Here is a 72,089-nt window from a genome sequence, read left to right on the forward strand (position 1 = left end):
AAATGTTCAGCGTTATTATTGAATCCAGGGACAGAATCTAATTACTGGTGGAGTTGAGTTCGAAGATCAGCCATGATCTTATTGAATGGCGGAGCAGGCTCGAGGGGCCGGATGGTCTACTCCTGCCCCTATTTCTTACGTTCGTATGTACTTTCCTTGTGACAGAACTTTCTGCTGCGGAGAGGGTTTGTTGTAAATGACCGCCCCGGTGTAGAAGGAAACCAAAACCACCAGCAGGCCCCAGCTCCAATCCAGGGCCTGTCATGGGTCGGCAGTTGGAAGTTACAATGGCCTCAGTGACCTTGGGTTAGGAGATGAAGTGGAACGCCTCCTGGTCCGATTTAACCTAAGATCCTGGCCAGGGAGGGGGATGGATTCAGTAAGGAGGGAACGGAATTTGTGATCGGGGCCGAAGACAATGGCTTCACTCTTCGCAATGGTTAAATGGACGAAATTTCTGCTGATCCAGGACTGGACGCCGGACAAGCAGTCTGACAAACCAGAGGCAGTGAAGGGGCCGGGAGAGGCGGTGCTGTGGTACTGCTGGGTGTGAGTGTACATGTGGAATCTGACAGTGTGCTTTAGGAGGATGTCGCCGAGGGGAAGCTTGCAGATGTGAAATAGGAGGATTGTTCCTTGGGGGACACCAGCGATAACGGTGCGGGGGCGGGAAGATATGCCGATCCAGGAGATTCTCTGAAGAAACCTTGATGGATAGGAATGGAACCAGGCGAGGGCAGTCCCACCCTGTTGGACAACGGACGAGAGGCGTTTGAGTTGGATGGTGTGGTCTCCCGTGTCAAAGGATGAAGAGGGATAGTTTACCACGGTCAGTCACATAGGATGTGATTTGTGACTTTGATTCGGCCCGATTCCGCGCTGTTGCAGGGGCGGGAACCTGATTGGAGAGGTTACTGGTGCAGTTTCAGGCAAGAAAGGCATGTATTTGGGAGGTGACAACAAGTTTCAGGAGAGGAAAGGGAGGTTGGAGACGGGGGCGGTAATTTGCAAGGACAGAGAGGTCATGGATGGTTTTTTTGAGGATGGGGTGATGACGGCAGATTTGAAAGGAACGTGACAGTACCAGACAAAAGAGAACCGGGAAGGAAAGAGTTAACTTTGCCCCTTTAGATATTACATTCGGACATTGTAAGTTTAAACTGCAAAGGCAGCAATGTGCAGAAACTTCGAGAAGCTACGAACAGGCTTTTGGTTCTCAAAACAACTGATAGGAACCTCAACAAACAGCAACTTGGAAAAACAGTGCTGAGAGAGTTTGAAATCTTTGGGAGAGACAATTCAAGTTACTTACACCTGGTTTCACACGGGGAAAAGGCTGTTGGAGATTTCACACGGTGATTTCACACGGTGATTTCACACGGTGGTTTCACTCGGTGATTTCACACGGTGGTTTCACACGGTGATTTCACACGGTGGTTTCACACGGTGATTTCACTCGGTGGTTTCACACGGTGATTTCACTCGGTGGTTTCACACGGTGATTTCACACGGTGGTTTCACTCGGTGATATCACACGGTGATTTCACTCGGTGGTTTCACTCGGTGGTTTCACACGGTGATTTCACACGGTGGTTTCACTCGCTGGTTTCACTCGGTGGTTTCACTCGGTGGTTTCACACGGTGATTTCACACGGTGGTTTCACACGGTGGTTTCACACGGTGATTTCACTCGGTGATTTCACACGGTGATTTCACACGGTGGAAAGGCCGCACCTGGGGTCACATGGTTTTGATTGGCCCAGCCAACAGTCCATCATCAATGCATTAGTGTGTGAGTCGCCAAAATGGGAATTCTCTTAACTTTTACTCACACCCCAACTGGCAAAATCATATAAAGATGTGACATCGTGGCAGACTCTTTAATGTAGTTGGAGGAACCTTAAGAAGCTTCGCCTGGAGGAAGGACGTCCAACAACAAAAGAAGAAAAGTTCAAGAGAGAGAGAGAGAGCTGATCACTCTTCTGCCTTGGTGCTGAAATCCTTGGTTTTAAGCTTGAATGTATTGTTTGATTTGTTTGATGCGTGTAAGAATTATGTAAATCATTAAATAATCACTTTGATTAACGAACCTACAACATACATCTTTGACTGACTATTGTCCAGGCCCTAAAATCGTTTACAATATCAGCTAGCATGGGGATCAGGAAGGGAAGTTGTGTGCTCAGCAGTTCAGTGGGAAAAGGGCCGAGGGAGCAGCAGATTGGTTTCATGGTCAAGATGAGCTCGGAGAGGGCATGAGGGGAGATAGAAGAGAAACAAGAGAAAGATGTGGATTCAGGGTTAGGGCTGGGGGGCGGGGACTTTCGGGAAGATTGGCTCGGTGGACTGGAGGAAGGTAGAGAAGCGGCAGAGGCAGCTAAATGAATGGTCTCAATCGTAGTGACAAAGAAATCCATGAGCTCCTCGCACTTGAAGGAAGTGAGGGTGGAGGGGACAGGGGAGAGGGGTTTAAGAAGACGGTTTGTAGTGAAGAGAAGCCGGGTCATCTTCGCATTCCAGGGTGATCCTGGAATAGTGAGCAGTTTTAACAGAGGAGAGCAGGTCCCGATAGTACTTGATGAGGTCGAGCGAGATCTGGCGATTAATGGCTTATCTCGATGTGCGCCATAAGTGTTCAAATCTGCGTCCCTTGGACCTTAAGGAGCAACGATGGAAGTCGTGCCAAGGAGAACGAACAGGGTGAGAGAGAGTAAGGGGTTTACTGGGGTCAAGGGTATCAAAGGTGGAGGTGAGGGTGAGATTGAGCTGCAGAAGTACCGTGGCGAATGGAGGGTCAAAGGTGAAACAGTTGGGAATTTCAAAGTGATCTGAAGGAATGGGATTAAATCAAAACCAAAGGAAATAAATCAATTCAAACATAACGGAACAAACAACAACAATTTGCATTTATATAGCGCCTTTAACATCGTAAAATATCCCAATGCGCATCAACAGTAGATGTCAGATAGTCCATGTGGACATCACTGAGATCTCCTGTAATGTGGCGCACGGGAACGGGACGAAATGAAAACAGTGGAAATAAATCAACTCAAACATAACTGAATAAATAATTTACTGGAATATATATTATAGTTTAAAGCCTGTCCTGACCATCCACCACCAGTGACCATAAGGTAGAGCGAGAGACGGTTGAAATTAAGACAGCTGCCTGGAGCTGAATCATTATTAGATATTGTCCAATATTTCAGAGTGTATTGGTGATCTGACTGTCAGCGCTGGTTTCCACAGATCAGTGTCATTAACTATAACCAGCAGACCTTAAAACTCCTGTTGCCTGTGAACACATATTTCTGATCCGACACGAGGGTTCAGTGCAGAGAGCAGAGGGCAAACTGTTCAATAAAGAGAATCCTCCAACAACCTTCCTTGTTTACAGCCAACAGTCAAATTAGCAGTTGAATCCTATAAAAATGACTATCAGTTGAAGAAAGTGATGAAAAGTAATGAAAAGGACAGACTGTTCATTGGTCTGGGAGCAGGTAATCGGCAACTGTTCACATGTTACATGAAGGAAACAAGGTGCATTACCAGACACTGAACAAGAGGATTACACTGAATACAATTAATAACCGGGTCTAAAGGACAAGGACAGTAAATACAGTTAATCATGGTTTACAGAATGATTTGCTGAAATAATGACTTACCAGGAACACCAACAGTAGCAAGGAGCGGATAGTAAATCTTTTGTACATCAAAAATTGCCCACAGAATCCGAAGTTCAGTTGGAACATACCAGAACATTCTTTCATCATCTCTGAGATCCATTGATCACTGTTTGACCTGGAGGCAAAGCTGCATCAAACACTCTGATGTGACGCCTTGAAAACAGTCCCTATTTATATCTTGGGGGAACTCTCCAGTGTGACATTTAAACGACACAATGGCTGACATTAATTATAGTCACTGAACAAACAGGTCAGGTTAATCCCTTAACACCATCACTCTATTATGGGTGAACAAGTAGTTTACTGACATGAAGTGATGGTATCGATAATTCGAAATATTACTTCAAAAAACATCGTGAAGGAAGAAAATATGAATCCCGCAGTCTTACAGTACTGATGTGAAGAGAGAGCAGCTTTACTGACAGTGTTCTGATTACTTCTGTGATATGAATTCAGCCTGCAATTTCAGGATTTTTCAAATCAGTTTCTGGGTTGGACTTAACAAATGTGCGAAAGACAAAAAAGGATGGATAGAAGCAGATCAAGTTATGGTCAGTAAGGATATGAGGGCGGATAATACAATGGTCAGTAAGGGTATATGGGGGCTGATAATACAATGGTCAGTAAGGATACATGGGGTCTGATAATACAATGGTCAGTAAAGATACATGGGGGCTGATAATACAATGGTCAGTAAGGATACATGGGGGCTGATAATACAATGGTCAGTAATGATACATGGGGGCTGATAATACAATGGTCAGTAAAGATACATGGGGGCTGATAATACAATGGTCAGTAAGGATACATGGGGGCTGATAATACAATGGTCAGTAAGGATACATGAGGGCTGATAATACAATGGTCAGTAAAGATACATGGGGCTGATAATTCAATGGTCAGTAAGCATAAATGGGGCTGATAATACAATGGTAGGTACGGATAAATGAGCGATAATAATACAATGGTCATTAAGGAAACACGGGGTCTGATAATACAATTGTCAGTATGGATACAGGAGAATGATAATACAATGGTCAGTTAGCATACACGGGGCTGATTATATAATGGTCAGAAAGGATGCAGGTGGATGATAATGCAATGGTCTTCAAGGATACATGACTCTGATAATGGAATAGTGAGTAAGGATACAAGAGGATGATAATACAATGGTGACTAAGGATACCGAAGGATGAAAATACAATGGTCAGTAAGGATACCGGAGGATGATAATACAGTGGTCAGTAAGGATACATGGGGGCTGATAATACAATGGTCAGTAAGGATACATCGGGGCTGATAATACAATGGTCAGTAAGGATACACGGGGTCTGATAATACAATGGTCAGTAAGGATATATGGGGGCTGATAATACAATGGTCAGTAAGGATACATGGGGGCTGATAATACAATGGTCAGGAAAGATACATGGGGGCTGATAATACAACGGTCAGTAAGGATACCGGAGGATGATAATACAATGGTCAGTAAAGATACATGGGGGCTGATAATTCAAGGATACATGACTCTGATGATAGAATAGTGAGTAAGGATACAAGGGGATGACAATACAATGGGAACTAAGGATACCGAAGGATGATAATGCAATGGTCATTAAGGATAGATGGGGCTGATAATACAATGTTCAGTGAGGATACATGGGGCTGATAATACAATGTTCAGTGAGGATACATGGGGCTGATAATGCAATGGTCCTGAAGGATAGGTGGGGCTGAATATATAATGGTCAGTAAGGATACATGGGGGCTGATAATACTCTGGTCAGTAAAGATACAGTAAGCTGATAATACAATGGTCAGGAAGGATATATGGGGCTGATAATACATTCGTCAGTAAGGATAAACGGGGTCTGATAAAACAATCTACATTAAGGATGTATGGGGCTCATCATACAATGGCCAATGTTGATCCATGGGGCTGATAATACAATGGGCATTCAGTTCAAATGGGACTGATAATACAATGGTCAGTAATGCTACCTGTGGACTGATAATACAGTGGTCTGTGTGGGTACACGGGTGCTAATAATACAATGATAAATAAGGGTATATGGTGTCTGATAAGACAATGGTCAATGAGGGTAAATGGGACTGATAATACAATGGTAAGTACGGATAAATGGGGGCTGATTATACAATGGTCATTAAGGATACATTGATGCTGATAATACAATTGTAAGTGAGAATAGATGGGGTCTGATAATAAAGTGGTCAGGACGGATACATGGGGGCTGATAATACAATGGTCAGAGAGGATACATGGGGGCTGATCATACAATGGTCAGTCACGATACATAAGGGCTGATAATACAATGGTCAGTAAGGATACCTGGGGCTGATAATACAATGGTCAGTAAGGATACCTGGGGCTGATAAAACAATGAGTAAAAGGGCAGTCAAAGGAAGCGTGGGACTGATTTGGGACAAAAAGGAGATCTTCTTGTGGAGGCAGTGGGCATGGCTGAGGTACTAAATGAATGCTTCGCATCAGTCTTCAAGAGAGAAGAGGATGCTGCCACTGTCGCAGTAAAGGAGGAGGTAGTAGCGATATCAGATAGGGCAAAAATAGGTAAAGAGGAGGTACTTGAAAGGTTGGCAGCTCTCAAAATAGAAATATCACCCGATCCAAACTAGATCCATCCGATGTGACTGAGGAAAGTAAGGGTAGAAATTGCAGAGGCTCTGGCCACAATCTTCCAATCTTCCTTAGATATGCGGCAATGCCAGAGTATTGGAGGAACACAATTGCTATAACCCTGTTCAATAAAGGGGAGAGGGATAAACCCGGCAATTACAGGCCAATCAGCCTAACGTCAGTGGTGGGGAAACTTTTAGAGACAATAATCCTGGACAAAATTAATTTGCACTTGGAAAAGTATGGGCTAATAAGTGAATGTCAGCACGGATTTGTCAACGGAAAATCACGTTTCACTAACTTGATTGAGTTCTTTGATGAAGTAATGGAGAGGGTTGATAAGGGCAGTGTGGTAGATGTTGTAAATATGGACTTTCAAAAGGCTTTTCATGAAGCACCACTTAATAGACAAAATTGAAGCATATGGAATTAAAGGGACAGTGGCATTGTGGATACAATATTGGCTTATGGTCAGAAAGCGGAGAGTAGTGGTGAACGGTTGTTTTGCAGGACGGAGGGGAGCTTGCAGTGGTGTTCCCCAGGGGATGGTGTTAGGACCATTGCTCTATGTGATCTACATTAATGGCCTGGACTTAGATATACAGGGTATAATTTCAAAGTTTGCGGATGATACGTAACTCAGGAATGCAATAAGCAATGTGGAGAATAGTAACAGACTTCAGGAGGACAGAGTCAGACTGGTAAAATGGGCAGACACATGGCAGATAAAATTTAATGCAGAGAATGTGAAGTGATCCATTTTGTTCGGAAGAATGAGGAGAGGTAATATAATCGAAATGGTACAATTTTAAAGGGGGTACAGGAACAGAGAGACCTGGGGATTATGTACACAAATCCTTGACGATGGCAGGACAAGTTGAGAAGGCTGTTGAAAAAGCACATGGGATCCTGGGCTTTATTAACAGAGGCATAGAGTACAAACGCAAGGAAATTAAGCTAAACCTTTATAAAACACTGGTTAGGCCTCAGCTGGACAATTGTGTTCAGTTATGTGCACCACACAGGAGGAAGGAGGTGAAGGCCTGAGAGAGGGTGCAGAAGAGATTTACGAAAATGGTACCAGGGATGAGGGACTTCAGTTATGTGGACAGACTGGAGAAGGTGGGATTGTTCTCCTTCGAGCCGAGAAGGTGAAGAGGAGATTTGATTGAGGTATTGAAAATCATGAACAATTTTGAGAGAATAAACAAGGAGAAACTGTTTCCATTGGCAGATGGGTCGGTAACGAGAGGGCACAGATTTAAGGTGATTGGCAAAAGAGCCAGAGGCGACATGAAGAAACATTGTTTTAATGCAGATCTTTGTAATGATGTGGAATGCACGGCCTGAAAGGATGGTGAAAGCAGATTGAATAGTAAATCTCAAAAGGGAATTGGATAAATACTGGAAAAGAAAAAAAATAGAGGCTCGAGGGGCTGAATGGCCTCCTCATGTTCCCATGTTCCGAAGCTAACTCCACTTACCCATGATGCCTGTAATAGCCATATTATCATTGTTTAATGCTAAAACTCATATAGAACCACAGTTATTTTCCAACAATGGTAACTTATTTTAACCCTGGTGAATGGTTTTCCTCTTGAACGAACGATTGTCTTTGAAATGTGACACACACTGACCGCCCATTATTCTCCCATCATTGGTCACCGCCCACCAGCCGCCCTCTGTGTCCATGAAGATGAGTCTGACGGACAGATTAATCCCATTTTAAATGATCTTCCTCCACATTTACCAGGAATACAAGTGTCTGCCGCCTTCCACAAAGAGGCGCGAGGCATTGTCTGTGACTCCGTGCAGTCGCCTCGATGAGAAGTTCAAACCAATGGGAAGTAAGTCTAAAACTGCAGATACATCCTTGTGACTGTGGTGCCTGGATTTCTGTCCCATTCACCAATCACCTGGGGTATAGTAAAGATACATTGATCACCTATTCCTCTATTACCCGGACATTCTTGAGGCTAAGATCCTGCCCAGGTTTGGCTGCTCCCTGGGGAGCTCCTTTGCTCTGCATCTCTATCCTTGACCATCCGTTGCCATCCTTTGCCCTTTCTCCCCCAATCTCCTCTCTTCCACTGTTTAAGTTCCTCTGGCTCCAATCGTGGATGCATTTTAGCCCGAACTACAAGTTCAAGCTATACACCAGATACATCGACGAAATTTTCTTTCGATGGACCCACGGTGAGGAATCACTAAAGAGACGACACGACAACATCAACAAGTTCCATCCCACCATCAAGCTCACCATGGACTCCTCCTCAGAATCAGTTTCTTTCTTGGACACACGAATCTCCATCAAAGACGGGCACCTCAGCACCTCACTCTACCGCAAGCCCACGGACAACTTCACGATGCTCCACTTTTCCAGCTTCCACCCTAACCACGTCAAAGAGGCCATCCCCTGTGGACAGGCCCTGCGAATTCACAGGGTCTGCTCAGACGAGGAGGAACGCGATGGACACCTACAGACTCTGAAAGACGCCCTGGTAAGAACGGGATATGACGCTCGACTCATCGATCGACAGTTCCGACGGGCCACAGCGAAAAATCGCACAGACGTCCTCAGAAGACTAACACGGGACGCAGCCAACAGAGTACCCTTCGTCGTCCAGTACTTCCCCGGAGCGGAGAAACTACGCCATGTTCTCCGCAGCCTTCAACATGTCATCAATGACGACGAACACCTCGCTATGGCCATCCCCACACCTCCACTACTCACCTTTAAACAGACACCCAACCTCAAACAGACCATCGTTCGCAGCAAATTACCCAGCTTTCAAGAGAACAGCGTCCACGACACCACACAACCCTGCCACGGTAACCTCTGCAAAACATGCCAGATCATCGACACAGATACCACCATCACACGAGAGGACACCACCCACCAGGTGCATGGTTCATACTCCTGTGACTCGGCCAACGTTGTCTACCTCATACGTTGCAGGAAAGGATGCCCCAGAGCATGGTACATTGGCGAGACCATGCAGACACTGCGACAACGGATGAACGGACACCGTGCAACAATCGCCAGACAGGAGGGTTCCCTCCCAGTCGGGGAACACTTCAGCAGTCAGGGACATTCAGCCACCGACCTTCGGGTAAGCGTACTCCAAGGCGGCCTTCGAGACACACGACAACGCAAAATCGTCGAGCAGAAATTGATAGCCAAGTTCCGCACCCATGAGGACGGCCTCAACCGGGATCTTGGGTTCATGTTACGTGACACGTAAGCCCACCAGCGAACAATATCTATCTGTTTTTAATATAACGGTTCATTTGCTTTCTTTCTGTGCCTTCCGGATGTTTCTGCCTCTCTCTGTTTTTTTTTCCTGTTTGTTTTTTTTGTTGAATGTATATTCGGGGGTTCTGTTGGTAACACCTCTCTGGCTGAACACGGTGATTGCCTTGGCAACGGGCAGTTGCAAAGGCTGTCTGTAATCACCATGTATTGTTCTGTGATTTATAAATGCGTAGGCTTCGAGGAGTTCCTGACATTTACCAGAGGAAGGATGAAGCCTCCGAAAGCTTGTAGATTTCAAATAAAATCGTTGGACTATAACTTGGTGTTGTAAAATTGTTTACAATTAAATTCCCATGGCAAGCTATTCTACCTTGTCCAAAACAGTAGGACCAGCGGGCACGGTCTGCACTTGAAGGGGATAAATTCAAAACTAATCTGCAGAAATAATATTTCAGTGAGCGAGTGGCCAAAGTGTGGAACAGATTCCCTTCGGGAGACAGTGGAAGCAGTTGGATCGATTTCTTTCAGAAAATATAGGATACAGTATAAGAGTGATATGGGACATGACATGTGGTTAGTGTAACATGGTTGGGAGGAACAGGTAACTTTGGACCTATGGTTCCTGAAGCTCTCCACCACTGGGGTTTCCCTCCCCTCATGCCTGGGTCTGATGTAGATTAATTGATAGAGATTGATTGTCATGATTAATCAACAACTCCATTATCATTATATCATGTGACTACCCAGGATGGTAGAAGATCAACTAGATGGACCTTGGTCTTTCTTTCCTTTTGGAATTCCTATGTTCCAAAAAGCACAAGGCCGCTTTTGAAATGGGAACCGCGTCTGTAACTTGTCACGCTGCAATTACACCCTCCCACCAGCAGTGGCACTGCAGCGCCTTCACTGGCAAGAGAATGCAACTGCATCATGCCAAGTTACATTGGCGTTTCCCATTCTTCGGCTCAAATTTGATGATTCTGTGCATATTAACATGCCAACTGTAAATCGACAGTTTTCCTCCTCACTATCAACCACACGGTCAATTTTTATATCATCTGCAAACTTCTTGATCAAGACTTTCATGTAGAAAAACGACCCAAGGCGCTTCACAGATGCATAATCAGATATAAATGGACACTGAACTACAGAATGATGTATTATGAGGATCGGCCGAAAGCTTGGGCGAACAGGTGGGTTCCGAGGAGGGTCTTGAAGGAGGTGTTTAACCATGTATGTAAAAAAAAACATTAAAAAATCACAATGAACAGGTCTGCTTTGGAATATTCAGCCACCGATCTTCGGGTAAGCGTTCTCCAAGGCGGCCTTCGAGACACACGACAACGCAAAATCGTCGAGCAGAAGTTGATAGCCAAGTTCCGTACCCATGAGGAAGGCCTCAACCGGGATCTTGGGTTCATGTCACGCGACACGTAACCCCACCAGCAAAAAGGGGAAAAAAAAGTTATGTTTTTAATATTCTCTCTCTCTCTCTCTCTGCCATTTGGGTTTCTTTCTGTCTGTTTGTTAAATTGACACAATGTATATCCAGTGTACTGGGACGTGCTGTTCTCCGTGACTGGCCTGTTTGAACAACAACGACACCTTTTGATTGGTGTGATGGTGTCCCAGCCCAGTTTCAGATATGCGATTTGAGAACCTTTTCACTCATTCACCTGACGAAGGGGATAATCTCCGAAAGCTTGTGATTTTAAAATAAATTTGTTGGACTATAACCTGGTGTTGTAAGATTCCTTACATTTGCTTTGGAATACACAGAGGAAGTCCCGCTCACCCAACACCACTGTCCTCGCTGTCCCACATTGTTTTCCAGTTCCCCAACGCCTCCAATTTAAAATTCTCATCCTCGTCTTTAAAACCCTCCATGGCCTCACTTTTCCCTATCTCTGTAATCTCCTTCAGCCCTACAACCCTCCGAGATCTCTGCACTCCTCCAATTCTGGCGTCTTATCCACTCCCACACTTTTCTTCCAACCATTGGCGGCCGTGCCTCCATCCGTCTAGGGCCCAAGCTCTGGAATTCCCTCCCTAAACCGCTCCATCTCCTTCAAGACCCTCCTTGGAACCCACCTCTTCGCCCAAGCTTCCGGCCGATCCTCATAATACCTCATTCTGTAGTTCAGTCTCCATTTCTATCTGATTATGCATCTGTGAAGCGCCTTGGGTTGTTTTTCTACATGAAAGTCTTGATCAAGAAGTTTGCAGATGATATAAAAATTGACCGTGTTGTTGAGAGTGAGGAGGAAAGCTGTAGACTGCAGGAAGATATCAATGGACTGGTCAGATGGGGAGAAAAGTGGCAAATGGAATTCAATCTACAGAAGTGTGAGGTAATGCATTTCGGGACAGACAAGGCAAGGGAGTACACAATAAATGGGAGGATACTGAGAGGTTTAGGGGAACAAAGGGACCTTGGAGTGCATGACCACAGACCCCTGAAGGTAGCAGGATAGGTAGATAAAAAGGTTAAAAAGGCATATGGAGTACATTCCTTCATTCGCCAAGGCATAGAATAGAAGAACAGGGAGTTTATGCCAGAACTGTATAAAACATTGGTCAGGCCACAGCTTGAGTGCTCCGGACAGTTCTGCCCACCACGTTACAGGAACAACGTGATTGCACTCGAAAGAGTACAGAGGAGATTTACGAGGATGTTGCCACTTCTGGAGAATTTTAGCGATGAGGAAAGATTGGATGGGCTGGGTTGTTTTCTTTGGAACAAAGGAGGCTGAGGGGAGATTTAATTGAGGTGTATAAAATTATGACTGGACGAAACAGAGTGGACAGGGAGGACCTATTTCCCTTAGCGGAAGTGCAATTGACCAGGGGCATAGATTTCAAGTGATTGGTAGAAGGATTGGAGGGGAGCTGAGAAGAATCTTTTTCACCCAGAGGTTGGTGGGGTCTGGAACTCAATGCCTGAAAGGGTGGGAGAGGCAGAAATCCTCAACTCATTTAAAAAGTACTTGGATTTGCACTTGAAGTGCCATAACCTACACGGCTATAGACCAAGTGCTGGAAAGTGGGGTTAAGCTGGATAACTCTTTTTAGGCCGGCACGGGCACGATGGGCCGAATGCCCTCCATCTGTGCCGTAACTTTCTATGATTCCATGATTCAGCCCCTCAAATCTGTAACACGGGAACAGTAGGAAGCCTCGTCAGATCCCCTCCCTGTTACATTGGAACAGGAGGATGCCCATTAATCCCCTCGAGCCTGTGACACAGGAACAGGAGGAGTCCATTCTGCCTCTCAAGCCCATTACACAGGAACAGGAGGAGTCCATTCTGCCTCTCAAGCACATTGCACAGGAACTGGAGGAGTCCATTCAGCCTCTCAAGCTTGTTACACAGGAACTGGAGGAGTCCATTCTGCCTCTCAAGCCCATTACACAGGAACTGGAGGAGTCCATTCTGCCTCTCAATCCTTTTACACAGGAACAGGAGGAGGCCATTCTGCCTCTCAAGCCCATTACACGGGAACAGGAGGAGGCCATTCTGCCTTTCAAGCCTGTTACAAAGGAACAGGAGGAGGCCATTCTACCACTCGAGCCTTTCCCGCCATTTTATTAAATCTTTGCCGATCTGTATCTCACTCCATTTCCCCGCCTTAGCTCCATATCCCTCGATCCCCAGACCAAATTAAATGCGAGGTTTTATGACTTACTACTTTGTACTGAAAACAGAATCTGATCCTGTTCAGAAACTAGAAACCAGGGAAACAGACAGACTAAGTGAGTGGGCAAAACTGGGGCAGAATTTATGTTTAATGTGGGCAAGTGTGAGACCATCCACTTTGGGTCAGGGAAAAACAAAGGAGAAAATTTTCTTAATGGGGAGAGATTAGGAACCGTGGATGAGCAGAGAAATTTGGGGTTCAAGTACACAATTCACCAAAATTAATCAAAAGCCTATTGGGCTGTTGGCCTTTATCTCAAGAGGGCTGGAATACAAAGGTGGTGGAAATTATGGTGCAATTGTTTGGAGCTCTGGTTAGAACCCATCAGGAGACTGTCTTCAGTTCTGGGCACCGAACCTCAGGAAGGGTATATTGGCCTTGGAGGGGGAGCAGCACAGATTCACCAGAATGATACAGGGGCTTAAATCGCTACATTATAAGGACAGGTTGCATAAAATTTGCTTGTATTCCCTTTAATTTAGAAGGTTGTGGGGATTTCTGATCGAGGAGTTTAAAATGATCAGGGGATTAGATAGGGTAGATACGGAGAAACTATTTCCTCTGGTGGGGGAATCCAGAGCAAGGGGGCTAATCTTAAAATTATAACTAGGCTGTTCAAGGGAGATGTCAGAAAGCAGTTCTTCTCAAAAAGAGTAGTCGAAATCTTGAACCGTCTCCCCCAAAAGGCTGTGGATGCTGGGTGTCAATTGAAGCTTTAAAGACTGAGATTGATAAGGTTTTTGTTGGGTGAGGGGATCAAAGGATACGGAACAAAGGCGAGTAAATGGAGTTGAGGTCCAGATCAGCCACCATCTAATAGAATGGCGGAACAAGCTGGTGGGTCTGAATGGCCTCCTCCTAACCCTATGCTCATGAGTGATTAATGTTAGCGGTCTGGCAAGCACCACAAGTGGGGTCTAATAGCGTCGACCCCGCCCCCCACAACAGCTTGTTACAACAACAATTTGCCCCTGTGCTAGATCCTGCGGTAAACTTTAAAGAGGAGAGGTGTGAAATGTTGTATCAGGTGAACATAACGAGAGAGGAAGCACTGGAGGGACTGGAATCTTTGATTGTTCATAAGTCACCAGGGCCGGATGGATTGTTTCCTCGGCTATTGAAGGAAACCGGGGAGGAAATAGCGGATGCTCTGAGGATCATTTTCCAATCCTCACTAGATACAGGGGAGCTCCCGCAGGACTGGAATACTGCAAACGTAGTACCATTGTTTAAATAGGGTACGAGGGAAATGCCGAACAATTATGGGCCGGTCAGTCTTACCTCGGTGGTGGGCAAACTATTAGAATCAATACTGAGAGATAGGATAAACTGTCACTTGGAAAGACATGGTTTAATCAGGGATAGTCAGCATGGATTTGTTCAGGGAAGGTCATGCCTGACAAATCTGATTGAATTCTTTGAGGAAGTGACAAGGAGGATTGATGAGGGTAGTGCAGTGGATGTTGTCTACCTGGAATTTGGTAAGGAATTTGACAAGGTCCCACATGGCAGACTGGTCAGAAAGGTAAACTTCCATGGGATACAGGGAAATGTGGCAAATTGGATCCAAAAATTGGCTCAGTAACAGGAAACAAAGGGTCAAAGTCGATGGATGTCTTTGCGAATGGAAATCCGTTTCCGGTTGTGTGCCACGGGGCTCAGTGTTGGGTCCCTTGCAGTTTGTGGTATATGTTCATGATTTGGACTTGAATGTCCGGGGCATAATTGGCAAATTTGCAAGCAACACAAAAATTGGATGTGTGGTTGATCGTGAAGAGGATAGCTGTGGACTCCAAGAAGATATCAATGGGTTGGTGGTGTGGGCGGAAAAGTGGCAAATGGAGTTCAACCCGGAGAAGTGTGAGGTAATGCACTTAGGGAAGGCAACCAGTAAAAGGGAATACGCAATAAACGGGAATATATTGAGAGGGGTAGAGGAAGTGAGAGACCTTGGAGTGTATGTGCACAGGTCCCTGAAGGTGGCAGTACAGGTAGATAAGGTTGTGAAGAAGGCACACGGAATGCTCTCCGTTATTCGCCGAGGTATAGAATACAAAAGCAGGGATGTAATGATGGAACTGTATAAAACGCTGGTAATGCCACAGCTGGAGTATTGTGCGCAGTTCTGGTCACCACATTACAGAAAGGACGTAATTGCTCTGGAGAGAGTGCAGAAGAGATTTAAAAGAATGTTGCCAGGCCTTGAAAATTGCAGCTGCAAGGAGAGATTGGATAGGCTGGGGTTGTTTTCCTTGGAGCAGAGGAGGCTGAGTGGAGACTTGATTGAAGTGTACAAAATCATGAGGGGCCCAGGTTGAGGAGGCAGGAAGTAACTGTTTCCCCTAGCGGATAGTTCAAGAACAAGAGGAAATAGATTTAAACTGATTGGCGGAAGGATTGGAGGGGACATGAGGAAAAGCTTTTTTTACCCAGAGGGCGGTGGGTGTATGGAATTCGGTGCCCGAATTGGTGGTAGAAGCAGGGACCCTCAACTCTTTTAAAAAGTACCTGGATCTGCACCTAAAGTGCTGTAAGCTGCAGGGCTACGGACCAGGTGCTGGGAGGTGGGATTAGAATGGGCACATGGTTGTTCTTCGAGCTGGCGCGGACACGATGGGCCGAATGGCCATCTTCTGTGCTGAATCTTTTCTATGGTTCTATGGTTCTATCCCTTTTCAAAGCACTGATGTTGTCTCCCTTCCCGTTAGGTATTTTCACCGCTGAATTTCATTTGCCCCTTTCTATAACTACTTTAATCCAAATTATATTATGATCACTATTACCCAGATGTTCTCCCAATGAAACTCAGTCCACTTGCCTTACTTCATTCCATAACACTGGATCCAGCACCGCCTCCTTCCTCTTTGGGCTAGAAACATACTGATTAAGAAAGTTCTACAAAACACATTTTAGGAATTTTTCACCCTTCTTGCCCTTTACGATGTTGTTCCCCCCAGTCTTCTCTGTTTCTGTGGAAATAATTCCAATATCTGACCCGAAGACAGTTTCCCTTCCTCGGCTTCATTCGATTCAATCGACACTGTGCTCTCTATGGCTTTAATGTAGTTTCTATAATGGGATGCACAAAGCTGCACACAATACTCTGGAATTGTGGGCCAACCCATGTTTTGTACAAATTTGTCATTGCTTCTTTATATTTGTACTGTGTGACCCAACTTATAAAGTTCAAAATGCTGTTTGCATTTGTTTATGATTTATGGAGCTGCCGTCACAATTCCATGGAATTATACATTTAAGTACTTAATTCTCACTTTTACTCAACATCATTCGGCGTCTTTTCATTAACTGTATACACAAATTCATTGATTTGCTTCCAATATCTATCACTTTACATTACAGAGTGGAGCTACAATAGGGGGTGATGTGCAGCCAAATATCGAGAAAAAAACAAGTCAGCTTGGAAGACAGGGCAAATATGTGAGGGCAAGGCTGGATGGCATCTATTTTAATGCAAGGAGTCTTGCGAATCAGGTGGATGAACTGAAGGTGTTGATAAACACATGGGAGTATGATATTGTTGCTGTCACAGAGACATGGTTGAGGGAGGGGCAAGACTGGCAGCTCAATATTCCGGGGTACAGAATCTTCAGGCGAGACAGAGGGGGAGGTATAAGAGGAGGGGGGGTCGCAATATTAATTAAAGAATCAATTACTGCCATAAGGAGGGATGATATATTAGCAGGTTCCTCTAATGAGGCCATATGGGTGGAGCTTAAAAACAAAAAGGGGGCAAGCACTTTGATGGGAGTGTACGATAGGCCCCCAAACAGTCAGGGGGAGATAGAGAAACAGATATGTAGGCAAATCTCAGAAAATTGTGCAAATAATAGGGTAATAATAGTGGGGGATTTCAACTTCCCCAATATTAACTGGGATACTCAGAGTGTAAAAGGCTTAGAGGGTACAAAATTCTTAACGTGCATCCAGGAGAGCTTTTTGAGCCAGCATGTAGAAAGTCCTACAAGAGAGGGGGCGGTACTGGACCTAATTCTCGGGAATGTGGCCGGCCAAGTGGAAGAAGTGCTATTAGGTGAGCACTTTGGTGACAGTGACCATAATTCGGTGAGATTTAAGGTGGTCATGGAAAAGGGCAGGGAGGGGACGGAAATAAAGGTTCTAAATTCGGGGAAGGCCGATTTTAATAGGATAAGGCAGGATCTGGCCAAAATGGACTGGGATCAGCTGCTTGTAGGAAAATCCGCATCGGAGCAATGGGAGTCTTTCAGAAGGGAGATTGAGACCATACAATGGCAACATGTTCCCGTAAAGGTCAAGGGTGGTTCCAAGAACTCCAGGGAACCTTGGATGTCAGGGGATATACGAGAATGGATTAGGAAAAAAAGGAGGGCTTTTGGCAGATACAAAAGGCTAAAGACGGAGGAAGCCCTAGAGGAGTACAAAAAGTGCAGGGGGATACTTAAAAAAGAAATTAGGAGATCAAGGAGGGGCCATGAAATAACACTGGCGAGCAAAATAAAGGAAAATCCTAAGATGTTTTATAAGTATATTAAGGGTAAGAGGATAACTAGGGAAAAAATAGGGCCCATTAGGGACAAAAATGGCAATCTGTGTGTGGAGCCGGCAGATGTAGGAGGGGTTCTAAATGAATTTTTTGCATCTGTTTTCACTATGGAGAAGGACGATGTAGACATAGAAATACGGCAGGGGGACTGTGATATACTCGAACATATTAACATCGAGCGGGAGGAGGTATTGGCGGTTTTAGCAGGCCTAAAAATGGATAAATCCCCAGGCCCGGACGAAATGTATCCCAGGCTACTCTGTGAGGCAAACGAGGAGATTGCGGGGGTTCTGACACATATATTCAGAACCTCTCTGGCCACAGGGGATGTGCCAGAGGACTGGAGAACCGCTAATGTAATACCATTATTCAAGAAGGGGAGTAGGGAAAAACCGGGGAACTACAGGCCAGTGAGCCTAACATCAGTGGTAGGAAAATTATTGGAAAAAATTCTGAAGGACAAAATTAGTCTCCACTTGGAGAAGCAAGGATTAATCAGGGATAGTCAACATGGCTTTGTCAAGGGAAGATCATGTCTGACTAATTTGATTGAATTTTTTGAGGGGGTGACTGGGCGTGTGGATGAGGGTAACGCAGTGGATGTGGTATACATGGATTTCAGTAAGGCCTTCGATAAAGTCCCCCACAGGAGACTGGTCAAGAAGGTACGAGCCCATGGAATCCAGGGTGCCTTGGCACTTTGGATACAAAACTGGCTTCGTGGCAGAAGGCAGAGGGTGATGGTCGAAGGTTGTTTTTGTGACTGGAAGCCTGTGGCCAGTGGGGTACCACAGGGATCGATGCTGGGTCCCTTGCTGTTTGTGGTCTACATTAATGACTTGGATATGAATGTAAAAGGTATGCTCAGTAAGTTCGCTGATGATACAAAGATTGGTAGGGTGGTAAATAGCGAGGAGGATAGCCTCAGTCTGCAGGACGATATAGATGGGTTGGTCAGATGGGCGGAACAGTGGCAAATGGAATTTAACCCGGAAAAGTGCGAGGTGATGCACTTTGGAGGGACTAACAAGGCAAGGGAATAGACAATGAATGGGAGGACCCTAGGCAAGACAGAGGGTCAGAGGGATCTTGGTGTGCAAGTTCACAGATCCCTGAAGGCGGCGGAACAGGTAGATAAGGTGGTAAAGAAGGCATATGGGATACTTGCCTTTATTAGCCGAGGCATAGAATATAAGAGCAAGGAGGTTATGATGGAGCTGTATAAAACACTGGTTAGGCCACAGCTGGAGTACTGTGTGCAGTTCTGGTCGCCACACTACAGGAAGGATGTGATCGCTTTGGAGAGGGTGCAGAGGAGATTCACCAGGATGTTACCAGGGCTGGAGCGCTTCAGCTATGAAGAGAGACTGGGAAGATTGGGTTTGTTTTCCTTGGAGCAGAGGAGGCTGAGGGGGGACATGATTGAGGTGTACAAAATTATGAGGGGCACAGATAGGATGGATACTAAGAAGCTTTTTCCATTCGTTGAGGGTTCTATAACAAGGGGACATAGATTCAAGGTAAAAGGCGGGAGGTTTAGAGGGGATTTGAGAAAGAACTTTTTCACCCAGAGGGTGGTTGGAGTCTGGAACTCACTGCCTGAAAGGGTTGTGGAGGCAGGAACCCTCACAACATTCAAGAAGCATTTGGATGAGCACTAGAAATGCCATAGCATACAAGGCTACGGACCAAATGCTGGAATATGGGATTAGAGTAGACAGAGCTGATGGCCGGCGCGGACACGATGGGCCGAAGGGCCTCTATCCGTGCTGTATAACTCTATGACTCTATGACATACAACTGCCTCGTGTCTGCTCAATCCAGCCAAGCTGCCTGCATCGTTCTTTAATGTTGTTATAGTCTTCCTCATATTTTGCCAAACCCTGCTTTTGTTTCTCAGCAAAATTAGAGATTGTCTAAGTCCAAATCATCTCGAGAAGCAGTGGGAGTTAGTGGGGTTTGGCACATGGACATTCCTTGATTAACCCGAGCACTGCTACCTGCTCCTCAGTTTTAGATCTAATGATGGATCCTAAGAGTTTCTCCACAAACAAGATTGGAACCTTTGGTCTACACGTATCCAATGGATTTCTCTCTCCCTCCCGTACCAAAAACACCAATCTAATTTCATACCAAGACACCACAATGTCAGAACATACTGGGCCTTTCTCAATCATCCCCAGGGAGAAGTGATATCGTAGATTGGATGGCAAAAAGTGAAACAGTCCCTAACCGAAGAGACTAACTATTAAAGCTTCATCCGAGTCATCAGCCAGGGTGCAGTAAAATGTGTTATAACCAAAGAGAAAAAAGACAAATAATTAATAAATCTTCATCTTCGTAACTGTAGCTGGTTTCATCTTAGCTAGCAGACTCCCTGAAGGTTGCCTCACAGTGGGACAAACCTATTTCAATGTGCTGTCTGTGGACAAACCAATTTATGTTGTTCGAACAAAAAGATTTCTCCGAGTAGCTGCCGATGTTAATGTATCTCATCAAATCCGCCTATTATATAAATCTCTTTCTGATACAAGAATATTAGCCCAGAAATTACTTTTGCTCATACAGTGGACAACTAATTAACACATTCCAATGAAAATCAGGAACAACTTGCATTCACAGACCGCCTTTAATGTAATAAACATTCCCAAGGGGATTCACAGGGGCTGGAAGTAAAACAGGCACAAACGGAATCAGGAGGGATGATGAAATCCTTCGGCAAGGAGGGTTTAAGGGGGGTGTAAAACGAGAGACGAAGGGGATCAGGTTGGTTTTAGTTGTGTGAAGGAATGGCCACCAATGGTGGGATGAAGACAGAGGAGGATGGTAAAGTATAACAATAACTACCTGGATTGATAAAGCGCCTTTAACATGGATAAAAGTTAAAGGTGCTTCACAGAGATATCATCCGACAAAAATGGACCCCAGCCAAGGATGGGGATATTCGTAGAGGGACAAAAGCTTGGAGCAAGAGATGGATAGAAAGAAAGAAAGAAAGTTACATTTATTAAGCGCATTTCACAATCTCAGTATGTCCCAAAGTGCTTTGCAGCCAAAGAAATACTGTTGTAATGTAAGAAACACAGCGGGCATACTGCACACAGCAAGATCCCACAAACAGCAATGTGAAATTGAACAGATCATCTGGTTTTAGTGATGTTGATTGAGGCATAAATATTGGCCAGGCCAGCGGGGAGAACTTCCCTGCTCTTCTTCGAATAGTGCCATGGGATCTTGTACATCGACTTGAGGGGTCAGACGGACCCTCGGTTTAACGTCTCATCTGATGAAGGACTGCACCTGTGACAGTGCAGCATTACCTCAGTACAGCACTGAACTGAAGATTTTGTGTTGAAGTCGCTGAAGTTGGTCTTGAACGCACAAACTTCTCATCTTCTAACTCAGAGGCAAGAGTCCCACCCACTGAATCACAGCTGACACCTGAAAGGGAGTAATGTAGATGGGAGAACTTTGGGAGCACACCTGGGGCGTGGACGTGGCTTCAGGTTCAGCTGCCAAAAGTAGGGCAAAGAGATTGTGGATACACAAGCAGCCAGAGGTGGAGGAGAAGAGAGAGGGGCTGTAAAACTGGAGGAGGTTGCAGAGATAGGGAGGGGTGAGGCTCTCATGTATTTAAGCGTAAGGAAGAAAACGATAAAGACTTAGGAGACTGGAAGCCAATGCAGGTCAGTGAGGGCTTGGATGATTGGTGAAGGAGATAGTGAGGGATAGGTTACAGACAGCAGAGTTTTGGATGAGTTGAAGTTTTTGGAGATGCCGGAGAGGAGAACAAAGGCCAGAGAGGGTAGAAAGGCATGGCTAAGGGTTTTAGTAGCAGATTATCAAGGCGAGTGGAACGGGTGTTATTACGGACCCGGAAGAAGGCGGTCTTTGTGATGGAGAGGATATGGGATCAGAAGCTCAGCACGGGGTCGAATGGGACGTCAAAGTTACGAACAGTGAGTTTCAGCCTCAGACAAAAGCCAGGCATGGGGATGGAATCAGTGCCGAGGATTTGGAGATTGTGGGGCCAAAGGTCATGACATTCCAATTGTAACTGGAGGAAATTGTAGCTTATTTAAAACAGGTTGTCGGTCTGATAACACAAAGACATTGGAAAGGTCGACAGGGGCGGTGATTTTGTCCACGTTCAACTGAAAGCAGGTCCATGTTTGCAGACGAAGTCACCATAGATGAGGAAAAGGGATAGGTTACAGACAGCCTTGATAATCTGCTACTAAAACCCTTAGCCATGCCTTTCTACCCTCTCTGGCCTTTGTTCTCCTCTCCGGCATCACCATGTAGATGAGGAAAAGGAGGGAGCCGAGGATTGAACCTTTAGAAACATCAGAGATAACGGTGGTAGGGTGGGAAGAGAAGCTTCTCCCGGTTACGATCAGATCATTGAGTGGAAACAAGCGAGGGTCGTCCCACCAAAAGAGGACAATGTCTGATGAATGAGGAGGTCATGGGTGGATTTGCTGTAGGTGCTTGGGGAAATGTTCATGGTTATGTGGAAAGAGCAAGATGGTGGGACTAATTGAATAGCTCTTTCAAAGAGCCGGCACAAGCAAAATGGGTCGAATGGCATCCTTCAAATTCGATGAATTAATTTGTGGTGGGGTGGGGGGCGGATGCAGAGGGGTGGCCCATGGACGAATTTAAAATCAAGGATGAGAATTTTAAATTTCAGGGATATGGGAGTGGGTGCCAGTGAGGGTCAGTGAGGCCGAGCGGGACCTGGTGCTGGTTGGTCACAGGCAACAGAGATTTGGACGAGCTCAGGTTTATGGAAGGTGGAGGATCGGTGGCCGGCCAGGACTGTATTGGAGGAATGGAGTCTGGAAGGGACAGAGGCATGGATGAGGGACTCAATGGCAATGGGCTGAGGAAGGAATGGAGGCGGGTGAGGGAAACAGGGGGCCTTTGTGATGGAGGTCAAATCAGGTCATCAGTTCAGCTCGGCGTTACACGGGGCCAATTTTACTGGACCCGTTAACCAATGTAGAATAAACGGGTAAACACCTGCAGTAAAATAGCGGAGAGTGGAATCCCAATGGGGCACTTTCAGTCTCCGTCCCCTAATATCACCCACAGTCATTTCTAGGCTGCAATCCTCAACCTGCCCTTTAACTCTCCTCGTGTCGGAGACTCAAAATTCATATTTTGACTGGGAAACTGCAGGAACAGAGTGAAACGGGTCTGGTTGAGTCCCTGGATTTAATGTACACTGCGGATAAATCGGTATACATTATAAATGAATCGCCAAGAGTGAACATGACCAATACAATTATATGAAAACTGTGAATGAAGCCGCTCATTATTGTTGGATCAGTCCTGTATGAGCACAGATTTTAACTTTATTCCTGAGAGAGGTCTCATTAAGATAATGTCCTGGACTTTGAGATGTTTGTGTTATATCCACCACATTATTTATATCGGAGTCAAAGCTGCTGATGTAATGTGTTTGTTCAAGTGACTGTAACTAATAGCAATGATCAGGAGTATAACCATGTCAGTGTCGACTTGTCCCCTGTATAAATCAGGGTTCATTGGAATTCATCAGTTCAGGGCGTCTTCTGGAGTTATGTTTACCAGACCAACAGAAGTGACAGCTTCTCACAGAAATGGGATATCCAGTAATATTTCAGATAGAAGACATTTACTATCCTGCCCTTTCAGCCGTTGGAGTGCCGGGTAAGCTGTTATCTCAGCTGATAATGGCGTAAATCGGTGTTAACTGTGCTGCTGTCCTTGGCGAAATATTTTTTCTCCCTGCATGTTTTGCACGGTGGCCTGAGCTGCTCTACCAGTTTAATGATGGAATGTGTTAAGTTGGTCTTGTTGGAGCTGGTCTGTAATGATCTTTGGAAATCCAACCCTGGCATTGTTACTGGGTGTACTGAATGTACACTACTCTGTACTGAATGTACTGTTCAATAACTGAATGTACTGTTCAATAACTTCTAAACGTTCGGTCTTGTCGCAATTCCATTATATCTGCAATGACCTTTGTATATCCCAAACTGGCATTGTTCCTGGATTATTCTCTGTACTGAATGTATTGGAATCAGGTGTCTGGACTAAGAGATGGTATCAGACCATCAGGAGCTGTTAACAGTTTCATGTTGTGGAACTAACGTGTCCTGGAATATTTTTTCATAAATGTGTTTTCAGTGATTGATAATGAGACAGCTCACGGTCTCAGTGTTCCAAGAAGGCAGAGCAAAGTCCCCCTTCCCCAATAACATGGTTCAGTTTAACAGGGGTTTCAGTCTATTTATTGGTTATCACTTATGAAATGTTATTTCATTGCGTTCATCTGACAGAGCTCCAGTTGTCTGGCTTCTGTATTGAGTTTGTTGCTGAATCTTTCACATCTCCTTTTCTGCTTCACTGTGGATGAATTCATTCTAAGATACAATGTTTTGGTGTTATGCTGTGTCAGTTTGCACTGTAACTGTTGGAATCCTGAGTCCTTCTATTTATCTGTGAATTCTGAGCAGCAGCGGTGACGTTGGCGTTTTGTTTGAAGAACAACACCGCTATCTAATGGTGCACTTTATAATTACAGGAGAAGAATTTCAATCATTGTGAAATCTGGAAGATGTATTTCTTCCATGATTTTACAGATTTCTATGTTTCTTCCATGATTTGCAGATGAAGCAAACAGCGTAGGCGAACAGGAGGAAACTTGGAAATCTGTAGTAACAGTAAACTATTCCACAGAGGCTTCACTATTTAACAAACTGACACTGAGAATAGGATCCGTGGAACACGGGGCTGGTGAACAGAATGTAGGGGCAGGAAGTTAGGATTGAATCGAAAGTGAAAAGGGCGCATTGAGAAAGAGAGTAGAGAGGGCAGAATAATAGATAGAAGAGCGAGAGTGCAATAAAACCCTCACAATCTGACAACTAATAGATAGAGAAGCGATAGAGACTGAGGCGGAGAGGGAAAACGAGAGGGGGGAGGAGGAGCGTGAGACGAGAAAGAGAGAGAAAGAGAGAAAGGGAGAGACAGAGAGAGAATGAGAGAATGAGAGAGAGAGCGAAAAAGCGACAGCAGGGTGAATAATTCATCGGAATGAACTGCTGAAACTTCCAGTACAATTATGAAGAGGAAATGTGACTTGAAGATGTTAATAGGAAGTTGTCAGATTGTGAGAGTTTTATTGCACTCTCGCTGGGTGTGTTTATCGTTATCAGGACCTCAGTCTGTTTTGGTGATTGTTACTTTTCCTTATTCACTGACTGAATAAATAAACATAATTCAAATGTATTTAAAGAATAGAATCAGTGATTTTTTGATCCTAATGAATTATTATGATACTGTATTCTAAAAACTCGGTATCAGCGGAATTCAATGAAGAACGAGGTTGATTTAATGAATACATTTTGATTTAATTTTAATTGAATGTGCAAATTAAATTTAATGAGCACATTTTATAGCCAATGAGCGGTTCCCTGACACCAATAACCACTGAAATGAACTGTTGAATTTATTAGTTGGATTGTGTTAGTGGGGTCTATAGATTAGATTTCCTCTCACATTCTGCTGCAGTCTCTCCCTGTGAATCCCAGTCTCTCCAACCACCACATTGAATCCTCTGTCTCCTCATCCATTGCTTCAGTTCATCCGCTTTCTCACACCAGCTGTTCCTGACTCCCTTCCAGCCACTCTCGGCCTTTCCCCGTTTTGTGCCAACCCCTGTCGGTTCTCTTAACCCAGGGCAACAAATCAGCTGCACCTCCGCCTATCCCCTCACCTTCCCAGCCTCTGCTCTCTTTCCCGTCAGTCTGGAGCCAAATCCGACTTTAACCTGTTGGATTCCCGCTCGGTAAAACTCCTTCTCCCTTCCCCACCGGCACTGCGCTCTCACTCGGCCCTTCCAGTGGATCCGGTGCTCATTTATTCACTTTCTTTATCGATTTCACAATTCATTATTTATAATTGAGTTTAAAAACATCTCTCTTCCTGAAAGCGCTCTCCAGGTGAATGAATCAGTTTCCACCGTTCGATGCAGGAACAAAGCTGGAAATTTAACCCCAGATCCTGTCAAATTGCTGCTTTGGCTCCAGGTCTGATCAGTAATTTCTATGCTTCCTTTTCTCTCTCTTACAGTTAACTTGGTGGCGATTCTGATCCTGTCCCGAGGAAAGTGCGGGCTCTCCAAATGTATCAGTTGCTATCTGGTAGGAATGTCTGTGGCCGATCTCCTGGTCGTTATCACTGATCCGATATTGACACGGGTTGGTCAAATTTATTTCCGCAATTCATTCTTGTTCATTACTCCCGTGTGTCGTCCCATTAAGTACTTGGGTTCTGCAGCCACAGTGGTATCCGTCTGGCTCACAGTCGCTTTCACCTGTGATCGATTTGTGGCTATTTGTTATGAGAATCTTAAAACAAAATATTGCAACGAGAAAACGGCGCTTGCAGTAATAGGGACAGTGAGTGTGTTGGGCTTTTTAGAGAGTGTTCCCTGGTACTTCATATATGAACCTTACCTTACAATTGATAATGTTCCCAGAGATTGTATCTTTAAAGTGATCTTCCGCACTTCCCCAGTATGGGCCGCATTTGAGTTATTTCACCTCATTTTAACCCCTTGTGTCCCGTTCTTTCTGATTTTGCTGCTCAATGTTCTGACGGTCAGACGCATTTTGGTGGTCAGTCGAGTCCGCAGGGGACTCCGGGGCCGCAGCAATGGAGAGAATCACCAGGATCCAGAGATGGAGAACCGAAAGAAATCCATCATTTTACTCTTCAGTATATCGGGCAGTTTTATCCTATTATGGATGACACAGGTTGTAAATAACATTTATCGGCGAATGACAGACACTCGGTATTATAATTCCTTCACTGACCCTCGTTATATCACAGAATCCACATCAAGAATACTGCAGCTTCTCAGTTCCTGCACAAACACGTGTATTTATGTCCTAACCCAGGCTAAATTCAGGGAGGAGCTGAAGAACGCGGTGAAATACCCACTCAATCTAATTGTTAAATTAGTGAAATCGTAGAAAGAGCTGAAGGGTTTCAAGCACTAGAACTATTTCTGGCCATTTCATACTCCACCCACTGCACTTCCCACAGGACAGAAAGTACATTTTATATGAGCTGAAATAATCTTATGTCTGATTCTGAAATTATATTTTATTGATAATATGACCCTTTGAGGCGTGATTCGCTCTGCAGACAACACATGAATTGTTGCTCAAACAGGCGGCACTAAAGAGCTCAACTGGACTTCAACTAAATGGCCGTCCTGCAAAATCGCCAAACCTATCAATCAAAGTAGCTGCTGTGGGCCTGATCAGAATGGGTGCACTCCACATGAATGGAGAGATAGAATGACAGAGATAGACAGACAGACAGAACAAAAAGTAGATAGATGGATAGATAGATTGATGGAGGCAAGGAGAGGAAGAGACATTGAGAAAAACTGACATACAGAGGCAGATAGAAAAGGGAAATGAGAGACAGTTAGAGCCATAAACAGAGAGAAAAGCAGATAACTGTGAAAGGAATAGTGAAGAAAGTGAAAGAAAGGAAGACGTAGAGAAAAAGAAAGTGAAAGTGACTGAAGTGCAGAAAGGGGCAGAGAGAAAAGGACAGTTCACAAGTTAAAGAAAGACGTGAAGAAACAGAGTAAGAGATTTAGATGGAGAAACAGCTGGAGACAATCAAAAAGAAAAATAAATAAACAGAAAAGAGGGAGAAAGAATAAAGGGCAGAAACATAGTGGGGGCAGGAAGATAAATAGAAAAGACAAGAGAGGTGGAAATAACGTGGAAGGAGAAAAATATAATGAGAAAGAAATACATGGAGAAAAAGCACAAACAGGAAAGGAGCATGTATACATTAGAAAACAGAGACAGGAAATGAATAACACAGATTAAGGGAAAGAGAGGGAGTTTACCAGCGAGAGAAAGTTGAGAGAAACAGGTAGACAAATGGAGAAAGAAACTCAGAGGTGCAGAAGGAAAGTGGACAGAAAGTGAGAGGCACACAGGGAAAATTACAAAGAGAGATTGAAACAGGGCAATAGAGATAAAAGAAGTGAAACAAAGAGAACTGGAGACACAGAAAAAATCAGTGCAGGAGAGCGACAGACAGCAAAAGAGACAAAGTGAGACAACAAAAGAAAGAGGCGGATATTTTCTGGTCTACAAATGGACAATGTAATTCATTGAAACGGAATTTGTACACTGCCCTTTATATTAACACATCTCAAAACACTTTACACAATGAATTAATTCTGAACTGCGGAGGCAGCTATGTAAATAAATATGTTTATGAATATAATTACAATATATGTATCTGAACAGAAGAAATTGGAGTTTTTATGTTGATAAAAAGCGTCCAATTGTACTGTTACTTTTTCTTCATTTGTATAAAAGATAATGTTGGACTAATGTGCAAGAATTAATGATGCTTTTACATAGTCTGCGGACAACGAAATTAAAGTTGATTGTGAATTCATAAAAAAGAAAGAGATGGAGAAAGTGAAGAGAGAAATAAAGAAAAGGAGAGATAGAACAGAGAGAGTGAAATGCAGAGCGAAAGAGAGAGAAAGAGTTGAAAAGGGGGTGAGAAGGCAAAAGAGACAGAGATAGAGAGAGAGTGGGGAGACAACGAGCGAGAGGGACAGCGAGGCAAATGGAAATAAGAGATAAAGATGGAAGACAGAAACATAGAGATATAAAGAGAGAAGCAAAGGGTGACAGAGAAAAAATATAGAAATGGAACAGTGATACAGAGACAGAAATTAAAAGAGGGTGAAGTAACAAGACAGAAAAATGCCAGAAAGAAGACTGAGAAAGATAAATATATTGACAGAGAGACAGAACCAGTGAAAGACAGACAGATTAAAAAAACAGCAAGGTAGACACAGGAATGTGATCAACACACAGATAGCACAAAATAATCATAAAACAACTCATTGTAATCAGCTTGGAGTGGGTGAGTGCAGAAGCAGAACAGCAGCAGATGAAGCAGGCGAGCCAGTTAATGGCTGTTCTGGGGGAACAGATTTTAAGTTTAATTTTGACAGTTGTAAAGATGATGCCTGGAGGCTGCACAATAAAGTCACTCAGTCTTGTGTAACTGACCCTGCCCTTTATTTACAGCAGGAGTTTTATCAGCTGCTCTGTACAGTGTGTAACTTTCCCAGTGACCTGCTGTATTCTGTATTAAATCAGCCTGTACTCTTCCCCCTTCTGCTGTGTCAGTAAACTGGACAGGGTCCCACAGCACTGTAACAAAAAGCAAAATATTCTAAATCTGAACGAACAAAGTTTATCGTTTCGGGCGTGGAGAATCTTCTTCATCAAATTTCATCCAATCAGAAAAATAGACGTGGGATATATACACTTATAAAAAAATTAAAAATCAATATTTATGTTTGCAAAAAGCACAAAGCAAGAGAGGAATCATGGGTAGAGGGGTGTATCAGATTATCTCAGTCAAATGATCCCATACAGAATGAGAAAGATAAAAAGTCTTGCATGTCTATAGCGCCTTTCACAGTGTCACGTTGTCCCAAAGCGCTTTACAATCAAAGAAATACTTTTAACTGTACTCACTGTTGTAATGCAGGCAGACAATTTGAGCACAGCAAGCTCCCATAAACAGCAATGAAGAAAATGATGAGATAATCTGTTTTAGGTCTTGGTTGAGTGATAAATATTGGCCAGGACATCGGGGAGAACTCCACTGCTCTTCTTCGAATAGTACCATGGGATCTTTTGCATCCACCTGTGAGGTCCTCAGTTTAACGCCTCATCCCAAAGACGGCATCTCCAACAGTGCAGCGCTCCCTCAGTACTGCACTGGAGTGTCAGCCGAGATTTTCTGCTCAAATCCCTGGATTGCAAACTGTGTCCAGGCAAGGACCATTTTTTACCAATCAATATATTAAAGTTAAGCGTCCAGCAATCAGGCATCAGCTCATGTAACCTGAACTCCAGGTTACAACAATTCTCTCAAAATGATTGCTGATTTTATTTTCATCCACCAATTGTACAGTGTCCATAAAATAAGGTAAACGGAATAAAATGAAAACAAAAAAGATTCTTCATGATAACATGAATCAATACCAGTAGTGGTAATGTAGGGAATGGCATCAAACAGGAAATTAGGGATGCATGTAACAAGGGTACTGTAGTTATCATGGGTGACTTTAATCTACATCTTGATTTGGCCAAACCAAATTAGTAATAATACTGTGGAGGATGAATTCCTGGAGTGAGTCCGAGAAGTTTTTTTAGACCAGTACGTTGAGGAGACAAATAGGGAACAGACTATCCTTAATTGGATATTGTGCAATGAGAAGGGGTTAATTAATGATCTTGTTTGTGTGGTCCTTTTCGAAAGAATGGCCATGACATGATAGAATTCTTCATTTAGATGGAAAGTGAAATAGTCCAATCGAAACTAGGGTCCTAAATCTAAACAAAGGAAACTACGAAGAATGAGGAGTGAGTTGGCTGTGATAGATTGGGGATTACCATGATGGTGGATTGGCAATGGTTAACATTTAAGGAATGAATGCATGAACTGCATCAATTATACATTCCTTTCTGACGCAAAAACACAAAAGGAAAAGCGGCCCAACCATGGCTAACAAAATAAATTAAGCATAATTTTAGATCCAAAGAGGAGGCATATTAAGTTGCCAGAAAATGTAGCAAGACTGAGGATTGGGATCAGTTCATAATTCAGCAGAAAAGATTAAAAGGGGAAAATAGAGCATGAGAGTAAACTTGCAAGGAACATAAAAGCAGACTGTTAAAGCTTCTACAAGTATGTAAAAAGAAAAAGATTAGTGAAGACAAATGCAGGTGCCTCACAGTCAGAAACGGGAGAATTTATAATGGGTACAAGGAAATGGCAGAGCAATTAAACAAATACTTTGGTTCTGTCTTCAAGGAAGAGGACACAAACATCTTCCCAGATATGCTCGGGAACCAAGGGTCTAGTGAGAAGGAGGTGTTAAAGGAAATTAGTGTTTGTTAAAAAATAGTGCTGGAGAAATTAATGGAACTGAAAGCCGATAAATCGCCACGGCCTGACAATCTGCATCCCAGAGTATTAAAATAGTTAGCTATGGAAATAATGGATGCATTGGATGTCATCTTCAAAAATTGTATAGATTTTGGTGAAATCCCTGCAGATTGGAGGGTGGCAAAGGTAACCACACTGTTTGGAAAAGGCGGGAGAGAAAACAGGGAACTGCAGACCGATTAGCCTAACATCAATAGAAGGGAAAATGCTCGAGTCTATTATAAAAGATATGATAACAGGACACTTCGAAAATATCAATGGGATTAGACAAAGTCAACATGGATTTATGAAAGGGAAATCTTGTTTGACAAACCTACTGGAGGTTTTTGAGGGTGTAACTGGTAGGATAGATAAGGGGGAAACCAATGGATGTGGTGTATTATGATTTTCAGAAGGCCTTTGAGAAACTCCCACAAAAGAGGTTCGTGTGCAAACTTAAATCACATGGGATTGGGGTTAATATACTGGCATGGATTGAAAATTGGTTCACAGACAGGAAACAGAGAGTTGGAATAAATGGGTCTTTTTCGGGGTTGCAGGTGGTAACTAGTGGGGTACCGCGGGGATCCGTTCTTTGGCCCCTTAATATTTCCAAGTTTGCTGATGATACAAAACTAGGTGGGATGGTGAGTTGTGAGGATGATGCAAAGAGGCTTCAAGGCGATTTAGACAAGTTGAGTGAGTGGGCAAATACATGGCAGATGCAGTATAACGTGGATAAATGTGAAGTTATCCACTTCGGATGGAAAAACAGAAAGGCAGAGTATTATTTAAATTGTGATAGATTGGGAAACGTTGATGTAAAAAAGGACCTGGGTGTCCTTGTACACCAATCACTGAAAGCAAACATGCAGGTGCAGCAAGCAGTTAGGAAGGCAAATGATATGTTGGCCTTCATTGCAAGTGGATTTGAGTACAGGAGAAAAGATATCTCACTGCAGTTATACAGGGCTTTGGTGAGACCACACCTGTTTGTGTGCAGTTTTGGCCTCCTTACCTAAGAAAGGATACACTTGGCATGGAGGGAGTGCAGCGAAGTTTCACCACACTGATTCCTATGATGGCAGCACTGTCGTATGAGGAGATATTGTGTCGACTAAGCCTGTATTCACTCGAGTTTAAAAGAATAAGAGGGGATCTCATTGAAACGTATAAAACTCTGACAGGGCTAGACAGGCTGGATGCAAGGAGGATGTTTCCCCTAGCTGGGGGGTCCAGAACGAGGGGTCACAGTCTAGGAAACGGAGCAGGACATTTCGGACTGAGATGAGGAGAAATGTCTTCACTCAAAGGGTGATGAAACACTGGAATTCTCTACCCAGAAGCCTGTGGAGGCCATGTCACTGAGTATATTTAAGAAGGACATTGATAGATTTCTGGGCACAGAAGTCATCAAGGGGTATGGGGAGAGAGCGGGAATATGTTATTGAGATAAAGAATCAGCTATGATCGTATTGAATGGCGGAGCAGGCTCGAAGGGCCGAAAGGCCTACTCCTGCTCCTATTTTCTTTGTTTCTATGTTTCGATGTAAAAAGGAAGAGAGCAGCAAAAGTAAACGTTGGTCTCTTAGAGGCTGAGACAGGAGAAATTTTCATAGGTAATCAGAAAGTGGCAGATACGTTAAACAAATATTTGTTTCTCTGTTTTCACAGTGGAAGACACAAAAAGCATAACAAAAATAATGGGGAACCAGGGGGTAAATGAGAGGAAGGAACTGAATACAATTAATATCGCTGGAGAAAAAGTACTGGACAAACTAATGGGACTAAAAGCCGACAAATCCCCTGAACCTGATGGCCAACATCCGTGGGTTCAAAAAGAGGTGGCTGCAGAGATAGTGGATGCATCGGTTATGATCTTCCCAAATTCTCGAGATTCTGGAATGGTCCCAGTGGATTGGAATGCAGCAAATGTTATCCCGCTATTCAAGAAGGGAGGGGGAGAAAAAACAAGGAACGACAGGCCAATTAGCCTGACCTCTTGCCGTCGGGAATATTTGAAATCCATTATTAAGGAAGTGGTAACAGGGCACTTAGAACATCATAATATGATTCGGCAGAGTCAACGTTGTTTAATGAAAGGGAAATCGTGTTTGACAAATTTATTCGAGTTTTTTGAGGATGCAACTAGCAGGATAGATAAAGGTGAACCAATGGATGTCGTACATTTGGATTTTCAAAAGACATTCGATAAGATGCCACATCAAAGGTTGTTGCACAATGTAAGGGTTCATGGAGTTGGGATAATCCATTAGCACGGATAGAGGATTGGTTAACGGACAGAAAATAGAGTGCGGATAAATGGGTCATTTTCAGGTTGGCAGGCTGTAAGGAGTGGGGTGCCGCCAGGATCGGAGCTTGGGCCTCAGCTATTTACAATCTATATCAATGGCTGAGATGAACAGACCGAGTGCAATGCATCCAAGTTTGCTGATGATGCAAAGCTAGGTGGGAAAGTAAGCTGTGAGGAGGACACAATGAGTCTGCAAAGGGATATAGACAGGCTAAGTGAATGGGTAAGAAGGTGCCAGGTGGAGTAAGATGTGGGGAAATGTGACGTTTTACAATTCGGTATGAAAAATTGAAAAGCAGAATATTTTTATATGTTGAGAAATTAGTAAAATTTGGTGTTCAGGAAGAATTGGGTGTCCTCGTACAAGAAACACAAAAAGTGATTATGCAGGTGCAGCAAGCAATGAGGAAGGCAAACGGCATGTTGGCGTTTATTGCAAGGGGGTTGGAGTACAAGAGTAAGGAAGTCTTACTACAGTTGTACAGGGCATTGGTGAGACCTCACCTGGAGTATTGCGCAGAGTTTTGGTCTCCTTATCTAAGGAAGGATATACTTGCCTTTGAGTCGGTGCAACGAAGTTTCACTAGATTAATTCCTGGGGTGAGAGGTTTGTCCTGTGAAGAGAGGTTGAGTAGAATGGGACTATACTTTCTGGAGTTTAGAAGAATGAGAGGTGATTTCATTGGAACATATAAGATTATGAGGGTGCTTGACAGGGTAGATGCCGAGAGGCTGATTTCTCTGGCTGGAGAGTCGAGAACTCGGGGGCATAGTCTCAGGGTAAGGGGTCGGCCATTCAAGACTGAGATGAGGAGGAATTTCTTCACGCAGAGGGTTGTGAATCTTAGGAATTCTCAACCCCAGAGGGCTGTGGATGCTGAGTCATTCAACATATTCAAGACTGAGATCGATAATTTTTTCGACTCTCGGGGAATCAAGGGATATGTGGATCGGGCGGGAAGTGGAGTTGAGGTCGAAGATCAGCCATGATCTTATTGAATGGCGGTGCAGGTTCGAGGGGCCGAGTGGCCTACTCCTGCTCCTATTTTATGTTCTTATGCTCTTATATTGCTCAATGCTTTATTTAAAAAAATTAAAGAAGTGATTTGATTCCCAAACAGAATTAAAACGATGGGATTCTTATCATTCTCCAGTGATTTGAACCGGCCATTCCATATCCAGACCCAGTGCTACCATGAGGCTATCAATGTCTGTTCATAGATTTCCAAGTGTCTTATATATAATTCGTGTTGGAGAGAATGTTCCTGTCACGTTTTTAACATTGGAATCTGTGTATTCAGAGAGAAGAATCCACGCGGAAGACCAGGATTCAATTCCCTGACAGGGAGGTTACACTTTTGCTGTCTTTAATAGATTCACTTTCATTTCTCTTGTAATTTACCTGCAATATTGGATGCGGAAAATACACTGAAAGACAAACTCGGACCATCCCGCTTTCCACAATTTAATTTCACTGATATTCCAGCGATTTTAAAAGCTGCTCTCTGCCTCACCCTTCACCTCGATATCAGAACCAACAGTTAATCTGTTTTTTGGTGGTATTGTTTGAGGAAAGATTATCGTCCAGGTTTCCAGCCATGCGCACAGCAAGGTCCCATAAACCGCAATGACAAAGTAACAGGTACATAATGCAGATGGGAAACGAGTGGAACTGAGCAGTATGAAAGTGTAACGGGATTAAATTAAAGAGCTTCCTGGAGTGGGGTTCACCCGGTTGTGAACCAATTGGATCTTAAGTCTTTAACCACTCGGCCTGGTGCTTAATGATACTTTATTTATCTTTCCACGGGCCACTGGTGAAAGAAGATGAACGACCACTTTTCCATCTCTTTGTTGGATCATGTCCAGAGTCAAATTATGTGAGGAACGCGGGAGAGAGTGAGGGAGAGAAAGAAAGAGACAGAAACCCATTCAGAAAAACGGAGAAAATGTGTGGCGCGCGCACATACCAACACACACACCCAAACAGACAGAAACACATCGGGTGACTCAAACACACAGAGAGAGACAGACTATCGGTCATTTGGCACATTCTTTGTTCTATTTCTGTCGTCGATTTCGTGAAATCTTGCAGATCAATTCCAACGAGCATAAAACTCGAAGTGTTCAAAGCCGTGCATTTTTAATTCACTGAAGAATGAGAAGTTTGCTGCATGTTAAACCGCCGATAATGGCATCCGCAGTCGGCAGGATCGGTCCCTTCGCGGAAAGATCCCAATGGATTTCTGATCCATCGCTTTAACCACTCGGGGATACTCAGCACCATCTCAACACATCGACAAGCATGGAGACGTGGGGTTCAAATATTAGACTAAAAATCCAACGGGTTTATACCCGCGTGGGTTCGAAACCCATTTCTGATAACAGTTATTTCCGTTCCATTTTGATACTGCTCATTGACACTCTTGTTCCATCTGCCTCATGCACCTGTTACTCTGTCATTGCTGTTTGTGGGGCCTTGCTGGTCGCAAATTTCCAAACCTGGACGATAATGAACACCACCAAAAAGCAGATGAACTGACCATCCTTTTCATTGCTGGAGGTGAGATCTTTCTGGTTAATCTCCTCTCCGCCCTTTCCGATGTCTTTGTCTCTCTGTCTCTCCCTGTCCTTCACCACAACACGAACGAGGAACTGGCACAGGACGGAAAGTGAAGCTTTTGAAGGCAGCAAAAGTTCCACTTTCAGTCGGGGAATTGAACCGCGGGTGCCCGAGTTACAGGCGAGGATACTCACCACAATACTAACGAGGAGCTGGTGTAATCTGGTAATGGACACTCACCACAGATGGCGTTGGACACCCTTCAAATTTCAGTGAATCTATTTTGAACATTTATTTAATGACAATTTGCGAAACTTCCTTCTTCAACTAACACCACCAAAACGCAGATTAACTGGCCATTCATTTCATTGTTGTATGTGGGATATTTCTCGTAAACCTCCTCTGCGCCCTCATCAGTGCCTCTCTCACTCTCCGTCTCTCTTCCTGTGTCTCGCTCTCTGTTTCTCTTTCTTTCTGTTTCTCTCTCTCTCTCTGTTGCGGGCTGCTGAATCAGCCCGGGATTGCTCACAGCTCGATTCTGCGTCTTCATTTCTTGCACATTATTCGGGATCTGCCATCGAGGTGAAGAGTGAGGCAGAGAGCAGGTTTTAAAATCGCTGGAATATCAGTGAAATTAAATTGTGGAAAGTGGGATGGTCCGAGTTCGACTTTCAGTGTATTTTCCACATCAAATATTGGAGATAAATGAAAGTGAAGCTTTTAAAGGCAGAAACACCGGGACTTCGACATTGGAGAATTGAACCCTGATCAACCGCGTGACAGATGGGGACATTCAGCACGACACCAACGTGGAACTGGCGTGAGCAGTTGATGGACATTCCCCACAGATGGCGTCAGACACGCTTCAAATTTCATTGAATCCATTCCAACCATTTATTTGATGACAAAGAAAAGCGTAGAAGAAGTGACACTCAAGTACATTACATATAGCGCAAGATTCTGAAACGACCAGGATGGCCGAGTGGTTAAGGCGTTGGACTTAAGATCCAATGGGTTTATACCCGCGTGGGTTCGAACCCCAATCCTGGTAGATGTTACATTTTGATACTGATCATTGACTCTCTTTTGCAATTTGCATCACAGAATCATGGAAAGTTGACAGCACGGAAGGAGGCCTTTTGGCCCATCGTGTCCGTGCCGGCTCCATGCAAGACCAATCCAGCTAGTCCCACGACCCCGCCCTATCCCCCGAGCAATGCACTTTTGTTCCTTTCAAGTACTTTTCCCGTTCCGTTTTGAAAGCCATCATTGAATCTGCCTCCATCAGCCACTTCGGGATGCTGAATTAGCCCGGGTCTCTTCACAACGCGACTCTGCCTTTCATTTCTTGCTCATTATTGTTGTTCTGACATCGAGGTGACGCGGAGAGTGAGATTTAAAATCGCTGAAATATCAGTGAAATTATATTGTGGAAAGTGGGATTGTCCGAGTTCGTTTATCAGTCTTTTTATCACACGTCCAATGTTCGAGATAAATGATATCTTTAAAGGGAGGAGAAGTTCATCGTCCAGGTGTATTTTAAGCCAGGTCGACCATGTAATAGGTAGGGATACCCACCACGATACAAACGAGCAACGAGCGTGAACAACCGATCCGCTGACCGACGGTTGATACCGACACCAGTTCTGCGGCTCGGTGTCGCAGAGCGCTGGATTATTACGATTTTAAGTGAGCAGCATTGTGCTTTTAGCAAGTAGTCGTGGCCGAGTGGTTAAGGCGATGGACTAGAAATCCATTGGGGTCTCCCCACGCAAGTTCGAATCCTGCCGACTACGATTTAAAGTTATCATTTTATCCTTTAAGCTCTGCGTTTCAACCGATCCGAGTGTGAGTGAAATGAAAATCCATTGTCAAGAAGGAGGAGCAGGACATTCGCGGACTCACAATACAATCTCGAATAGTCAACATGGTTTTATGAATGGGAAATCCTGTCTGACAATTTTATTAGAGTTATTTGAGGAAGTAGGGATCAGGGTGGATAAAGGGGAAGCAATGGATGCAGTATATTTGGATTTCCAAAAGGCATTCGATAAGGTGCCATATAAAAGGTGATATCCCTGCTGCTTGTTGTTCTCCACGCTTGCACACACCCGTGCCTTCTGCCGCTTCCTGCCACTGCTTCTGACCTTTACCTCGCAGAGAATAACAGGCACAAGATAAGTGCTCATAGATTGGGGATTTGCTAACTCACAGAAAACAAAGAGTCGGGATTAAAAGTCATTTTCAAAATGGCAATCGGTAACTGGCGGGTGCCGCAGGGATCAGTGCTGGGGCCTCAACTATTTACAATATGTATCAATGACTTGGATGAAGGGACAGAGCGTATTGTGGCCAAATTTGCTGATGATACGAAAATAGGTGGAAAAGCAAGTTGCGAGGGTGGCACAAAGGATCTACAAAGGGATATTGACAGGTTAAGCGAATGGGCAAAAATTTGGCAGATGGAATATAAGGTGGGAAAATGTGAATTCATCCACTTTGGCAGGAAAAATAAAAAAGCAAAATATTATTTGAATGGAGAAATACTACAAAATGCTGCAGTACTGAGGGATATGAGTGTCATCGTACATGAAACACAAAAAGTCACCATCCAGGTGCAGCAGGTAATCCAGATGGCGAACGAAATATTGGACTATTGAGAGAAAGAAGAAGAAAATATTGACCATTTAATGATTCAACCGGAGCCGTTTTCCTGGGAGTCGGTTTTGAAACAGGACACAGTCTCAATTTGTTCCAATCTGTTTCCTTCTTTGACCCTGTGATTCTCAAATCTGCGGGTATTGGACAGATGGAGGGAGAGAGACTGACACAGACTCAGACAGACCGAGAGAGTCTCTTTCTGTCCCAGTGTCTCTCTCTCTTTCTGAGTGTCTCTCTTTATCATTCTTTTCTTCGCACCCCACATCACTTTATTCTGGATCTCAACGAACAGAGAGATGGAATTGTGAACGGTGAGTCTTCTTTCAACAGTGGCCCGTGGAAAGTTAAACAAACTGTCATCAAATAGGTCATTTCATTAAAAGTTAAAGCTGGAAACAGGTACGGACGGGGATCGAGCTGGCGTTTTTCAATTATAATGAGACCAACGCTTTTCCAATTGGCCACCGCACCCCTCGAGCCAAAAACGGATGATAATGTTCTTCATCGGGTGAAGTCAGATCAACAGCTTTCAGCAACTGATTGCGACAATCGACTGATTGAGGAGCAATGGATTTCGACTTTTCCGCCTGAAGTCATAATTTCATGACAGTTCATTTAACGGGCCATTGTGGAAAGATTCACAGAGAGAGAGATAGAAAGAGACAGAGAGAGAAAACGAGGGAGAGAGATGGAGACATGGGGAGAGAGAGATAGAGAGACCTTAATAGAGAGTTTTAAAATCGTTGGAGTATCAGTGAGATTAAATTTTGGAAAGTGGGATGGTCCGAGTTAGTCTTTCAATGTTTTTTCCACATCAAATATTCGAAATAAATTCCTTTCTGTATGTCTCTCTCTCGCTCTGTTCAGAGCGGCTGAATTAGCCAGGGTCTGCAAACAGCTCGATTCTGCGGATTCATAACTTGCACATTATTAGTGTTCTGAAATCCAGGTGAAGAGTGAGGCAGAGAGGAGGTTTTAAAATCGCTGGAATATCAGTGAAATTAAATTGTGGAAAGTCGGATGGTCCGAGTTCGACTTTCAGTGTATTTTCCACATGAAATAGTGGAGATCAATGAAAGTGAAGCTTTTGAAGGCAGAAACACCGTGACTTCGACATTGGAGAATTGAACTCTGATCAACCGCGTGACAGATGGGGATATTCAGCACAACAAGAAGGAGGAACTGGCGTGAACAGTTGATGGACACTCCCCACAGATGGCGTTGGACATGCTTCAAATTTTATTGAATCCATTCCAACCATTTATTTGATGACAAAGAAAAGCGTAGAAGAAGTGACTCTCAAGCACATTACACATAGAGTGACATTGTGAAAGGACCAGGATGGCCGAGTGGTTAAGGCGTTGGATTTAAGATCCGATGGTTTTATACCCGCGTGGGGTCCGAACCCCACTCCTGGTCGGTGCGGTTTGCGTTACATTTTGATACTGATCATTGACTCTCTTTTTCCATTTGCATCACAGAATCAGAGAAAGGTGACAGCACGGAAGGAGGCCTTTTGGCCCATCGTGTCCGTGCCGGCTTTATGCAAGACCAATCCAGCTGGTCCCACTACCCCGCCCTATCCCCCGAGCAATGCACTTTTGTTCCTTTCAAGTACTTATCCCGTTCCGTTTTGAAAGCCATCATTGAATCTGCCTCCATCAGCCACTTCGGGATGCTGAATTAGCCCGGGTCTCTTCACAACGCGACTCTGCCTTTCATTTCTTGCTCATTATTGTGGTTCTGACTTCGAGGTGACGCGGAGAGTGAGATTTAAAATCGCTGAAATATCAGTGAAATTATATTGTGGAAAGTGGGATTGTCCGAGTTCGTTTATCAGTCTTTTTTCAACACGTCCAATGTTGGAGATAAATGATATCTTTAAAGGGAGGAGAAGTTCATCGTCCAGGTGTATTTAAAGCCAGGTCTACCATGTAATAGGTCGGGATACCCACCAATATCCAAACGAGTAACTGGCGTGAACAACCGACCCCCTCACCGACGGCTGATCCCGACACCAGTTCTGCGGCTCGTTGTCGCAGAGGGCTGGATTATTGCGATTTTAAGTGAGCAGCATTATGTTTTTAGCAAGTAGTTGTGGCCGAGTGGTTAAGGCGATGGACTTGAAGTCCATTGGGGTTTCTCCGCGCAGGTTCGAATCCTGCCGACTACGGTTCAGAGTTACTTTTTATCCTTTAATCTCTGCGTTTCAACCGAAGCGAGTGTGTGAAATGAAAATCCAGAATTAAGAAGGAGGAGCAGGACATTCGCGGACTCATTATCCAATCTAGAATAGTCAACATGGTTTTATGAATGGGAAATCGTGTCTGAAAATTTTATTGGAGTTCTTTGAGGAAGTAACGATCAGGGTGGATAAAGGGGAACCAATGGATGCAGTATATTTGGAGTTCCAAAAGGCATTCGATAAGGTGCCATATAAATGGTGGTATCCCTGCTGCTTGTTATTCTCCACACTTGCACCCACCCGTGCCTTCTGCCACTGCTTCTGACCTTTACCTCGCAGAGAATAACAGGCACAAGATAAGAGTTCATAGATTGGGGATTTGCTAACTAACAGAAAACAAAGAGTCGGGATTAAAGGGTCATTTTCAAAATGGCAATCGGTAACTGATGGGTGCCGCAGGGATCAGTGCTGGTGCCTCAACTATTCACAATATATATCAATGACTTGCATGAAGGCACAGAGTGTATTGTTGCCAAATTTGCTGATGATACGAAAATAGGTGGAAAAGCAAGTTGCGAGGGTGACACAAAGGGATATTGACAGGTTAAGCGAATGGGCAAAAATTTGGCAGATGGAATATAAGGTGGGAAAATGTGAAGTCATCCACTTTGGCAGGAACAATAAAAAAGCAAAATATTATTTCAACGGAGAAATACTACAAAATGCTGCAGTGCAGAGTGATCTGGGTGTCATCGGACATGAAACACAAAACGTCACCATACAGGTGCAGCAAGTAATCCAGAAGGCAAACTGAATATTGGACTATTGAGAGAAAGACAGAGAAACGGACACTCACACTGAAAAGCTGAGAAAAAATGAGACACACACAAATTACACACAGAGGCACGGTCGTTCTTGGTGCCCGTCTGTTGCAGCGCGATGGATGGTTGCAATTTTAAGTGAGCAGCATTTCGCTGAGCTCTCGCAGACGTGGCCGAGTTGTTTCGGGCGATGGATAAAAAATTCAATGGGGTCTCCCCGTGCAGGTTCAGAGCTTTGTTTTCAGACCCTTCACGTCTGCGTTTCAACCGACACGTGTGTGTCCGTCTGTCAGTTTGTGCACCTGTGTGTTTGAGTATCTATCTGTGTATCAGTGTCTGCTGAGTCAGTGTGTGTGAATTGTGTCTGTCCGTGTGTGTCTCACTTATTCAACACTTTTCAGTGTGTCTCTCTGTCACTCTTTCCCCCGCTCCCCACATCATTTCATTCTGGACTTTGACTAACAAAGAGATGGAATATGTGAAAGACAAGCCTTCTTTCAACACATTGTGAGCTAGTTGCCAAGACTGATGCCCACTGAGCGACGGCTGATAACTATACCAGTCATGCGGCTCTGCGTCAATTATTTGTCCGATTACGCTGGTGTGAAGCGCCTTGGGGCGTTTTGCTGCGTTAAAGACTCGATATCAATGCAACTTTTTGTTGTGGGCAATTGTGATAGCATCAAACTGAGAGAGTCGAGGGGAGAGCTGCAGCGCCACCACTGGAGACGATTGGTATTGCAGGCATCTCCTGTTTTGTGAGTGTCAACGGCCTCCCTCTTCTCAGACCCCTTGCGAACCTTGTCCGGTTCCCGGTTTGGGAACCTCTGCTCTGCTCAGCTCTCTGGTGCGGTGGGGCTTGAACCCACAATCTTCAGACTCAAAGGCCAGAGTGGAGCAGAGAAGAGAGATCTGAGATTCGCTGGAATATCAGTGCAATTAATTTCGGGAAGGTGGGAACATTTTATCAATAGATTTTCTGCATCCAATATTGTAGATAAATGGCCAGAAACATAAAAGTGAGACTTTTAATGCCACAATTGAACCTCGGTCTCCCGCGTGCTCCCACTAACGGAGAACTGATGCACGAAGTGAATGTCCTCTCACCACAGGTGGTCTGAGACATGTTTTATGTTCCAGTCAATCTTTTTAAACTATTTATTCGATGATAGTTTGTTTAACTTTCCATGGGTCTCTGTTGAAAGAGGTCTTACATTTCACAATTCCATCACTTTGTTGGTCAAGGGACAGAGCAAAATGATGTGGGGAGATGGGGACAAAATGACAGGGAGAAAGAAAGACTGTGAGACACTCAGAAAAGCGTGGAAGTGACCCTCAGGCACGTTGCACACAAACTTTCCACGGGCCTCTGTTGAAAGAAAACTTACCTTTCACATTTCCATCTCTTTGTTAGTCAAGGTGCCAGAATAAAGTGATGTGTGGAGCGCGGGAAAGAGTGACAGAGAGAGAGAGAAAGGCAGAGAAAGAGGAGACCCACTCAGAAAAGCTTAGAACAAGTGAGACAAACATACACATTACACACACAGGCCTAGTGAACCTTGATGCCCGTGTGTTGCAGAGCGATGGGTCGTTGCCATTTTACGTGAGCAGGTTTTAGTTGAGGTTAAGTCGTTGTTCTGAAGGCAATGGACCAGAAATCTATTGGGGCCTCCGGCAGCTTCGAATCCTGCCGACAACGGTTCACAGCTTTATTTTCAAACCTTCCATATCTGCGTTTCAACATACACGTGTGTGTCTGTCTGTCAGTGTGTGTAACTGTATGTGTGATTATCTATCTGTGTATCAGTGTCGGTTTGTACATGGCTGCGTGTGTGTAATGTGTCTGTGCGTGTGTGTCTCACAGCTGAGTGCAGTGGATACAACAAAAGCTACGGGCCCCGACAACATCCCGGCTCTCGTGCTGAAGACTTGTGCTCCAGAACTAGCGGCGCCTCCAGCCAAACTGTCCCAGTACAGGTACAACACTGGCATCTACCCGACAATGTGGAAAATTGCCCAGGTATGTCCTGTCCATAAAAAGCAGGACACAACCAATCCGGCCAATTACCGCCCAATCTGTCTACTCTCAAACATCAACAAACTGATGGAAGGTATCGTCGACAGTGCTATCAAGCGGCACTTACTCACCAATAACCTGCTCACCAATGCTCAGTTTGGGTTACACCAGGACCACTCGGCTCCAGACCTCATTACAGGCTTTGTCCAAACATGGACAAAAGAGCTGAATTCCAGAGGTGGGGTGAGAGTGACAGCCCTTGACATCAAGGCAGCATTTGACCGAGTGTAGCACCAAGGAGCCCTCGTAAAATTGAAGTCAATGGGAATCATGGTGAAAATTCTCCAGTGGCTGAAGACATACCGAGCACAAAGGAAGATGGTTAGTGGTTGCCAAAGGCCAATCATCTCAGCCCCAGCACACTGCTGCAGAAGTTCCTCAGGTCCATCCACCACCCTAAACATTCAGTCCCTCCACCACCGGCGCACAGTGGCTGCAGTGTGTACCATCTACAGGATGCACTGCAGCAACTCGCCAAGGCATCTTCGACAGCACCTCCCAAACCCGCGACCTCTCCCACCCAGAAGGACAAGGGCAGCAGGCACATGGGAACAACACCACCTGCACGTTCCCCTCCAAGTCACACACTATCCCGACTTGGAAATATATCGCCGTTCCTTCATCGTAGCTGGGTCAAAATCCCGGAACTCCCTTCCTAACAGCACTGTGGGGGAACCGTCACCACACGGACTGCAGCGGTTCAAGAAGGCGGCTCACCACCACCTTCTCGAGGGCAATTAGGGATGGGCAATAAATGCTGGTCTCTCCAGCGACGCCCACATCCCATGAACGAATAAAATAATACAACGCGACTGTTTCTTTCATTTCTTGCTCATTATTGTGGTTCTGTCATAAAGGTGACGCAGAGAGGAAGGTTTAAAATCGCTGGAATGTCAGTGAAATTATATTGTGGAAAGTGTGATAGTCCGAGTTAGTTTATCAGTGTTTTTTCACGCATCCAATGTTGAAGATAAATTGCAAGAGAAATGAAAGTGAAGCTTTTAAATGCAATAAGATTTGATATATTTCGTCGGAGAATTAAGCCCCGGTCTCTTGCATAACAGGCGGGGATATTCACCACCATACTAACGAGGAACTGCCGTGGGCTCATTAAGGACACTCACCACAGATGGCGTCAGACACGCTTCAGGTTTCAGTGAATCTATTTTAACCATTTATTTGATGACAATTTGCTTAACTTTCCACGGGGCACTGTTGAAAGAAGACTTAACTTTCACATTTCCATATCTTTGTTCATCAAGGTCCAGAATAAAGTGATGTGGGGAGCGCGGGAGAGAGTGACAGAGCGAAGAAAGGCAGAGGAACGGAGACTCACTCGGAAAAGCTTCGAAAAAGTGAGACACACAAATACAGGTAAATTGCACACACAGGCATCCTAATTCTTAATGATCGTCTGTTACAGAGCGATGGATCTTTGTAATTTTAATGTGAGCAGCATTTCGAACAGGTCAAGTCGTCGTCCCGAAATCCATTGGATTCTCCCCGCGTCTGTTCGAATCCTGCCGACTACGGTTCAGAGCTTTCTTTTCAAACCTTTCATCTCTCCGTTTCAATCTGCACGAGTGTGTCTGTCTGTCAGTGTGGGTGTCTGCTTGTGTGTGTCTCACTTTTACAACGCTTTTCAAAGTGTTTCTCTGTCTTTCTTTCTCTCTGTCTCTCTTTCCCCCGCTCCCCACATCATTTCATCTTGACTGACAAAGAGATGGAAATGTGAAAGACAAGCCTTCTTTCAGCAGATTGTGTGCTGGCTGCCGAGAGTGCTGCCCACTGAGCGACTGCTGACACCTCGACCAGTTCTGCGGTTTGAAGCCCACTCCTGGTCGCTTTTTAATTTACACTTTCATACTGTTCAGTGACACTCTTTTTACATCTCCATTATGTACCTGGTACTTTCTCATTACTATTAATGGGACCTTGCTGTGCGCAAATTTGGAAACCTGAACGGTAATCCTTCCTCCCTCAACGAACACCACCAAAAAGCAGATTAACTGGCCATCCATTTCATTGTTGCATGTGGGATCTTTCTGCTAATCCTCCTCTGCGTCCTTATCAAGGCTTCTCTCACTCTCCATCTCTCTTCTTGTGTCTCGCTCTCTGTTTCTCTTTCTTTCTCTCTCTCTGTCTGTTTAGAGCTGCTGAATTAGCCCGGGTCTGCTCACAGCTCGATTCTGCGTATTCACAACTTGCAGATTATTGTGGTTCTGACATCGAGGTGAAGGGTGCGCCTGTCTGTCAGTGTGTGTACCTGTTTGTGTATCAGTGTCTATGTGTTTACGCGGCTGTATATATGTGTGTGTAATGTGTCTCACTTCTTCAACGTTTTTCAGAGCGTCTCTCTGTATTTTAATGGCAGTAAGAGTTGAGCCTCCCCGGTTTCCCGCGAGACAGACTATACTGACGAGGAACTGCCGTGAGTCGGTCAATGACAATCACCACAGGTGGCGTTAGATGCGTTTCAAGTTTCACTAATTCTATTTTAACCATTTAGTTCATTACAATTTGCTTAACTTAGTGGTGCTACCGAGCCACTCTTGGTGATGGACATTGAAGTTCCCCACCCAGAGTGCCCCTGCTCCCGTCAGTGCTTCCTCCAAGTGGTGCTCAACATGGAGGAGGACTGATTCACCAGCTGATGGAGTGTTGTTGGTGGATATCAGCAGGAGGTTTCCTTGCCCATGTTTGACCCGATGCCATGAGATTTCATGGGGTCCGGAGTCAATGTTGAGGACCCCCAGCGTCACTCCCTCCTGACTGCATATACTGCCACCTCCGGTGGGTCTGTTCTGTCGGTGGGAGTGGACATACCTCGGGATGGTGATGGACGAGTCTGGGACGTTGGCTGAAAGTTATGATTCTGTGAGAATGGCAATGTTAGGCTATTGCTTGGGACAGCTCTCCCAATTTTGGCACAAGTCCCCAGATGTTTGTGAGGAGGACTTTGCAGGGTCGACTGGGCTTGGTTTGCTTTTGTTGTGTCCGGTGCCTCGTGGTCCGTGTTCGTCTTTCACGGTATTTTCCACATCAAATATTAGAGAAAAATTGCAAGAGAAATGAAATTGAAACTTTTGAAGACAGCGAAAGCGCAACCTCCTCGTTGGAGAATTGAACCTGATCACCCGCGTGATCACCAGTTTACTAACGAGGAACTGGTGTGAGTTTGTAAAGGACACTCAACACAGATGGCGTTAGACACGCTTCAAATTTCAGTGAATCTTTTTTAACCATTTATTTGATGACCTTTCATCTCTGCATTTCAATCTACACGTGTGTGTCTGTCTCTCAGTGTGTGTACCTGTGTGTGTAACTGTCTGTTTATCAGTGTCTGCGTGTGTCCATGGCTGTGTATCTTTGTGTCTAAAATGAAAATGCTAGAATCCATTATTAAGGAAATTATCCTTCCTCCCTCAACTAACAAAACCAAAACGCAGATTAACTGGCCATCCATTTCATTGTTGTATGTGGGATCTTTCTGGTAAACCTCCACTTGGAGATAAATTGCAAGAGAAATGAAAGTGAAGCTTTTAAAGGCAATAAAACTGTAACCTCCCTGTCGTGAAATTGAACCCTGGTTTCCACGAGCCACTGTTGAAAGAAGACTGACCTTTCACATTTCCATCTCTCTGTTAGACAAGATCCAGAATAAAGTGATGAGGGGAGAGCGGGAGAGAGCGAAAGAGAGAGAAAGACAGAGAAACAGAGACTCACTCAGAAATCTTCGAAAAAGTGAGAAACACACACACACACACACATTTAGACACATTACACACGCAGGCATAATCGTTAAACCTCTCTCTCTCCCTCCCTCTATGTTTCAATGTGTATCTCATGATCAGTCTATGCCTCTCTCTCTCTCTCTCTCTTTCTGATTCTCTCTCTCTCTCTCTCTCTCAGTCTCTGTTTCTCTGCCTGTCTGTCTGTTTGTCTCTCCCCCTCCCTCTCTATAATACCCGCAGATCTCAGAATTACAGCGTCAAAGAAGGAAACAGTTCGGAACACATTTGTCCCCAAACAGTCTCCACTCAATAATATTCTGAAAGTGACAATCACTCGTTTCATTCATTTTCTGTTCTATTTTCCTCTGTCGTTTTTGAAGAAGAAGCGAGGCAAAGCAGAAAAAAATTGCAGTTGGCCTCTTAAAAATGCTTCGTCCCCGTCCGGGAATTGAATCCCTGGCAAATGGGGATATCTCACCATGATGGAGAATATCCAATTGGAAATGAATTTTCTGAAGCCTTCCGAAACCGTCCCCGAGTCTCGCCATCTCAGGGAGGAGGTCAAACTTGCTGGAAAAACTTTGACCATTTAACGATTCTACCGGATCCGTTTTCCTGGGAGTCGGTTTTGAAACAGGACACAGGCTCAATGTGTTCCAATATGTTTCCTTCTTTGACCCTGTGATTCACAAATCTGCGAGTATTGGACAGATGGAGGGAGAGAGACTGACACAGACTCAGACAGACCGAGAGAGTCTCTTTCTGTCCCAGTGTCTCTCTCTCTTTCTGAGTGTCTCTCTTTATCACGCTTTTCCTCGCACCCCACATCACTTTATTCTGGATCTTAACGAACAGAGAGATGGAAATGTGAACGGTGAGTCTTCTTTCAACAGTGGCCCGTGGAAAGTTAAACAAACTGTCATTAAAATAGGTCATTTCATTAAAAGTTGAATGTGGAAACAAGTACGGACGGAAATCGAACCCGCGCTTCTCTGTTTAATGAAACTGACGCTTTTCCACTTGGCCACCGCACCCCACGAGCAAACAACGGATGATAATGTTCTTCATCGGGTGAAGTCAGATCAACAGCTTTTTGCAACTGATTGCGACAATCGACTGATTGAGGAGCAATGGATTTCGACTATTCCGCATTCACAAATAATTTCATGACAGTTCATTTAACGGACCATTGTGGAAAGATTCACAGACAGAGAGATAGAAAGAGACAGAGAGAGAAAACGAGATGGAGAGATGGAGACATGGGGGGAGAGAGAGAGAGACCTTAATAGAGAGTATAAAAATCGTTGGAGTATCAGTGAGATTAAATTTTGGAAAGTGGGATGGTCCGAGTTAATCTTTCAATGTTTTTTCCACATCAAATATTAGAAATAAATTCCTTTCTGTATGTCTCTTTCTCTCTGTTCAGAGCGGCTGAATTAGCCCGCGTCTGCAAACAGCTCGATTCTGCGTATTCATAACTTGCACGTTATTAGTGTTCTGAAATCGAGGTGAAGAGTGAGGCAGAGAGCAGGTTTTAAAATCGCTGGAATATCAGTGAAATTAAATTGTGGAAAGTGGGATGGTCCGAGTTCGACTTACAGTGTATTTTCCACATGAAATAGTGGAGATCAATGAAAGTGAAGCTTTTAAAGGCAGAAACACCGGGACTTCGACATTGGAGAATTGAACCCTGATCAACCGCGTGAAAGATGGGGATAACGAGGGAGAGAGATGGAGACATGGGGGAGACATGGGCACAACACGAACGAGGAACTGGCTTGAGCAGTTGATCGACACTTCCCACAGATGGCGTTCGACACGCTTCAAATTTCAATGAATCCATTCCAACCATTTATTTGATGACAAAAAAAGCGTAGAAGAAGTGACACTCAAGCACATTACACATAGAACAAGATTGTGGAAGGACCAGGATGGTCGCGTGGTTAAGGGTTTCGATTTAAAATTCAATGGGTTTTTACCCGCGTGGGTTCGAGCCCCATTTCTGTGAGATGATATTTCCGTTAGATTTTGATACTGATCATTGACTCTCTTTTGCCATTTGCATCACAAAATCATGGAAAGGTGACAGCACGGAAGGAGGCCTTTTGGCCCATCGTGTCCGTGCCGGCTCCATGCAAGACCAATCCAGCTGGTCCCACTACCCCGCCCTATCCCCCGAGCACTGCAATTTTTTTCCTTTCAATATTATCCCGTTCCGTTTTGAAAGCCATCATTGAATCTGACTCCGTCAGCCACTCGGGGTGCTGAATTAGCCCGGGTCTGTTCACAACGCGACTCTGCCTTTCATTTCTTGCTCATTATTGTGGTTCTGACATCGAGGTGACGCGGAGAGTGAGATTTAAAATCGCTGAAATATCAGTGAAATTATATTGTGGAAAGTGGGATTGTCTGAGTTATTTTATGTGTGTTTTTTTACACGTCCAATGTTGGAGATAAATGAAAACTTTAAAGGTAGAAGAAGTTCATCGTCCAGGTGTATTTGAAGCCAGGTCGACCAGGGATACCCACCACTGTACAAACGAGTGACTGGCATGAACATCCGACGCCCTGAGCGACGGTTGATACCGATACCAGTTCTGTGGCTCTGTGTTGCAGAGCGCTGGATTATTGCGATTTTAAGTGAGCACCATTAAATTTTAAACAAGTAGTCGTGGCCGAGTGGTTAAGGCGGTGGACTAGAAATCCATTGGGGTCTCCCCGCGCAGGTTCGAATCCTGCCGACTACGGTTTAGATTTTTCTTTTCACAGCTTTTATCTCTGCGTTTCAACCAATGCGAGTGTGTGCAAAATGAAAATGCTCGAATCCATTATTAAGAAGTATTGGCAGGACATTCGCGGACTCAAAATACAATCTAAAATAGTCAACATGGTTTTATGAATGGGAAATCGTGTCTGACAATTTTATTTGAGTTCTTTGAGGAAGTAACGAGCAGGGTGGATGAAGGGGAACGAATGGATGCAGTATATTTGAATTTCGAAACCTGGACGATAATCAACACCACCAAAAAGCCGATGAACTGACCATCCATTTCATTGCTGTTTGTGAGATCTTTCTGGTGAACCTCCTCTCCGCCCTTTCCGATGCCTTTCTCTCTCTGTCTCTCCCTGTCCCTCACCACGACACTAACGAGGAACTGGCACAGGACGGAAAATGAAGCTTTTAAAGGCAGCAAAATTTCCACCACCGGTCGGGAAATTGAACCGCGGGTGCAACGAATAACAGGCAAGGATGCTCACCACGATACGAACGAGGAGCTGGTGTCGTCTGGTGATGGACACGCACCATAGATGGCGTTAGACAGCCTTCAAATTTCAGTGAATATATTTCAAACATTTATTTGATGACAATTAGCTTAATTTCCTCCATCAACTCACACCACCAAAATGCAAATTAACTGGCCATTCATTTCACTGTTGTATGCGGGATCTTTCTGATAAACCTCCTCTGCGCCCTGATCAGGGCCTCTCTCAGGCTCCGTCTCTCTTCCTGTGTCTCGCTCTCTGTTTCCCTTTCTTTCTATTTCTCTCTCTATCTCTCTGTTTAGGGTTGCTGGATTAGCCCGGGTCTTCTCACAGCTCGATTCGACGTATTCATTACTTTATAAATTATTGGGGTTCAACGAGGTGAAGGGTGAGGCAGAGAGCAGGTTTTAAAATCGCTGGAATATCAGTGAAATTAAATTGTGGAAAGTCGGATGGTCCGAGTTCGACATTCAGTGTATTTTCCACATCAAATAGTGGAGATAAATTGCAATGAAAGTGAAGCTTTTAAAGGCACTGGAACCTCGACACAGGAGAATTTAACCTGGATCAACCGCTTGACAGACGGGGATACTCAGCACTGCACGAACGAGGAACTGGCGTGAGCGGGTGATGGACACTCCCCACAAATGGCGTGAGACACGCTTCAAATTTCAGTGAATCTGTTCCAACCATTCATTTCATGACAAAGAAAAGCGTAGAAGAAGTGACAGTCAGTTACATTACACATAGAACAAATTTGCGAATTGACCAGGATGGCCGAGAGGTTAAGGCGTTGGACTTAAGATCCAATGGGTTTATACCCGCGTGGGTTCGAACCCCACTCCTGGTATGTATTAATCTGTTGAATTTTGATACAGCTCATTGACTCTCTTGCATCACAGAATCACAGAAAGTTAACACCACGAAAGGAGGCCTTTGCGCCCATCGAGTCCTTGCCGGCTCTATGCAAGACCAATCCAGCTAGTCCCACTCCCCAGCCCGATCCCCGTAGCGCTGCAATTTTTTCCTTTTAAGTACTTATCCTGTTCCATTTTGAAAGTCATGAATGAATCTGCCCCCATCACCCCGTCGGGGTGCTGAATTAGCCCGGGTCTGTTCACAACGCGACTCTGCCTTTCATTTCTTGCTCATTATGGTGGTTCTGACATCGAGGTGACGCGGGGAGTGAGATTTAAAATCGCTGAAGTATCAGTGAAATTATTCTGTGGAAAGTGGGATTGTCTGAGTTATTTTATGTGTGTTTTTTCACACGTCCAATGTTGGAGATAAATGAAAACTTTAAAGGTAGAAGAAGTTCATCGTCCAGGTGTACTTGAAGCCAGGTCGACCAGGGATACCCACCACTATACAAACGAGTGACTGGCATGAACATCCGACGCCCTGAGCGACGGTTGATACCGATACCAGTTCCGTGACTCTGTGTTGCAGAGCGCTGGATTATTGCCATTTTAAGTGAGCAGCATTGGGTTTTAAACAAGTAGTCGTGGCCGAGTGGTTAAGGCGATGGACTAGAAATCCATTGGGGTCTCCCCGCGCAGGTTCGAATCCTGCCGACTACGGTTTAGATTTTTCTTTTCAAAGCTTTTATCTCTGCTTTTCAACCAATCCGATTGTGTGTCAAATGAAAATGCGAGAATTCATTATTAAGAAGCAGTGGCAGGACATTCGCGGACTCACAATACAATCTAAAATAGTCAACATGGTTTTATGAATGGGAAATCGTGTCTGACAATTTTATTTGAGTTCTTTGAGGAAGTAACGAGCAGGGTGGATGAAGGGGAACCAATGGATGCAGTATATTTGGATTTACAAAAGGCATTCGATGAGATGCCACATAAAAGGTGATATCCCTGCTGCTTGTTATTCTCCACGCTTGCACACACCCATGCCTTCTGCCGCTTCCAGCCACGCTGCAGCCACTGCTTCTGGCCTTTACCTCGCAGAGAAGAACAGGCACAAGATAAGAGCTCATGGATTGAGGATTGGCGAACGAACAGAAAACAGAGATTCGGGATAAAAGGGTCATTTTCAAAATGACAATCTATAACTAATGGGGTCCCACAGGGATCAGAGCTGGGGCCTCAACTATTTACAATATATTTCAATGACTTGGATGAAGAGACAGAGTGTATTGTGGCCAAATTTGCTGATGATACGAAAATAAGTGGAAAAACAAGTTGTGAGGGTGACACAAAGAATCTGCAAAGGGATATTGACAGGTTAAGGGAATGGGCAAAACATTGGCAGATGGAATATAATGTGGGAAAATGTAAATTCATCCACTTTGGAGGAAAAATAAAAAAGCAAAATATTGTTTGAATAGAGAAATACAACAAAATGCTGCAGTACAGAGGGATCTGGGTGTCCTCGTACACGAAACACAAAACGTCAACACACAGGTGCAGCAGGTAATCCAGAAAGCAAACTGAATGTTGGACTATTGTGAGAAAGACAGAGAAACGGACACTCCCACTGAAAAGCTCAGAAAAAGTGAGACACACACACATTGCACACAGAGCCATGGTCGTTCTTTGTGCCCGTCTGTTGCAGATTATCTATCTGTGTATCAGTGTCTGTTTGTACATGGCTGCGTGTGTGTAATGTGTCTGTGCGAGTGTGTCTCACAGCTGAGTGCAGTGGATACAACAAAAGTTACGGGCCCCGAAACATCCCGGCTCTCGTGCTGAAGACTTGTGCTCCAGAACTAGCGGCGCCTCCAGCCAAACTGTTCCAGTACAGGTGCAACACTGGCATCCACCCGACAATGTGGAAAGTTGCCCAGGTGTGTCCTGTCCATAAAAAGCAGGACACAACAAATCTGGCCAATTACCGCACCAAGGAGCCCTCGTAAAATTGAAGTCAATGGGAATCAGGGTTAAAACTCTCCAGTGGCTGAAGACATACCGAGCACAAAGGAAGATGGTTAGTGGTTGCCAAAGGCCAATCATCTCAGCCCCAGGACACTGCTGCAGAAGTTCCTCAGGTCCATCCACCACCCTAAACATTCACTCCCTTCACCACCGGCGCACAGTGGCTGCAGTGTGTACCATCTACAAGATGCACTGCAGCAACTCGCCAAGGCATCTTCGACAGCACCTCCCAAACTCATGACCTCTACCACCTGGAAGGACAAGGGCAGCAGGCGCATGGGAACAACACGACCTGCACGTTCCCCCCCAAGTCACACACCATCCCGACTTGGAAATATATCGCCGTTCCTTCATCGTAGCTGGGTCAAAATCCTGGAACTCCCTTCCTAAGAGTACTGTGGGAGAACCTTCAACACACGGACTGCAGCGGTTCAAGAAGGCGGCTCACCAACACCTTCTCAAGGGCAATTAAGGATGGGCAATAAATGCTGGTCTCTCCAGCGACGCCCACATCCCATGAACGAATAAAATAAAACAACACGACTGTTTATTTCATTTCTTGCTCATTATTGTGGTTCTGTTATCAAGGTGACGCAGAGAGGAAGGTTTAAAATCGCTGGAATGTCCGTGAAATTATATTGTGGAAAGTGGGATAGTCCGAGTCACTTTCTCAGTGTTTTTTCACGCATCCAATGTTTGAGATAAATTGCAAGAGAAATGAACGTGAAACTTTTAAAGGCAGCGAAAGTACAACCTCCCCGTTAGAGAATTGAACCCCCGGTCACTTGCGTGATAAGCGGTGATACTCACCAGTACACTAACGAAGAACTGGTGTGGGTCAGTAAAGGACACTCACCACAGATGGCGTTAAACATGCTTCAAATTTCAGTGAATCTATTCTAACCATTCATTTGATGACCTTTCGTCTCTGCGGTTCAATCTACACGTGTGTCTGTCTGTCAGTGAGTGTAACTGTGTGTGTGTGTGTGTGTGTGTGTGTTAGTATCTGTCTATGTATCAGTGTCTGCGTGTGTACATGGCTGTGCATGTGTGTGTCTAAAATGAAAATGCTAGAATCCATTATTAAGGAAATTATCCTTCCTCCCTCAACTAACAAAACCAAAACGCAGATTGACTGACCATCCATTTCATTGTTGTATGCGGGATCTTTCTGGTAAACCTCCACTTGGAGATATATTGCAAGAGGAATGAAAGTGAAGCTTTTAAAGGCAATAAAAATGTAACCTCCCGGTGGGGAAATTGAACCCTGGTTTCCACGGGACACTGTTGAAAGAAGACTGACCTTTCACATTTCCATCTCTCTGTTCGTCAAGGTCCAGAATAAAGTAATGTGGGGAGAGCGGGAGGGAGTGACAGAAAGAGAAAGACAGAGAAAGAGAGACCCACTCAGAAAAGCTTAGAAAAAGTGAGACACACACACACACACACATTTCGACACATTACACACGCAGGCATATATATATATATATATATATATATACACATACACACAGGCACATTACACACGCAGGCATACACACATATACAAACATTTTTATACTCGAATTTTTGGAGCAAAACCAGAAGAAAGTTCAAGTTTATTGGAAAGCTTTGCGCACAAGGGGAGAGTGGGAAGCTTCCTCAAGCTCGCACCTCACTCTCAAAGGAACATCAGCACTAAACATACACACAGGCACATTACACACACCGGCATTTATATGTACACATACACTCAGGCACATTACACAAAGAGGCATAATCGTTAAATCTCTCTCTCTCTCTCCCCCTAAGTTTCAACGTGTGTCTCACGATCAGTCTTTGTGTGTGTCTCTCTCTCTGTCTCCGTCTTTCTCTCTCTGTCTCCGTCTTTCTCTCTCTGTCTCCGTCTCTCTCTGTCGCTCTGTCTCTGTCTCTTTGTCTCCCACCCTCCCTCTCTCTCTCTGATTCTCTCTCTCTCTCTCTCTATCTCTGTCTGTCTGTCTGTCTCTCTCTCTGTCTCTTTGTCTCTCCCCTCCCTCTCTCTAATACCCGCAGATCTGAGAATCACAGGGTCAAAGAAGGAAACAGATCGGAACACATTTGTGCTCTGCAACAGACGGGCCCCAAGAGTTCAGTCCCCAAACAGTCTCCGCTCAATAATATTCTGAAAGTGACAATCACCTGTTTCATTCTTTTTCTGTTCTATTTTTCTCTGTCGTTTTTGAAGAAGAAGCGAGGCAAAGAAGTAAAATTTGTAATTGGCGTCTTAAAAATGCTTCCTCCCCGTCGGGGAGCTAAATCCCTGGCTGAGGGGGGATATCTCACCACGATGGAGAATATCCAATTGGAAATGATTTTTCCGAAGCCTTTTAATCGCCCCACGTCCCCGTGTCTCGCCATCTCAGGGAGGAGGTCAAAGTCGCCTGAAAAACTTTGACCATTTAACGATTCAACCGGAGCCGTTTTCCTGGGAGTCGGTTTTGAAACAGGACACAGGCTCAATGTGTTCCAATCTGTTTCCTTCTTTGACCCTGTGATTCTCAAATCTGCGGGTATTGGACAGATGGAGGGAGAGAGACTGACACAGACTCAGACAGACCGAGAGAGTCTCTTCCTGTCCCAGTGTCTCTCTCTCTTTCTGAGTGTCTCTCTTTGTCACTCTTTTCCTCGCACCCCACATCACTTTATTCTGGATCTTAACGAACAGAGAGATGGAAATGTGAACGGTGAGTCTTCTTTCAACAGTGGCCCGTGGAAAGTTGAACAAACTGTCATCAATTCGGTCATTTCGTTAAAATTTATAGCCTGAAGCAGGTACGGACGGGGATCGAACCCGCGCTCTTCGGTTTACGAGACCGACGCCTTTCCACTTGGCCACCGCACCCCATGAGCAAAACGCGGATGATAATGTTCTTCAGCGGGTGAAGTCATGTCAACAGGTTTTTGCAACTGATTGCGACAATCGACTGATTGAGGAACAATGGATTTCAATTATTCCGCCTTAACGAATAATTTCATCACAGTTTATTTAACGGGCTATTGTGGAAAGAGTCAAAGAGAGAGAGAGATAGAAAGAGAGAGAGAGAGAGAGAGACAGATAGAGAGAGAGAGATGGACAGATGGAGAGATAGACACAGATGGAGACAAGGGAGCGGGGCGGAGCGGGGGGGGGGGGGGGGGGGGCGGAGAGCGAGACCTCAACAGAGTTTAAAATCGTTGGAATATCAGTGAAATTAATTTGTCCAAACTGGGATGATCCGAGTTAGACTTTCAATCTATTTTCCACATCAAATATTGGAAATACATTTCTTTCTGTTTGTTTCTCTCTCTCTCTCTCTCCCTCTCTGTTTCGAGCGGCTGAATTAGCCCGGGTCTGCAAACAGCTCGATTCTGTGTATTCATAACTTGCACATTATTCGTGTTCTGAAATCGAGGTGAAGAGTGAGGCAGAGAGCAGGTTTTAAAATCGCTGGAATATCAGTGAAATTAAATTGTGCAAAGTGGGATGGTCCGAGTTCGATTTTCAGTGTATTTTTAACATCAAATATTGGAGATCAATTGCAAGTGAAAGTTTTTCGGACGGAGGGAGGTGTACAGTGGTGTTTCCCTTTAGGTCGGTATGAATGACATGGACTTGGGTGCACAGGGCAAAATGTTAAAAATTGCAGATGACACAAAACTTGGAAGTGCAGTGAACAGTGAGGAGGACAGTGATAGACTGCAACAAATATATATTCCTTTAGGCACAAAAAACCAACAGGAAAAGTGGTCCAACCGTGGCTAACAAGATAAATTAAAGATAATATTAAATCAAAGGAAGATGCAAATAAAGTTGCCAGAAAAAGCAGTAAACCTGAGGATTGGGAGCATTTTAGAATTCAACAAAGGAGGACCAAGAAATTGATAAAGAGGGAAAATAGAAAATGAGAGTAAACTAGCAAGAAACAGAACGGAATCTAAAAGCTTCTACAGGGATGTAAAAAGCGAAAGACTAACGGTCGTGCTGGAAGGACCAGGATGACCGAGTGGTTCAGGCTTTGGATTTAAGATCCAGTGGATTTATCCCCGCGTGTTTCCGAACCCCACTCCTCGCAGCTGTTACTTCGGTTACATTTTGATCCTGCTCATTGTCACTCTTCTTCATTTGCATGATAGAAATGTTACCGCACGGAAGGATCGTTGCAATTTTAAGTGAACAGCATTTAACTGAAACCAAGTCGTCGTGACCGAGTAGTTTCGGCGATCGACTGAAAATCCACTCGGGTCTCCCCGCGCAGGTTTGAATCCTGCCGACTGCGGTTCAGAGCTTTCTTTCTCAAAGCTTCCAACCTGTCCGTGTGGGTGCGTGTGTCAATTCTTCAACGCTTTTCAAAGTCTCTTTCTCCACTCCCGACATCATTTCATTCTGGACCTTGACTGACGAAGAGATGAAAGAAATGACACTCCGGCACATTACACACAAATTCAAAACGCAGGATGACCGAGTGGTTAAGAGTTTAAACGTCAGATTCAATGGGTTTTACCAGCGTGGGTTCAAACCCCACTCCTAATAGTTGTTATTACGGTTGTATTTTGACTCATTTTCACTCTTCTCCCATTTCCATCACACCGTCAGAGAAAGGTTACAGCACGAAATGGGGCCATTCGGCCCATCGAATCTGTGCCTCGTCTGTGCAAGATCAATCCAGCTCGTTCCTTTTCTTGTAGCCCTGCATTTTTTTCCTTCCAAGTACTTATCCAATTCCCTTTTGAAGGCCATGATTGAATCTGCCTCCGTCACCCCCTCGGGCAGTGCATTCCAGATCACAACCACTCGCTGTGTTAAAAAGCTGTTCCTCACGTCACCTTTGGTTCTTTTGCCAATCACCTTAAAGCTATGTCCTCTAGTTCTTGACCCTTCCACCAATGGGAACAGTTTCTCTCTATCTACTCTGTCTGGACCCTTCATGATTTTGATCACCTCGATCAAATCTCCTCGCAACCGTCTCTGTTCCAAGAATCACAAACCCAGCTTATCCAGTCTACCCACGTAACTGAAGTCCGTCATCATTGGAATCGTTCCAGTAAATCTCTTCTGCATCCTCTCGAAGACGTTCACATCTTTCCTAAAGTGCGGTGCCCAGAACTGGACACAATATTCCATTTGTGGTCAAACCAGTGTTTTATAAAGGTTCATCATGACTTCCTTTCTTTTGTACTTGTGCCTCCATTTGTCAAGCCTCGGATCGCGTTGCTTCTTTAAACGGTTTCTCAACCTGCCCTGCCACCTTTAACGATTTGTGCACATAAACCCCCAGATCTCTCTGTTCCTTTATCCCTTTTAGCGTTGTGCCCTCCAGTTTACATTGCGTCTCGTCATTCTTCCTACCAAAATGTATCAATTCGTATGATTCTGCTTCAAATTTCATCTGCCACGTGCCCGCCCAAGCCACCAGCCTCTCTGTTTCATTTTGACGTCTATCACTATCCTCTTCACTGTTTACGACCTTTCCCAGTTTTATGTCATCTGCAAATTTTGAAATTGTGCCCTGCACAGCCAAGTCCAAGTCATTAAATAAATATCAAGAAAAGCAGTGGTCCCAGCACTGACTCTCGGGAACACCACTGTACACCTTCCTCCAGTCCGAAAAACAACCGTTTACCACTTCTCTCTGCTTCCTGTCACTTAGTCAATTCTGTATCCATGTTGCTACAGCCCCCTTCATTCCATGGGCCGCAGTCTTGATGATAAGCCGACCGTGCGGCATTTCATCAAAAGCCTATTGAAAGTCCATATACACCACATCAACCACATTGTTATCGGAAGAGATATCTGTGTGGAGACTTCGTTTTAGGAAGGAGGCAATCGGCCGCCTCTGTGAGATGTTACAAGAGGACCTTCAGCCACCTTCTACTTCCTGCAGGGCCTCGTCAGTGGCATGTGGGTCATTTCATTCTGGCCCCGGTGACATGTGCAACATCACCCAGAGCGCGGCGAGAGTCTGAATTCATCAGGTCACAAATACACAATCACCCAGAGCCCTGTGAGAGTCTGAGTTCATCAGGTCACAGATACACAATCACCCGGAGCCCTGTGAGAGTCTGAATTCATCAGGTCACAGATACACAATCACCCAGAGCCCTGTGAGAGTCTGAATTCATCAGGTCACAGATACACCATCACCCAGAGCCTTGCGAGAGGGAATTCATGAGGTCACGGGCGCGATATTCCGCGCGGTTTCCCAGTTCATCAACCTTGACATGTCCCCAGCGCGGCAAAGGGAAAGGTCTCCCGTGTTCCACAGGATCGCTGGATTCCCCAAAGGGAGAGGTCGACCGTGTTCTGCAGGATCGCTGGATTCCCCAAAGGGAGAGGTCAACCGTGTTCCACTGATCGCTGGATTCCCAAGAGCGCACGGGCTGTCGATGGAACCCATGTGACATGGAAGGCACCCAATGAGGCACCTGTCACTAACATCAACAGGAAGGGGTTGAATTCGTTAAATGTGAGGATCCTTTGCGATGCCGACCTGTGGATCATGAGTGTAAATACAGATCACAAGGGAAGTGCCCATGATGCCTTCGTCCTTCGCCACTCAGACTTGCAATGATACCTTCACCGGAGAGCAGCAAGGATCTGGATGGATATCAGGTGACAAGGGCGACCCGCTGAAGCCGTGGCTGATGACACCCTACCACAGGACCAATAGTACAGCACAGGAGAGGAACAACCGTGCCCACGTGTGCTCGCGCCAAGTTGTGGAGAGGAGAATCGGGGAGCTGAAATCACGCTTTCGATACTTGGACAGGTCGGGGGATCTTTGCCGTACTCACCTGTCAAGGTGTCCAGGGTTGTGGTTGTCTGATGCGCATTGCACAACTAAACACTGCGGGAAGGGCAGACCTTTGACCAGAACGACGAGATGCCGCTGGGAATGGACGAGATGCAGGATGACAACACGGATGTTGCTGGGGCCTTGGTTGGTTCCCCCATCCCCACCCCCGAGGAAACAGTGGCTGCAGGGGACAGGGCAGCGAGAGACCACCCAGTGGCTGATGCTTTTAGACGTCGATGAAAGTGGCTAATTGCCTCCCCGCCCCCTCCCAGGAAAGCAGATAACGGGACAAGCAAGATTGAAAGTGAAACAGTGAGCTTTTATTGCAGCATCAAAAAATTGGTGCAAAACTTTACATTAACATTTTGAGGTAGTTAGTTATTGCAAAACTTTATTGTGAACATTGAGGTGTGCAGTGCAAAACTTTAAATAAAAATTACGTTAACTTATTCATTTTCTTGTTTGAAAGTATTTGTGATGTTAACATGGTTTGTATTCTGAAAATCTTCGAACAATTACAAATGACTTCTGATTAAGTTTGAAGGGCAGCAGCAGCAGCGAAAATTATCACACAAACAATCAGAAGAGATTCATTCCATCACAAAATATCAACAAGCGAATCAAAACAAACAATCGAAACATCAACCGAACACACAGCAATCAGATTTACAGACGCCCCCTTGCGGCATCCTCGAGGGTCTCTGTGACACTCTGAACAAGAGGAGGTGACCTCTTCACTCGAGGAGCATCCTATTTCCTCCTGGCCCCCATCCCTCCCTGTGATCGAGCACCTCTTGAGCCAAGGGCACGACCTCGGTGTCTTGTAAAATGGCTGTAATCAGGGAGCTCGGAGCTGGAGTGCTGCTGTTCCACGGGGACATGAGCAAAAGCAGCGTCAGGTGCAGAATTAGCTCCTGGCTCTTGGGCCTGCAATCTGTCTGTAGCAGGAGGTGGCACGGGGGTTGTCACGGGCTTCGGGTGCAGCACAGCCGTGCTCGCATTCAACTCCATGAAATGGACGAGAACCTGGTGAATATTTGTCAGCTGGGCAATGTTCTGTCCAGTATGGACCAGCTGGGCAATGTTCTGTCCAGTATGGGCCAGCTGGGCAATGTTCTGTCCAGTATGGGCCAGCTGGGCAATGTTCTGTCCAGTATGGGCCAGCTGTACATTGTTCTGTCCAGTATGGGCCAGCTGGGCGCTAATGTTCTGTCCAGCGTCCTAGATCTCCTGTCTCATGGAGGCGAAATAGTCATGGTACTTGTCGCTCTCATCAGCTCTCAATCGTCTCACTTGTTGACCGTTGATGTCCTCTCCCAATTCATCATCCACAGGGTGGGGTGGGGGGAGGAGGAGCTGGGGAGCTGACATCTACGCCGTCTCACGGGGGACTGGGGCGCATCTACCCCACTCGCATCGATCCCTCAACCCCAGACAGGTCGGACTCAGCTGGCGGCTGCCTGTGAGAGGGGGATTATGTGTGTCTCGCACAGAGCCAGAGGGGCCGGGAGTTGGAGAGGCGGTGAGGTGAGGCTCCTCATGGTCAAGCGCTCCCCCCACATCAACACCCTGAGGTTGACAGGTGGGCTCAGGAGTGAAGACACTACTTCACCTGCCCTCACCTCCCACCTCCCACCACCGTCCCGCCCCCCACAGGGCCCGCATCGTCCTCATCCTCCAGAAACCGTCAACGTTCTTCCTCTTCCCGCTCACTAATCGTCAAAACTCTCTGCAGCTCAAACACCATCACCCTCTGCAGCCCAAACACCATCACTCTCTGCAGCCCAAACACCATCATCCTCTGCAGCCCAAACACCATCACTCTCTGCAGCTCAAACACCATCACCCTCTGCAGCCCAAACACCATCACCCTCTGCAGCCCAAACACCATCACTCTCTGCAGCTCAAACACCATCACTCTCTGCAGCCCAAACACCATTACTCTCTGCAGCCCAAACACCATCATCCTCTGCAGCACAAACACCTTCACCCTCTGCAGCACAAACACCATCACCCTCTGCAGCCCAAACACCATCACCCTCTGTAGCACAAACACCATCACCCTCTGCAGCACAAACACCATCACCCTCTGCAGCACAAACACCATCACTCTCTGCAGCACAAACACCATCACCCTCTGCAGCACAAACACCATCACCCTCTGCAGCCCAAACACCTTCACCCTCTGCAGCACAAACACCATCACCCTCTGCAGCCCAAACACCATCACCCTCTGCAGCCCAAACACCATCACCCTCTGCAGCCCAAACACCATCACCCTCTGCAGCCCAAACACCATCACCCTCTGCAGCACAAACACCATCACTCTCTGCAGCCCAAACACCATCACCATCTGCAGACAAACACCATCATCCTCTGCAGCACAAACACCATCACTCTCTGCAGCCCAAACACCATCACGCTCTGCAGCCCAAACACCATCACCCTCTGCAGCCCAAACACCATCACACTCTGCAGCCGCCGACTCACCACCTTCTGCAGCACAAACACCATCACACTCTGCAGCCGCCGACTCACCACCTTCTGCAGCCCGAGTGTCCTCAGATGGCTGTGAACCTGTGGGAAGGAAGAACAAAATGTTCCACTGGTGAAGCATGTTCATCGGTCACATCACAGACGCCCACACGCTGCACGAGCATGGTCAGACTCGAATCTCCTTTTCCCATCCTTCAGACAACACCCAGGTTTTAAACATGCAGCTGGCCAATAGAGGAATGTCAAACTCACCTTTCCTCGCTCCAGTGTCTGATCAGGCACCAGGCACGAAACTGGAAGTGATGCCCTGCAGCTGAGTGGCCCTTTCTTCATGCTCGGTCATCTCCCTCATAAAGGCTGAACCGCCGCCGGTCTTCGCCCTCTCACGGTTGTTAAAAGCCATTTTACACCTCAGGACATTTAACAATAAAAATCAGTTTGTGCTTGTTTGTGAGAGAGATAAGTTGGGGGTTTGGAGACAGGGTCTAATTCACTAATTGTAATTTAACACCTCAAATCTCTGGAGTAGGGATAAAAGATCTCTAAAAGCATTTAGTGAGGCCCGTCCACAATGGCAACTGAGTTTTACGACCAGTTGCCATTAGATTGAACCTTGACCACACCACCCAGAAACAACCTGTGTTTGTGCATTGGTAAAACTCAGCTCATTTAAATCTGAACTTTTGAATTTCAAAAACTCTCTATACATCCTGGCCGACTATATTAAATCATTGATTTTTTGCGGCCCTGTTCCGCTCTCCGTGACACGGTGCTGTTCGTGCTCAGAACCTGTGCCACCTCCTTCCACACCAACACGCTAACTTTCTGTGCCGCCCGAGACTTCCGTTCCCCAGAAGCCGCCGAAGCCTCACCTCAACCTCATTGAGTAGTGTGTAGAGGTCTTCATCACAACATTTGTTTCACCTCTTCTCATTCATCTTTTGCTGTTCCATCATTTTTCTCAGTGTAAAAACAGCCTTTTCAAAAACAGTTCATTTTATTTTACACTCCTTTTTAAAGACTGTTTATTTAAGTTTCCACTGCTTTTTATAAATGCATTTAAATTCGGCTTTTTATAAAAACTTTGTTTTGAATTAACAATTACATGAAGAACACTAACTTTCAATGAGAAGTCTGTTCACCTCTTTTTTTTTCAGAACCTTTTTTTTTCTAGTTTTTTTTTCCTTTTTTTGTGTTTTTAGGCCCCCCATTTATAAGAAGGCGGGGTGTAGGGTGTGCTTAAATACTAAAAAACAAATAAAACGAAACCAGGTATCAAATTAAAATTTTATTTTCCTCGTTCAGGATGCACTCCAGCCCCTGCGGTGCCCACCGGTCGCGGAAAGCCTCAGGCAGACACCGCGTGCTCCATCTCCAGGGCCACCCGGGCGCGGAGCATTCCGCGGAAGAGAGGCAGACAGTCCGAGCGACCGCCCCCAGCGGCCGCACGCAACCTGGACCTGTGGATGGCCACCTTGGACAGGCCCAGGAGCAGGCCCACGAGGACGTCCACCGACCTGCCCGCCCCACTCCTCACCGGGCGGCCAAAGATCAGGAGCGTGGGACTGAAGTGCAGCCAGAACCTGAGGAGCAGCCCCTCCAAATAATCAAACAGGGGCTGCAGTCTCCCATACCCCGTGAACAAATGAAACACGGACTCATCCAGGCCGCAGAAATTGCAGGCGGCCTGGGAGTCCGTAAAATGGCGTAAACGCCTGTTGCACGCGACTGCTCCGTGCACCACCCTCCACCCCAGATCCCCGATGGAACACGGGAGGATCCCTGAGTCGAGAGCCCCCCACTGGGGACCCCCGTCTCCGCCAGACGGCAGGATGGTACGCCAGGGCGTGTCCGGGCGAGAGACGAGGGCGAGGAAGTGGAGAGTGTGCAGGAGCAGCCCGTACAGGAAATCGCTCCGCGCGGAGTGAAACGGCACGGAGGGTATTTCTGAGAGACGGCTCAAGTTGTGAGGCGCGGCCCTCCGAGGGAGGTTTCGGGGCCTGGCGCCGATGAGGAATTCCGTCCGAACGGGGGTCAGATCGGACGGGATGGCTCTGCACGCTTGAGCCGCCTCCACACCCCGAGTGGAGTCAGGGCCGAGCGCCGATTTCAACGCCCGGATGGCGGCGGCCGCGTCCCCGGCACGCCACGAGGACGTCCGTGCGGCAAGCGCCCAAGGCTCCAACCAACCCGACCCTCCGCCATCCAGGACGTCCCTGACTCTGGTCACCTGACCGGCCACGGCCATCTGCTCCGTCAGCCGCGAGCGGCCGAAGCTGACATCGCGGAGGAACGGATTCCCGAGCAGCGGCTCCTGCAGGACGGCCACTACCCCTAACGGGCGAGAGCACCGGCCGGAGGCGACCATGGTCCAGACCCTGAGCAGATCCTGGTAAAAGACAGGCAGCTCCCGCAAAGACGTGCGGCCGCCCAGCAGCGAGACGAACAGGAGCTGCGTGTCGTAGTTCAGGCCGTGCAGCTGGCGGAAAAAGTACGTCGCCAGCGCACGCCATCTAAGAGGACGCTCCGCGTACAGGTATCACTGCAGCGACCGAAGGCGGAAAGTTGGCATCTGGGTGTGGACGCACACCAGCCCCTGACCGCCCTCCCTAAACGGGAGACTCAGGACCGCGGCAGCGACCCAGTGCATCCCTTTGGCCCAGAAGAAGTCAACAAACTTCTTCTGAATCTTGGCGACAAACTCGGGGGGGGGGGGTCAAAGTGACCAACCGGTACCACAACATGGCGGCCACCAGCTGGTTTATGAGCAGCACACGACCCCTGTAGGATAGCACTCGGAGCAGTCCTGTCCAGCGCGCCAGGCGAGCGGCGACTTTGGCCTCCAGCTCTTCCCAGTTCGCCGGCCAGGCTTCCTCGGCAGGGCCGAGGTAGACTCCCAGGTACCGGAGGTGCGTGGTACTCCAGGCGAAAGGCCTGATCTCCTCCGGCAGGGAGTCCACCCGCCACTGACCCACCAGGAGTCCGGAACATTTCTCCCAGTTGATCCTTGCGAAGGACGCGGCAGAGTAGACCTCTTGGCACTCGCGCATCCTCCGCAAGTCAAGGGGATCGGTGACCACGAGGAGCACGTCGTCGGCCTAAGCCGAAAGGACGACATCCACGTCCGGCTCGCGCAGAGCCAGTCCCGACAGCCTCTTTCGCAAGAGGCGCAGGAAAGGCTCCACGCAGACGGTGTATAATTGGCCGGACATGGGGCACCCCTGACGCACTCCTCTCCCGAAGCGAAGGGGCGCCGTCAAGGATCCGTTAACCTTAATCAGACACTCAGCGGCGGCGGACAGAAGTCGGATCCGGGCGACGAAATGCGATCCGAACCCAAAAGCGCGCAGAGTCCCGAATCGGTACTCGTGATCCACCCTGTCGAACGTCTTCTCCTGATCCAAGGAAAGGAAGGCGACCGACAGACCAGCCCTCTGGGAATGGTGGATCAGGTCCCGGACCAGGTGGATGTTATCCTGGATCTTTCGGCCCGGGACCGTGTAGGAGTGGTCGGGGTGGATCATGTGGTCCAGCACGGCGCCGAGGCGAGCAGACATCGCCTTGGCAAAGACCTTATAATCGGTGCTGAGGAGGGAGACCGGGCGCCAGTTTTTAAGGTTGCGGAGATCCCCCTTCTTAGGCAGCAGGACCACGACCGCCCTGCGCCACGAAAGGGGCATCTCCCCGGTCGCCAGACATTCCCCAGGACCCGCGCGTCGTCGCCCCCCAGGACGTCCCAGAAGGCCCTGAGGTCTGTTCACCTCTTTGAGCAATGAAATCTGGAGCTGTGGGCGTGACTTCACTTCCTGACAGATTTTGTGGGCGTGTCTTCTCCTCTCACAGACATTTCCAGCCGCGGCAACCAACGCTGCTCAGAGGCTCGGGGGACAGAGCAGGATTGGATTCATGGTCCAATTCAAACAATTCGACGCCGAACAGCCCGCCGGAAGGAATTTCGTTAATTTAAATCGAAGGAGCGGCGGTGAACGTTGATTCGATGCTCCGAACAATTTCTGGCAAGATCTGCCTCATGCTTCCTCACTGACCATTGTATTATCAGTCCCCATGTATCCTTACTGACCATTGTATTATCAGTCCACGTGTACACTTACTGACCAGTGTATTATCAGTCCACATGTACAGTTACTGACCATTGTATTATCAGTCCACATGTACACTTACTGACCATTGCATGATCAGCCGCCGCGTATACTTATTGACCATTGTATTATCAGCCCCCATGTATACTTACTGACCATTCTATTATCACTCCCATGTATACTTAAAGACCATTTTATTATCATCATCCATGTATACTTAAAGACCATTGTATTATCAGCCCTCATATGTACTTACTGATCATGATATTATCAGCCCCCATGGATACTGACTGACCATTGTATTATCAACCCCCATGGATACTGACTGACCATTGTATTATCAACCCCCATGTATCCTTACTGACCATTGTATTATCAACCCCCATGTATACTTACTGACCATTGTATGATCAGCCGCCATGTATACTTACTGAGCATTGTATTATTATCCCCAATGTATACGTACGGACCATTCTATTATCACTCCCATGTATCCTTACTCACCATTATATTATCACTCCCATGTGTACTTAAAGACTATTGTATTATCAGCCCCCATGTATACGTACTGGCCATTGTATTGTCAGCCCCCGTGTACACTTACTGACCATTCTATTATCAGCCGCCATGTAAACTTACTGACCATTGTATTATCAGCCGCCGTGTATACCTACTGGCCATTGTATTGTCAGCACCCTTGTATACTTATTGACCATTGTATTAATACTCCCCGTGGATAATTACTGACCATTGTATTATCGGCCCCCATTTCTACATACTGACCACTGTATTATCGGCCCCCATGTATCCTTAGTAACCATTGTATTATCAGGCCCCATGCATCCTTACTGACCATTGAATTATCAGGCCCCATGTATCCTTCGTAACCATTATATTTTCAGGCCACATGCATCCTTTGTAACCATTATATTATCAGCCCCCATGTATCCTTGGTAAATATTGTATTATGAGGCCCCATGTATCCTTACTGACCATTGCATTATCAGCCCTCATGTATACTTCCTGACCATTATATTATCAGCTCCCATTTATACTTCCTGACCATTATAGTATCAGCCCCCATGTATCCACACTGACCATTGTATTATCGGCTCACATGTATCCTTACTGACCATTGTATTATCAATCCCCATCTTTACTTTCGGGCCATTGTATTATCAGCCCTCATGTATCCTTACTGATCATTGTATTATCAGTCCCCATGTACACTTACTGAACATTGTATTATCAGCCCTCATGTATCCTTACTGACCATTGTATTATCAGTCCCCATGTACACTTACTGACCATTGTATTATCAGTCCCCATGTACACTTACTGGAAATTGTATTTTCAGCCATCATGTATCCTTCGTAACCATTGTAATATCAGACCCCATGTATAGTCACTGAGCATTTTATTATCAGCCGCCATGTATACTTACTGACCATTGTATTATCAGGCCCCATGCATCCTTAGTAACTACCGTATTATCAGAGCCCATGCATCCTTAGAAACCATTGTATTATCAGCCCCTATGTGTCCTTACTGACCATTGTAATATCAGACCCCATGTATACTTACTGACCATTATATTATCAACCCCCATGTATCCTTACTGACCATTGTAATATCAGACCCCATGTATACTTACTGACCATTATATTATCAGTCCCCATGTATCCTTACTGACCATTTGATTATCAGACCCCATGTATACTTACTGACCATTGTATTATCAACCCCCATGTATCCTTACTGACCATTGTAATATCAGACCCCATGTATACTTACTGACCATTATATGATCAGTCCCCATGTATACTTACTGACCATTATATGATCAGTCCCCATGTATACTTACTGACCATTATATTATCAACCCCCATGTATCCTTACTGACCATTGTAATATCAGACCCCATGTATACTTACTGACCATTATATGATCAGTCCCCATGTATACTTACTGACCATTATATTATCAGCACCCATCTTTACTTACTGACCATTGTATTATCGGCCCCCGTGTATACTTACTGACCATTGTATTTTCGGGCCCCATGTGTCCTTGCTGACCACTGTATTATCGGCCCCCATTTATACTTACTGACCACTGTATTATCGGCCCCCATGTATCCTTACTGACCATTGTATTATCAGGCCCCCTGAATCCGTGGTAACCATTGAATTATCAGCCCCCATGTATACTTGCTGACCACTGTATTATCGGCCCCCATGTATAATTACTGACCACTGTATTATCAATCCCATGTATCCTGACTGACGATTGTATTATGAACCGTCATGTATTCTTACTGACCATTGTATTATCACTCACATGTATTCGGACTGTCAATTGTAATATCTGTGTCCAATTATCTTTACTGACCATTGTATTACCACCACCATGTGTTCTTACAGAGCACTCCATTATCAGCCCCTATGTCTTCTTACTGACCATTGCATTATTTGCCTAAAATATCCTAAATGAGCATGTAAATGTCAGATCCCATGTATTCTAACCGACTATTGAATTAACGGCCCCATGTTTCCTTAATGAATAGTGTATTATCACCCCCGTGTATTTTTATGGATCATTGTGTTATCACCCCCGTGTATTTTTACTGATCATTGTATTATTACCACCGATGTATCCTTATTGCCATTGTATTATCAATCCCATCTCTCCTTGCTGACCATTACATTATCAGCCCCCAAGTATCCTTACTGCCCATTGTATTATAACCCCCATGTATCATAATTGACCATTGTATCATCTGTATCCAGTATCCTTATCGACTATTGCATTATCACATCTCAAGTATCCGTGCTGACCGTTGTATTATCACCCCTACACATTATTAGTGACCATTATATTATCTGCCCCATTTACAGTTACTGACCATGGCAGTATCACACCCCACGTATCCTTACTGACCATTGTCGGATAAACCCCAGGTGTTCTTCCTGACTGCTGTATTATCATTCCGCTGTGTTCTTACTGACCGTTACATTATCACACAAATGTGTTCTTTCTGACCATTGCATGAGCAAACCCCGTGTTTCCTTACTGATCATTGCATTATCTGGATTCAAGAATCCTCACGGAACATTCAGTTGTCACCCACATGTATCCGTACAGGACATTGCATCATCACACCAAATGTGTTCTGACTGACCATTAAATTATCAGCCCCCGTGTACCCTTACTTACCATTGTATTATCAGTCCCCCTGTACCCTAACTGACCATTGTATTATCAGTCCCCATGTATCCTTACTGACCATTGTATTATCAGTCCCCATGTATCCTTACTGACCATTGTATTATCAGTCCCCATGTATCCTTACTGACCATTGTATTATCAGTCCCCATGTATCCTTACTGACCATTATATTATCAGCCCCCATGTCTCCTTACTGACCATTACTTGATCTGCTTCAATCTATCCTTGTTGTCTTTTGCACTTTTGTTAACTCCACCCCAGAAAACGTATTTGAAACATTCTGAAATTGCCGGCTGAATTCAAATCACAGAAATAATCTGAACTCTGTCAGTGAAGCTGCTCTCTCTTCACATCAGCACTGTAAGACTGCGGGATTCATATTTTCTTTTTTACGTCATTTTCTTTCAGTAATATTCAGAACTTTCGGTAGCTTCACTCCACATCAGTAAAATGCTTGTTTACCTGTAATTTTCAATATGGAGTGATGGTGTTAAGGGATTAACCGAACCTGTTTGTTCACTGACCTTAATTAATGCCAATGTGTCGTTTAATTGTCTCACTGGAGAGTTCCCTCTGGGCCATAAATAGGGACTGTTTTCAAGGCGTCACAGCAGAGTGTTTGATGCAGCTTTGCCTCCAGTACAAACAGTGATCATTGGATCTCAGAGATAATGAAGTCATGTTCTGGTATATTCCAACTCAGCTTCGGATTCTGTGGGCAATTATTGATGTACAAAAGATTTACTATCCGCTCCTCGCTGCTGTTGGTGTTCCTGGTAAGTCATTATTTCAGCAATTAATTCTGTAAACCATATTTAACTGTATTTACTGTCCTTGTCCTTTAGACCCGGTTATTAATTATATTCAGTGTAATCCTCTTGTTCAGTGTCTGGAAATGCACCTTGTTTCCTTCATTTAACTTGTGAACAGTTGCCGATTCATTGGTCCCAGTCCAATGAACAGTCTGTTCTTTTTATGACTTTCTTCAACTGATGGTCATTTTTTAGGATTTGACTGTTATTTGAGTCTCGTACACAAGGAATGTTGGTGGACGATTCTCTTTATTGAACAGTTTGCCGTCTACTCTCTGCACTGAACCCTAGTATCGGATCAGAAATATGTGTTCATCGAGTAAGACAGCTGCCTGGAGCTGAATCATTATTGGATATTGTCCAATATTACAGAGTGTATTGGTGACCTATCTGTCAGCGCTGGTTTCCACAGATCAGTGTCATTAACTATAACCAGCAGATCTTAAAACTCCTGTTACCTGTGAACAAGTAACTTGAATTGTCTTTCCCAAGAGTTTCGAACTGTTTCAGCATTGTTTTTTCCAAGTTGTTATCTGTTAAGGTTCTTAGTTGTTTTGAGAACCAAAAGCCAGTTCGAAGCTTTTCGAAGCTTCTACTCATCGTTGCTTTCATTCAGATCAGTTGTTGTTGAAAACCGAAGCTTCTCAAAGTTTCTGCACATTGCTGCCTTTGCAGTTTAAACTTACAATGTCCAAATGTAATGTCCAAAGGGGGAAAGTTAACCCTTTTATTCACGGTTCTCTCTCGTCTCCTCTTCAAATCTGCCGTCATCACGCCATCCTCAAAAAGAAATCCATGATCCCTCGGTCCGTGTAAATTACCGCCCCCATCTCCAACCTCCCTTTCCTCTCCTTGAACGTGTTGTCGTTTCCAAAATCTGTGCCCATCTTTCCTGCAAATGCATCAGCGACCTCACCAATCAGGTTTCCACCGCTGCAACAGAACTGAGACGTCCCGAATCAAAGTCACAAATGAAATCCCATGTGACTGACCGTGGAAAACTATCCCTCCTCTTCCTTCTTGGCCTGTCTGCAGCCTTTGACACGGGTGTCCACACCATCCACCTCCAACGCCTCTCGTCCGTTGTCCAACTGGGTGGGACTGCCCTCGCCTGCTTCCATTCCTATCAATTCAGGATTAGCCAGGGAATCTCCTGCAATGATTCATCTTCCCGCCCACACACCGTTATCTCTGGTGTCCCACAAGGAACAATCCTTGACCTCCTCCCATTTCACATATTCAAGCTTCCACTCGGTG

The 72,089-nt window shown here is 45.3% G+C and overlaps 2 protein-coding genes and 8 non-coding genes across 10 annotated transcripts in view; 8 read left to right on the top strand and 2 right to left on the bottom strand.

The window, feature by feature from the left end:
- LOC137315751 (probable G-protein coupled receptor 139) overlaps positions 1–3,786 on the bottom strand; it is a 4,760-nt gene extending 974 nt beyond the window's left edge. Inside the window, exon 1 of the mRNA XM_067980243.1 lies at positions 3,666–3,786. Coding sequence (XP_067836344.1) covers positions 3,666–3,786 — 121 coding nt within the window. The remainder of the gene's footprint in view (positions 1–3,665) is intronic.
- A 19,680-nt stretch (positions 3,787–23,466) lies between these two features.
- LOC137315752 (probable G-protein coupled receptor 139) lies at positions 23,467–26,868 on the top strand. Its single transcript, XM_067980246.1, has 2 exons — positions 23,467–23,536; positions 25,964–26,868. The coding sequence occupies exons 1-2, from the start codon at positions 23,467–23,469 to the stop codon at positions 26,866–26,868; spliced, it is 975 nt and encodes a 324-aa protein (XP_067836347.1).
- Positions 26,869–36,737: 9,869 nt separating this feature from the next.
- Positions 36,738–36,820, top strand: trnal-uaa (transfer RNA leucine (anticodon UAA)). Its single transcript has one exon. It is a non-coding gene; the product is annotated as a tRNA-Leu (tRNA).
- Positions 36,821–37,483: 663 nt separating this feature from the next.
- trnas-aga (transfer RNA serine (anticodon AGA)) lies at positions 37,484–37,565 on the top strand. Its single transcript has one exon. It is a non-coding gene; the product is annotated as a tRNA-Ser (tRNA).
- Positions 37,566–39,765: 2,200 nt separating this feature from the next.
- On the top strand, positions 39,766–39,849 carry trnal-uaa (transfer RNA leucine (anticodon UAA)). The gene has a single exon. It is a non-coding gene; the product is annotated as a tRNA-Leu (tRNA).
- A 672-nt stretch (positions 39,850–40,521) lies between these two features.
- Positions 40,522–40,603, top strand: trnas-uga (transfer RNA serine (anticodon UGA)). Its single transcript has one exon. It is a non-coding gene; the product is annotated as a tRNA-Ser (tRNA).
- Positions 40,604–49,912: 9,309 nt separating this feature from the next.
- trnas-aga (transfer RNA serine (anticodon AGA)) lies at positions 49,913–49,994 on the top strand. Its single transcript has one exon. It is a non-coding gene; the product is annotated as a tRNA-Ser (tRNA).
- A 1,284-nt stretch (positions 49,995–51,278) lies between these two features.
- On the top strand, positions 51,279–51,361 carry trnal-uaa (transfer RNA leucine (anticodon UAA)). Its single transcript has one exon. It is a non-coding gene; the product is annotated as a tRNA-Leu (tRNA).
- Positions 51,362–52,009: 648 nt separating this feature from the next.
- trnas-aga (transfer RNA serine (anticodon AGA)) lies at positions 52,010–52,091 on the top strand. The gene has a single exon. It is a non-coding gene; the product is annotated as a tRNA-Ser (tRNA).
- Positions 52,092–56,193: 4,102 nt separating this feature from the next.
- On the bottom strand, positions 56,194–56,265 carry trnat-cgu (transfer RNA threonine (anticodon CGU)). The gene has a single exon. It is a non-coding gene; the product is annotated as a tRNA-Thr (tRNA).
- Between the last annotated feature and the right edge of the window lie 15,824 nt (positions 56,266–72,089).

This window comes from Heptranchias perlo, unplaced genomic scaffold (genome assembly GCF_035084215.1).
Source record: "Heptranchias perlo isolate sHepPer1 unplaced genomic scaffold, sHepPer1.hap1 HAP1_SCAFFOLD_56, whole genome shotgun sequence".
In the NCBI taxonomy this organism is placed as follows: Eukaryota; Metazoa; Chordata; class Chondrichthyes; order Hexanchiformes; family Hexanchidae; genus Heptranchias; species Heptranchias perlo.

Bases quoted from the DNA above. Each gene is read 5' to 3' on its own strand.
- LOC137315752 (XM_067980246.1), top strand. From the start codon at position 23,467: ATGGGATATCCAGTAATATTTCAGATAGAAGACATTTACTATCCTGCC. The intron at 23,537-25,963 runs GTAAGCTGTTAT...TCTCTCTTACAG, and splicing joins TTCAGCCGTTGGAGTGCCGG to TTAACTTGGTGGCGATTCTG.